The 72089-nt window shown below is 44.0% G+C and overlaps 3 protein-coding genes and 2 long non-coding RNA genes across 17 annotated transcripts in view; 3 read left to right on the top strand and 2 right to left on the bottom strand.

Annotated features, from left to right (window-relative positions):
- LOC127779479 (uncharacterized) overlaps nucleotides 1-1260 on the bottom strand; it is a 14664-nt gene extending 13404 nt beyond the window's left edge. For 4 of the 11 annotated variants that reach the window (XR_008018658.1, XR_008018665.1, XR_008018666.1 and 1 more), the window contains exons 1-3: nucleotides 722-1260; nucleotides 479-643; nucleotides 1-191 (exon numbers count right to left, since the gene is read on the bottom strand). The exon at nucleotides 1-191 is cut by the window's left edge and continues 39 nt beyond it. This is a non-coding gene — a long non-coding RNA (uncharacterized LOC127779479). The remainder of the gene's footprint in view (nucleotides 192-478; nucleotides 644-721) is intronic. The other 7 variants (XR_008018659.1, XR_008018663.1, XR_008018667.1 and 4 more) reach the window with 3 other exon arrangements.
- A 20625-nt stretch (nucleotides 1261-21885) lies between these two features.
- On the top strand, nucleotides 21886-24243 carry LOC127779264 (uncharacterized). Its single transcript, XM_052305993.1, has 4 exons — nucleotides 21886-22475; nucleotides 23113-23201; nucleotides 23306-23385; nucleotides 23464-24243. Exons 1-4 carry the CDS (start codon nucleotides 21886-21888, stop codon nucleotides 24142-24144), a joined length of 1440 nt encoding a protein of 479 aa, XP_052161953.1. The 3' UTR covers nucleotides 24145-24243.
- Nucleotides 24244-47830: 23587 nt separating this feature from the next.
- LOC127779263 (uncharacterized) lies at nucleotides 47831-48745 on the bottom strand. Its single transcript, XM_052305992.1, has one exon. The coding sequence runs from the start codon at nucleotides 48722-48724 to the stop codon at nucleotides 47831-47833; it is 894 nt and encodes a 297-aa protein (XP_052161952.1). The 5' UTR covers nucleotides 48725-48745.
- Nucleotides 48746-49079: 334 nt separating this feature from the next.
- LOC127780427 (uncharacterized) lies at nucleotides 49080-50130 on the top strand. Of its 3 annotated transcripts, none has more exons than XR_008018786.1 (3): nucleotides 49080-49191; nucleotides 49351-49434; nucleotides 49532-50130. It is a non-coding gene; the product is annotated as an uncharacterized LOC127780427 (long non-coding RNA). The 3 variants fall into 3 exon arrangements; XR_008018787.1 differs by having other exon boundaries at nucleotides 49339-49434; XR_008018785.1 differs by having other exon boundaries at nucleotides 49323-49434.
- Nucleotides 50131-64429: 14299 nt separating this feature from the next.
- On the top strand, nucleotides 64430-70795 carry LOC127778520 (uncharacterized). Its single transcript, XM_052305140.1, has 3 exons — nucleotides 64430-65074; nucleotides 65327-67004; nucleotides 67436-70795. Exon 3 carries the CDS (start codon nucleotides 67436-67438, stop codon nucleotides 69140-69142), a length of 1707 nt encoding a protein of 568 aa, XP_052161100.1. The 5' UTR covers nucleotides 64430-65074; nucleotides 65327-67004; the 3' UTR covers nucleotides 69143-70795.
- Nucleotides 70796-72089: the final 1294 nt, after the last annotated feature.

Raw genomic sequence — 72089 nt, 5'->3', positions numbered from 1 at the left:
CAACATGAACAGCACGTATGAGGTGAGGGAGTTTCACTCTCATGTTTTCAGGTAATACTTGCTCATAGGGAAGAAGAAGGCACCCATGTGATGTCCAGAATTCTGTTGTCATAATAGGGTGATCCATAGTGAGTCCATCAGCTGCCATGAACCCCAAAGCATCATCAACTCTGTGAGCCAACTCCATGTACCTGTTCAACATTGTACAAGAAATGCAGTGGTCAGCATATGCCTGTGGCTTAAATGAATTAAATGAATCAATTCATCTGCGAAATATTCAATGAAGAGTTGGAGACAGTTTAAGATCAAGATAACCACCTGTCACCCTGTTCACTATGCTATGTTCCAAATTAATCAGCATGGAAATACACTGGTGTTCTGCAATTCCCCCATTTCAAAAACAGAATTGCTCCAATGCAAGATGATCCCAAGATTTCACATGACCAACATGATATATTATCTTAAAAAAGAAAATTACCATAGGCGGCAGTGGCTGGAACTGACAGCGAATCAAGGACATCAGTCACTGGCAGGAACGGCGCAGGCGAGCTCTCGAACTCGGCGGGCCGCAGCCAGGCCTCGAGAGCCGACTGGACGACCAGAAGAAGCACCAACGGGACTTCGAGCCGGACATTCGTCCATCCTGAGAAATCCAACAAAACAAAGACCAATCAGACCAAATAGTGATCATGGAGGACATCACGAGACAAGAAAAACCCACCGGATCCGGCATCGACGACTCGCTCAGCCTCCCCGTCTTCGACCACTCCCTCCGCCTAAAGGCCAAAGCCGCCCCAATCCGCTCGGCACCGAACTGCACCGTTCTGGCAGCTCAATCCACCGTTGGGGAGCTCGATCTGCCATCGGCGTCGATTGATTCGCCACCCAACGCCGACGACGGCTGGGACCGAGCTCGGGGGAGGTGGATCTGTCGTCGGCAAGCTCAGAGAAGGCCGATCCATCGCCAGCGAGCTCGGGGGAGTTGGATCCGTCGCCGGTGGGCTCGGTGGAGGGACGAGGAGGGGGAGCGGCGCCGTCGGTGCGTAGTCGAGGAGGGAGAGCAGCGGATGAGAGGATAGAAAACCAAGAGGAAAGAGCAGAAAAAGGAAGACGACGGATTCATCGACAGCAGCTGAGCAGTTGGAGGAGAAATGGGGAAAGTGATGGGGAGTGGTTTTTTTACATGTCCCTGCCAGTGTCTGAGTGAGATGGGAGGATAAGAACAAAGTATCGTGTATACAGATAAATTGAGAATGGAAGAACCGAGAGGTCCGAGAATGCTCTGCTGCTGCTTTCTTATCCCCTCCCTGTCACTCTGCTTCCATTGTTTTTATTTCTGTTTTTTTCTCTACGTCTAATCTGCTTCTTTTTTTTTCGATAATGTGACAATGTGATTTATAAATGGATAACAATACTCCCATTGAAAAAATAATAAAACTGATTTTCATAATTTGGATATGCCATTAGCTTTCATAATTATGATATATAGTATAATTTTTACGTCAACACAAATTTAATTTAGTTTTTACCTGTTGCAACACGCGGCAACTACGTGGATCCACGGAAATTGTGTGTGGTGCATAATGCAGACAATATACGAAGAACAACCGATAATTCAAAAAAAAATAATTTTAAGTAAGTAATTATTTTCTTTCCGTCATCCGCAAAACACGATATATTAGGATCCGAGCACCATCTTAATTTCGTAAATGATATCATGCGCTTGCCACGTGAGAGTTAATAGAGCGCGTTATGACAATATGACTATATCAAAATGCGACAGTGTTTTATATCCGTTCTTGAAATATTTATAACATTTAAACCTTCTTTTTACCCGTAGCGAAGCACGGGCATTTTACTAGTCACTTGAAAAATGCCTCGTCAAGTAAGTCCATAACCATTCTAGTGTTTGCTATGGACTCTTCTCGGTATATAGTATTTACTTGTAAGATTTTTTATTGTCTTTTTGTTTCGAATTTTCATGATATTTGTAGGTTATTTGAAAGTCTATTGAAAATACAATATTTTCAACGCGGAAATAATTAAAGACAATCCAATATTTATAATTATATGGAATTTCTGTATTTTTAATTATATGACACCAATCTTGTCCATTTCTTTATAGATTATAATGGCTTTTCCAAAATAGAGTTGCATTTGATATACATTTCTTAATTCTGGTTCTAATATACACTAGTACACAAAACATTTTGCTGGACACTGATCCCGGTAGATTCATGGCGGGCCGTAAGTGGCGCCGCCCAGAAAAACCAGATGATCAGCGCCGAGCCGGTGCCGATGCATTATCTCGTGCGGGCGTCTTAACGCGACCGCACGTGATAATCCCATTATCTCGTGCGATCAGATTAAGACGTCCGCACGAGATAATGCATTTTCTCGTGCGGGCCTGTTAAACCGACCGCACGCGATGATGCGTCCATATATACCTCCCAGCCCGACCATGCCCCATTTATTCCAGCATTTTCTCTCTCCTAAACTTACGTAAATTAGGGGGGAAGGTTTTCGACTTCAAATCTTTGATTGGGATCCGTATAAAAAGTGTAATGCTTGTTCTCCTCCTTCATTTCCTTTCATTTTTGTCAGTTTTTACCAGTGCAATGCGAAGAAATTTGCACTTTCATAAATGGAGTAGTGTAGGCCCTTTTTGTGTTTTTTGTGATTTTTGAGCTAATATATATTGTTTGCATTACATGTTTTTAAAAGTATGTAGTAGTCCGATTCCTTGTTAAGTTTTCCTCCATTAATTTCATTTGTCATCGGATAAAAGCGAAGAATTTTTTCATTTTTGGAAATGGACAATTTTTTTATTAATGACTAAAAATATTGTATGCATGTTTAAATTGTCCATAGAACTTTAATTTACTCTTTGTTTAGTTCCCTCCGTTTATTTCAAATTTTTTTAGTGGAATGTGACGAATATACTAGTTTTGCAAATCTAGTAATTCTAGGTAATTTTTAATTTTTTAAATTAATGTTATTGATATCACTAGACCATGAAGAGTAATACAATGTCTGTTTAAGTTGTATCTTTTTTTCATATGATTAAATATAGTACAATTCGACCCATAAAAGATGTTTTCTAGAGATGGATCGGGCATGGATGTACGATACAAAAAGAACTCATCCGGTGTTCTTGAAGGAAGTATCCAAATTAAGGAAGTATCCAAATTTGTTGATCAGGCAAAGGCACATGCTTTAAGGGAGAATAGGAGGGACATTTTTTGTCCATGCTTTGATTGCAAGAACGAAAAGATGATGCAAGACCCGAATGATATTTTGGGGCACATTGTAGAGCGTGGATTTAAGGATGATTACAAGATATGGACTTTTCACGGGTAAGTCGCCGGTCGTAACGAAGAGGCTGATGATTTTTGCTTTGATGTGGCAGAAAATATTATAATAGAAGGCAAGTCACAGGGAACGATCCCAGAATGTGGTGGCTCTGGTATAGATTATGCAGATATTGATTTTGATTTGGATGATATGTTGCGGCACATTGAACCAGAGGTCCTAACTGGTGCAAGACAAGGGTTGGACAATTGGGAAGCGTTGGAGAAAACAGTGAAGAAAAAACAACGAATCGAAAGGATGTGACAGAGACTATACGGTGTTGCGCTCTATGCTTGAAATTCTCAGATTGAAGGCCAGACATGGATGGTCCGACACTAGCTTCAACGATTTGGTGGATCTTTTGAGAGTTATGCCTCCTAAGCCGAACCTATTGCCGACGAGCACATATCAAGCCAAGAAACCGATATGTCCATTATCTCTAGGTGTTCAAAAGATTCATGCATGTGTCAATCATTGTATATTGTACCGCAAGGAATACGCGGATTTAGAACGTTGCCCAACATGTGGGATGAGTCGGTACAAGACGGGCAACGAAGCCTCAGACGAAGAGGTGGTCGACAAAGATTCATCGATGGATGCAAAGAAGAAGATTCCAGCTATGGTGATGTGGTACATGCTAGTGAAAGATCGCCTGAAGCGGCTGTTTTCAAACCGTATCAATGCCGAGTTGATAAGATGGCATCAGGAGGGTCAGAAAACTGATGGTATGATTCGACACCCCGCCGATGCTCGACAGTGGAAAATTTTTGATGCACTATTATTAACAACGGAATTTAGCATCAGATTCGGAGAAGAACAAGGAAGATCAAAGCGGATTTGGTGTTGGATAGAGTTGTATTCAAAGTCGGACTGCGCATCGGCTGATGACTGTATCGGCTGGCGACAGAGATTGATGATTGATCAAGTTGATAAGGCTAATGGCCGATACAGCCGATATGATATGACTTGGGCTCGGTACGGGCCTAGATTGGACTAACCGTCATTACCAATTAGAGATAGAGCTCAATTATGTCAATTGTATCTATTAATTAGGTTAGTTATGTCGGTTTGTGTTAGATTTGGCATGAGACCGCGGTATATGGTTTTGTTTGTATTTTATCTTTTGAAAGGTTTGAGTCATCTCCATAATAGACTAAGTTTGTACTCGAGGTATAAATATAAACCCCGTAACATTGTAATTAGAGGAACAACTCCAATACAACTTTGACGCATCACCACCCTTTTACTTTTTTTTTTGTTCTCGGCGAGTTCTCTCCACAGAGGTAACCCATCTCGACGGCTTGTGCTATCGAGGCTATTATGTCATTTTAGATATATTAGTCCTTGTATCATGACCATTGCTATCATACGTCTCTGTTAATCTAGTCTTAACATATCGATTTAGCTCTATCGACTGCTTCTTGTTTTATGGCTTCTGCCGGTATCGGCTATATCTCTTGCTAGATTAGATTAGCTTAGACGTCTACCACCCTGAAAATCAGTCAACGGCTTGATTGTCAAGATATCACATTTCTTTTCATACGTAGTGCTGCATCAGTTAAGTTTTAACTACTAAGTCGTGCTTAGAACCGTGGTCCCTAGCCTGCTTTTTGACTGCCAATAGGGGTAGTATCGGGGTTTTAGCTGATCTTACCTAATATGTATGCTTCTTTACTGTTTCATGTATATTTGCCATCTATATAGACAAATCACCTAATATTGTTATATCAAGCTTAGGTCATATCGGCTGGGCTATCAATATTAACTATTGGTCTTTACTTGATATATACTATAGATTGATTTGCCTATATATATTTGTACTAGAGTATTAGCTAGTACATTATCTTTATCTGCTCTAAATACTATTATATCGGCTATTCTTATAATATTGTCTTGAGTTATTTTTATCAATCTTAATAGACAGTATTACAGCTGATAGGGCATGTTTAGGGTTTCATTGATCTAACCAGTCCATAGCTGATTCAGTCTAACTCTATCGGCTGAGACTATCAATGATACGCTATCGGCCAATCGGCTATCGGCTGACTGATACCATTTGTTGTTTTCTTGCTGGTTGTAGGATCAAACCAGCTGGCACGCCCTTTGCACTCGAGACAAGCCTTGGACCTGCACTGAAGTTAAGCAGATCTCCCAGGCCACCGTGTTTTAACAGTAACACGCTTTTGGCATGCCCAGTGGTACCGAATTTCATCGTTCAATCATGTCGCTTCCACCAGCAACAACTGAAATCTCTGAAGGAAACGTCATCCCTGCCAAGATTAAGAATTTGACTGATAAGCAGAAGACAGAGATGGAAGAAACGTTGCAGCAACTGAAGGAAGCATACCTCAAGACCTTTTCTGTGACCTGGCAAGGGAAAACAATTCAGAAGACAAAATTCCAAATGCCAGGGCAAGAAGGAGAAGGATCTGGTACAAAGGACATCAAGACTGAAGGGAATCAAGAAGATGATGATACCAAGGATGAGAAATTTAATCTAGTGATGTTCCAAGACCTTGTTGATTCGGCTGTACATCATGTACTAATAAACCAATCTGGAGTTTTGGTCAATACATTGTCAAATCTGATCAAGACAGTGGTTGATGTATCAATTGCTGAGGAAAAGGCGAGAGGACCAGTATATCTCCCAAGTGGTGTTTTTCCCAAGTATAGAGAGGTCAAGACTGATATTGGGAGTGGTCAACCACAAGGAAATTCTATGTCGGCATCAGGATCAGCACAGCCAAAACAACAGCTGACATCAGGGGCTCCAGGACCAAACACCATGACACTAGAGCAGCTGGCTCAAGTTTTCAAGACAATGCAGCCATCCGGATGTTCACAGCTATCAGCTACTTAGCTGACGGCAAGCCAGCCGCCAATAATTCTTCCTCAGCCAATTCAGCCATCTTTAGGACAATCGATTGGAACTCAGCCAATCGGATCACAGTACTGCATCGTGGACCTTAATGATTTTCAGTACCAACAAATTCTGGGGTTCAATTTTAGTCAGTTTCAGCCCCTATCGCCTATGCAGTATCGACAGGATTCATCACCCTTTGTTCAAGTTCCACCTCAGCCGATGTACAATCAGTTTGAGTAGCAATATCAAGGAGGTGTTTAGCAACAACCTTTAGCCGATATGATTGTAGATGTGGTAAGGGAGCAATTTGGCGTCAAGCCAAAAGACAGTGGGATCATGTATTGGTACCCATACCCTGAGTTTTTTTTGATAAAGTACAAGATTCCAGATTTCTCGAAGTTTTCAGGGCAAGACAATGTTACTACATATGAGCATATTAGCTGATTCCTAGCACAGTGTGGTGAAGCATCGGCTATTGAAGCTTTGAGAGTTAGATTCTTTCCTTTGTCTTTGTCTGGATCGGCATTTACTTGGTTTTCTTCATTGCCATATGATTCCATTAATTGTTGGGCTGATCTATAAAAGCAATTTCATAAGTACTTCTTCAGCGGCATTCAGGAGATGAAGTTATCAGACTTGACCGCAATTTGGCAGAAGTCTGATGAATCGGTTCTAGATTATATTCAAAGATTTAGAGATATGAGGAATAGATGCTATAGTCTGAATTTGACTGATTCATAGCTAGCCGATTTGGCTTTCCAGGGGTTGATTGGGCCGATAAGGGAGAAATTTTCATTACAAGACTTTGAGAGCTTAGCACACTTGGCTCAGAAAGTATCGGCTCATGAATAAAGATTTCAGGAGGCCAAGAAGTTCAAGAAAGTTAATTATGTCTATAGTTATGCTTTTGATTCTGATGATGACCAAGACCCAGAGATTAGTTTGGCCAAGTGGTCCAAGTTTAAGAAGACAACCATGTGCCAATGGATCAAGGATACCAAAAAGGAGGAGAAGTATGATTTTGACATCAATAAAGCCGACAAGATCTTTGACTTACTGTTGCAAGAAAAACAGATCCAGTTGTCAGTAGGTCATGTTCTGCCCTCGGCTGAAGAGCTGAAGATGAGGAAGTTTTGCAAGTGGCATAATATAGGATCTCATCATACCAACGAGTGCAGGGTGTTCAGGCAGCAGATTCAATCAGCCATTGAGCAAGGAAGGATCAAGTTTGATGATGGAAAAAGGCCGTTGAAGATTGATAGACATCCTTTTCCTATAAACATGGTACATACCACGATTGGTAGCAATAGATTGATCAACAAATACCGGAAGAAGTATGACAAGCAAGTTCAGAGAAATCTTCAAAGTTTTAGACATCACCAAGATGATAGATATTATCAAGATGATCAAGATGAAGAATACTGTCAATGTGATATGTTTGATCCTCATTGGAGTTGTGAGTTCTTTAGGTTTTGCTAGAATGAAGGGATGAGGTTGCCATCAATCAAAGATTGCCCTAGATGTGATAGATCAAGCTCTTATAATCAGTCTTCCCAGAGTAATAGTTTTAAGTCACATGGGAATCGGCCAGAACCTAGGAGATCAGTTCAAGAGAGATTGGGGCCGATTCATCAAGATTTCTTTGAAGATCAAATTGAAGATGACCAAGTTGATCAAGCTCAAAACCCTCAATGGTGTCCAACTGGAATTTTTACAAGGAGTCAGAAGAGGAGAGTTCAGAGATTGAGGAGCAGATGGGGGAAGTTGATGAAGAAATCAACCATCGGCTGATGCGCACAAGGAAAGAATGGCATGTTAAATCAAAGATTGTACCAGCCGATAAAGTTGCAGCCGATAAAAACAGAGATAAAGCTTCAACATCTGCTAAGGGAAAAGCAATAGCTTCAACTTCGATCAATATGGTGTTTATGTTGCCTGCAGAATACAACATTCATGCAGCCGATGAAGAAGAAATTGAGCCATCGGCTGAGTTAAAGTTAACTTCAGAACAAGCTGTGTTTGATAAGCCAGAGGATAGTCGGCATCGGCATTTAAAGCTACTTGATATCAAGGTTTTGTCAATGGCAAGCCGATGTCAAAGATGCTAGTTGATGGAGGGGCTATTGTCAATTTGATGCCTTACACCACTTTTAGAAAGCTTGGCCGGGTTGAAGGTGATTTGATCAAGACAAATATGGTATTGAAAGACTTTGGGGGCAATTCTTCTGAGACAATGGGAGTTTTAAATGTTTAGTTGACAGTGGGCAGCAAGACAGTTCCTACCACATTCTTTGTTATTGATGGAAAGGGTTCTTACAGCCTGTTGTTGGGGAGAGATGGGATACATGCTAACTGTTGCATCCCTTCAACAATGCATCAATGTTTGATTCAATGGCAAGGAGACCTGGTTGAAATCGTGCAAGCCGATAAATCAGTTCAATTGGCTAGTGTCGATTTGAATATTTGGGAGATGGAAGGAATTGATTGTTTATCTGAAAAAGGGGAAGCAGAGTTTCTGAAAATTATAGATTGTGATATATTGCCTATCAGAGACAATGAGCCCAAGCTTGTGTTTTAAGAGATGGAATATCATGTCGGGTAGGAAGTATGGATCGAAGTTGATAATATAAGGCCGACATGTTTACAAGTGTTTAAGGATTTCAAGTATGATCAGATCAACTCATAATCGGTTGTCTAGCCGATGTATGAAACAGCCGATGCTATGTGCATCGCCTTTAGATGACTAATATGAATTATCACCCTTAGAACAATTTTGTAACATGACTCCTCATATCACAAAATCGGGGGGCATATATAAGAGAAAGATGAAAAGTATGGATTTCAAAAACTTTTTGTAATAGCCGATATAAGGTTACATCGCCTTAAGATGGCCAATATAATTATATAGTCCTTAGACCAAGATTTATTGCGAATACACAAGTATGGAGCAAAGATATTATCAGCTTGATGGCCGATACATATATATATATATACATATATATATATACATATATATATGTAGAATGAATTTGAAGATGCGACTTTGCACGTAGATGTAATACTATTGAAAGTATATGTATGAATTTTCCTAGAATTTTTTGTGATAATTTTTAGTTGGTGTACACGGTGTGTACATGTGAGGGCCTGTGTGCATAGGATACGCTCCCATATATATATATATATATATATATATATATATATATATATATATATATATATATATATATATATATATATATACGTATACATATACTATATATGTGTATATATACGTATACATATACATATATATGTGTATATATACGTATACATATACATATATATGTGTATATATACGTATACATATACATATATATGTGTATATATACGTATACATATACATATATATGTGTATATACGTATACATATATATATATATATATATATATATATATATATATATATATATATATATATATATATATAGGTTATCATGTTCATGTTATAAGACTAAGTGTTTTCAAGCCAAGGTGTTAATATCTGCTACAATTAGCCCAAGAAGTTGTGGATAGCCTCGATTGCATGAAGACAGATATCATCAATTTCTTTTATTATCTTCCTATCTTCGGCATCGGAACCTGAGATGGCTTTTAAACCCTTGGTTAGTTCAACAAGATGCTTGGCCGATGATTTTAGTTTGGCTCTTTGATCTTCTATTGCCTTGGGAAAGTTGGCCAATTTCTGCTCCTCCTTAGATATTTCCTGCCTTGTTTGCTCTAGCTGTTCTAGGAGATTGGCTTCTCTTTGGTGTAACACCCTGAAAATTTTGATTCTGAAATACGGAATTAAAAATTTGGAATAGTCAAAAAATCTTTTTTTCAAACCTTTCTGCATGTTGGAATTTATTTAATTTGATCTGTCGTTTCTCTGTTATACATGGGTTAAAGGACGAATATCTGAGAATATGTCTGTATTTGATTTCAAATATTGTTTATTCAAAGAACCATGATTATGAAATATCCTAGTATTTGCAAATGCTAATTATTTTACTAGAAACCCTTTTCTATATATTAGAACCCCCTTCGGTATATTTTACTTTATAAATAAAGCTATATATAGATATATATCACTATTTTGGATAAAGCCCTCTATGGGTTAGTTTATTAAAACAAATACTATTTTCCTAAAAGAAACATAGCTATGGCTATTTTATATGAACCCTTGAAAGGGAATTTGCTTTCGGAAAATTATTTGAGAATAATATCTACTAGCAAAGTATTTACTAAAAACCCTATTTGCGAAATATAATTCCTAATAGGCTATTTTCAAAGATATGACTTCCTCAGACAGAGTCTAGTTCCCCAGGCATAGCCTAGTTTGCATGTTAGGATTTATTGTTTATTTGGGTGTGTTTAGATTGTGTGCCAAAGATCTCGATTAAATCTTGTCTCCTAAAGGGATGCCCTCTGTCCAACGTCCTTTCATTCCCTTATCATCGCGGTCTGATTTATTAAGTGCTTAGGTGCTAAACAAATCACAGACCTGAATATATAACCCGAAAATCTTTCCTTATATCGCAATGCGACATATCTTTTTCAAACTCTTACCCTACGGTTATTTTAAAACCGCTCTATCGTTTCGAACTCGATATTTCCCTCGAACATCTAAAAATGATCAACGTATCTATTTATCGTGCGTCGATTCGAACATCTCTGATTTTATTCCTACCATGACGAATGGATTTGTATGCCACGCATGACGAATGGATTTGTATGCCACGCGTCGCTCCTAAAACTCCTATTGCAGTGCCGCCGTCCGTTCATGCAAAAGCGCTCGCAAAAGAAACCCTACGACGACCGATGAATTCGTTTATCGGACATTAATCCGTGTACCCATCCAAGCAAAATGCAGGAAGGCTCAATGTCAAATTTCAATTTCAATTGTCCACATATACAGTCCAATTTACAAATTTCATATACATATGTTCCCCAATTCAAATCCCAGCAAATTACAAGAACTCCTATTACACTTGGGCCATTCTTCTCTCTGTCAGCCCAGCCCATTCCACCACACAAGTCCATTTTAGCCCCTCTGTAGGCTCAGTCCTCTCTTGCCATATCAGCTCAGCAGAAGTCTGTTTTGCCTCCCTCAGCCGATCAGCAGCTTGCACAGCAAGTGTTTGATGAAATGCCTGCAAGACACAACAGTATTTTGCACCCACTTTTGCCGAGCCACAACAGTCATTTGCACCAAAGTATGCGGTCATTCAATATCAGGGGTCCCTCCCACACAGCAAACCATGCACCCATGCTCCCGGTTCACAAAATCCATTCCCAAAATACAAGCAACACAGTGAGGAAGATCCACAACACCATGTTCACAGAACAAAAACCAAACTCACCTTGTCTTCTGTGCTCCAACAGCCAGCAACCTATATAAACCATGTTCACAGAACAAAAACCAAACTCCTCTGTCCAGCGCACTGGCTGCCATCTCTCCGCTTGCTCCGCTGCGGCCGGCTCCGGCTGGGCCTCAGTTGAGCAAGAGGATGGATAGGCCGCCGCGCCATTGATCGATCCGAGAACGACTAACTTTGAACGGCTAACCCCTAACATCTAACCCTTTATTTTTGGTTACACTAATCTCTGACCTACTGACTCACTAACCCACTGACCCCTTTTATTTTCTGTGTCGCTAACCTCTGACTCACTAACACGCTAAACCCTAACCCTTATCTTGCACTGACCTCTAACCCGCTAACCCTTACTCCTTAACACCGTGTGTTCCTTTGGTTGTCATCGAGCGAACACGTGGTGCGCGAGGACGAACATCGAGCTGAGGATGAACCGCGAGCGGTACCTCGACGCCTATCGACCATGCACGGTGTGCCGCTACCCGGCTGCCGCAAGGTGAGCATCTCCTTCGATGCTCTCCTTTCCATTGCCGTTCCGTAGTTTTGTCGATCGCCTCCTCTCTGTTTTTCCACTCGCTTGTCGCTGTCCTGGCGCGGTGCCACCATCGTGCGCACCGTCGCCACCTCCTTGCGTGGCCGACGCTTAGCCGGACCGCGCACCGTCCCTCCTCCGTCACTACCGCTGCGCCACGCCATCCCCCTCCCACGCGCCCGGCCGCGCCGCCGCGCAGCCTAGCCTGGCTGCCGCCGCGCTACGCCGCCGTGCCGTCGCCAGGCCGTCGTCTGCGCCGACACGCCCGGCCGCTGCCCCGCCGACGTCTTGGCCTCGCCCAGGACGCCGCCGAGTTGCCGCGCCGTCACACCCGCCATATGCGCGGCATCGCCGTCTCTCCTCCACCCTGAACCGCCATGGCCACCACCCTCGCACCAACGAGATGAACACCGTCATCGCGCCCTCCATCCCCAATCCAACCGGCACCCCGACCTCCCTCCTCCTCTCCCTCGCGCCGTCGCGCTAAGCCACACGCGGCCTAGCCACCGCGCCCAACCGTGCCGCCGCGCTCGGCTGATATTCCGCCCAGCCGCCGCCCTCGCGCGCGTCGGCCATCACCAGGGTGCCGCACGACGTCGGCACCTCGGCGACCTCGCCAAGCACACATCCCCACTGCCGCCCTCCTCTCTCCATTCTCCATCCCCGCGCCAACGTCGCTCGGCCCATACCCGAGCCGAGCCGAGCCGACGCCGCCGTGCCGGCCATATCGCGCCGCAGCGCCTGACCGCCCCGACGTCTCCACCCCACATCGGCCTCCTCTCTATTACTCCCGACCGCTGGTCCCTTCTCCCACTTGTCCACCACCAAGCTCCCCTGCCCCTCCTCCCCTTTTCTGGTCGGCGTCGCGCCGCCGCGCCAGGGCGCCGCCATAGCCGTCGCGCGCCACGCCCGGCTGCGCCGCCGCACTCCGCCCAGCTGCCTTCGCCCTCTCTGTGTGCACTCGAAGAGAAGAGGCAGAGAAGAGATGAGACCGAGAGAATGAAGCAGAGGAGAAAGAAACCGATAGAGAGGAAAGAGAGAGAGAAAATAGAGGAAAAGAAGAAGGAAGTGGACCCACTAGTGGGATCCACCCCTTTGGACTCATCCTCTTTGTATTCTCTCTCCCTCTAAAAGTCTATATCACGTCCTCCTTGTAACACCCAAAAAAAAAAGAAAAAGAAAGAGAGAGCAAGCTAGCAGCCCAGCAGCCGGCCTTTACCGGCCCATGCATGCAGCAGCGCAGCAGACAGCAGTAGCAGCTCGCGGGACTGTAGCAATGCGCGGCACTGTAGCGCCAAATAGTACCACCACGCTACTTCAGCCAGAGCAGCAGCAGGTTATAAGGATGAGTGTCCGATCGGTATGAGATGAACCCGATATTGTTTTCGGGCCCTGGGCTGTCACACCCTACTTCTCTGTCCAAGCCCATGAGGTCGATTATTTATACAAGTCTACGTTAGCTCCCTTTTCTTCCTCGCGAAGCCCGATAGATGGATTCCTCTATAGGAGTCTGTGTGAGGTCCTCCATGTTCACTATAGTCCATGTTACGTTCCTCTTCCACCCAGGCCCTTCTGAAAGTCTAAATCATATCCTCCCCCGAGAAGTCCCCACTTCGGAAATTCATATCTTGTGAACCATAACTCCGTTTGACTCCGTTCAACTTCCACAATCTCTCTAAAATTGAGATCTATTTAATGGCACCATTAGTTTGTATTGAATGTTGCTTTATTTTATTTCTATTAGGATTGTGTTTGATTTCTTTGGCCGTTTATCAAGCATGAATATCCTGGTTATTCTCCGATGGTGGGTATTCTAATTATCTAACTGATATGGACCTCTCGAAGACATTAGGATTTCTATAAGCAAGGCAAGTCACTACGCTCCTTCCTTGAACATATTGATCCTAGATTTATAAATGTGTTGTTTACAAATAAATTGCATGCTATTTATATATTGCATACCTATACTTGATTATGCCTACCCTTGATATTGTTACCCTTATACATATTGTATGCCTTTGTTACCTGAGTCGTTTATTTATATGCGGTCAATTATTGACAATGCTTAGCATTGCTATTGTAGACATAAGTACACTCCATGCTTATGTTATATAGTCGTGGATGTGAGATCACTCAGCGTGAGTGATTTATGATTTGCGGGTGGAAACATGAGCGCCACCCGCCACATACAAACCTTTTGCGAAAATCAAAACTTAATAAAACAAAACTATTTCGACTGGGGCAGCATGAGTAGAATATGGGTGGTTCTGGAAACGGTTAGTCGCCGACCCTAGTCAGTTAAGGACCGAGTCAGGAAGCTATACGGGAAACGAACAGAGTACAAACGCATTTATCATGTATGAGCATACCCGATGGACTAGGAAGCTCTCGTGGGGCGGCACCCCAGTCATGGTAGGCTCTGTATGAGTACGATGTTGAGGATTGCAGTGTCGGTGTTGAGTAAAAACCATGGTATAACCTTAAAATGCACCCTATAGTTATATATATAGTAAATATTCCCTATTCCCGGGAGCGCCAGGACTCCCCTCACCATCCGGCAATAGGTAGGTTGGAGTGCCGGGGTGCATGGGGCTCGTAGTCGTTGGAGCGGGTGTCGAAATGCAAGAGCGACTAAAAAGCCGGGCCGTGGTAAGTCTCATGTGTTGGGATTAGGCTCATGAGTTGGGCAAGCCGTGGAGTGTGGGATTAAAAGCGTACATTTACTGCAGTGTGAGTAAACCAATCTATTCGAATAGCCGTGCTCACGGTTAATGAGCGCCGGGACCTGTACCCTTGACTAGACTCATAGATTTTAATATTGCTTAGTGTAGGGATGAGAGACATGAGAATCTTGCCCAATGTGTGGGAAGGTTAGTATGATAGAGTTGGTATAAAATGAATGTGAGGGTAAACCGAACCAAGCGAGGCTTGGAGAGGTGGATGAACCCTGGATAATTATAACTTCAACACTAACGTTGTTTTCAGTTAAAACTGCTAGGTCATAGGTTTGTAAAATGAATTGTGAAAACTAGCTTTACGCAAATAAACCAAGTCATCCTTGAACCCCTGTGTGCATTAGATTTATTTTGTAGTGGTGGCTTGCTGAGTATGTATGTACTTACCCTTAATTAAATCTTTTAGAAATGAGCTGGAGTCGATTATATTTATGCCTTGCTGCTGTCAAGTACACGTCGAAGACGATGGATTAGAGACCATAGGTTCACCAATCGTTGCCTGTGGAGTTCGATGGACCGCCGCTGCTTCTCTTCCGCTACACTATCTATTTCTTTGGTATTTTGAAACGTATGTGACCATGCTTGGTCTATTCAGGATGTCAGCTTGTGATATTCAAATGTGCTATGTGTGTACCACCTATTGATTCAGGGAGTGGTATTGTAAGAAACATGGGATTTCCGGTGTATTAAACCGGGGTCCCCACATTTGGCCAAGGGTTTCAAGCCTCTATTGAGTTGATTCTGGGCCAGCAACCAGTGTATCAAGTTTGATCTTTTCTTCAATGATTTGTTGCCGGCTAGCTTCAACTGTTGCTTCAATGTCTTGTTTCTCCAGCCGATCAGCAAGTCTCTGCATGGCCCATTGATACTTAAACCTATATTGCTCCAAGTTGATTGCTGGGACGATCATATCGGCCAATTCATCAGGAATATCAGCTTGGATATCTTGGAACCTAGGCCTGATGGATCCACAGTCAGCAACTAGGACATTTAAAGAGGCATTCAGCCGATCAGCCATATCCAGAAGTTTTGCTTTTGTTTCATCAGACATCGGCAGCATAAGTTGATTTATAGCTTCATCTTCGTCATCTTCATCCATAAACTGCCTAATATCAAAAGGAAACATATCGGCTAATCTCTGCATTGTGAAATTAAGAGTTAGTATGATCAATCAAACCGATATGGAATTTATTCAGGAAAATAAGATCTCTCTTAACCTGGGGGCAGTTTTAGCTTCAATTTCAACCTCAACATTTGGATCAGCGGTTGGAGATGGTGGAGTGCTGATAGGCTAATAAAGATGGAAACGCAGAGTATTTCTATCGGCTAAAGAAATTATCCTGGAAGTTTAAGGCAAGCGACTTACTGATGCTGTTGAAGAAGATGATGGTGATGGAGATCTCAGTTTTGATGGCATCAGCTTGTCTGGTTTTTGTGCAGCCGATTTAGTGCGAGGCTGATAAGATGAAGTTTACAAGTACGAATCGGTTGATATAAAAAATGAGAGCTGATATGAAGACTTACAATGGTTCTTTGAGGAGGAGATGGAGCCGATGATGCTTTAATTTGCGCCATTTGCAAAGCCTGACAGAAGAACAAGATCAGCAAGGGGTTTAAGATTAAGGATCTAAGGAGATTCAAGGAGTTATCATCACCTTGCGGATTGCTTGGCGAGTTTTTCGAGGAGATGGCGGCTTTTTCTTAGTATCTTCTGGTTCATCGGTTATATTCTCGTCGGCTGCTTGTTCTTCATCGGCTTGATTATCTTCATCAGAATCAATACGAGTGGCATCAACTTCTTCAGGCATCACATCATCATCCAGAAAAGCATCAACCTCAGGGTCAATATCGGCTAGCTCATCTTCTGTTGAGGTTTTCTTCTTCTTGGCTAGAGGTTTTTAAGTTTGCTTGGTTTGCTTGCCGCTTACCAATATTCTTCTTCTTGGGATTCTCTATAATCGGTTTAGCAGAAGTACAACTATTGATCAAAGATGCCACTGTTGGGGCATTAAAGCCGATTGAAGATGGAAGCAACTTTGTTCCTGATGGCAATAGTGCAGCAGCATATAAGATCGGCTGGTTGCTTACACTGACAATGGGGCAGGTGATTCAGGAGTCTGCAAGAAAAGAGTACATGATTAAGTTGATGGAATAAAAGAATGTGTTTATTGAGAAACAAAGGATAGAAGTCAACTTACATTAACCCTCAATTCTTCATCTACAGTGGTAAGGTAGAAGTTTGATGATATAGAAAAAAGGTGTTTCTTCCACTCTACCCACCATTGATCAAACGTTTGATGCCTGAAGAGATGAAGTTTGATTTCATTGCAATCACCAAGCAGAGGTCCTTCAAGATTCAACAGTTTGTGCATAGCTAAAGCCGATGGTACTAAATCTCTTGCTTGGACTTTTCTGATGAAATACAGGCTGATGGGTAATTGTCCAAGTCCAAGTTGTCTGGCAGCCGATGTAGGGTGATAAAATTCAAACGAAGGCTTCATAGTCTTGCCCTGGGAGATGCTAACAGGAAGAATACAAGGAGTAATGGCAGTCATGAAATTTTCTCTTGATCTTGGATCAATTGGATCATTCAAGTCATTTAGCCTCAGATCAGTTGGCAGTTCAAAATATGAAGATGGGTCATATGCAAACCACATCCTGGTAGCCAAAGCAGAGACATCATAAAATATGAAGAACCAATCTTTGAAATTTTCAATTGATTGCTTTTCTCCTGGGAACACAATGGCTGCTTCTCCAAAGGACATACACCTTCTTGTGCTTATATCTTCACCATCGGCATAATTTGTTGAAAATTCTGATAAAGTCAGAGATGGTCAATCAAGTGCTAGTCTTGTGTACAGATTGAGCCATAGTTGCACAAACAACCAAGGACCCCCATAATAGATGACTTCATCTTTCAAGATGTTGCAAGCAGATGAATGGAGCATATAGTAAACTGAGCCGAGCAGATACTTGCCCAAGGGGATATGCTTCTTTTCGACCAGAAATTGGGCAAAATGCTGATAATTGGTGGTTGGGGTACAGGTTGAGCCACAGAAAACATCTCTTTCCAACCACATTGCCAGGAAGGCAACATGCTCTCTGTCAGAAACATGCCCTGTACCTTGGTGTTCTGCTATATAACCTTTCCAACCTCCATTGATCTTGGTCTTATGGATATGGTTGCATTTGATGTCCGATTGAAAAGGGTTGATGGAAGTTATGATGTCCAAGCCTGTCAGCAGTGTTGGAGTCATAGGGCCTTGCCGAAATAAGAAGCAATTCAGGGTATCTGACCAGAAGTAAGCGGCAGCCGATAGCATTGGTTCATTCCTCTCAATATCGGCTAAGGATAAAGACAGACAATGTACTATTCCCATTTCTTTCCAGTGACCATATTTGGCAGCCGATATCCTCTTGTACCAGGTTCTATATCCTTTCAAAGGAGATGGCCAAGACCTAACGGTTGATTTCCATTTGGCCAACTCGGAGTTAGTCTTCCTGAAGGGGATCCTATTTGTCTTAGCATTAATGAAGTCTACAAGATCAAGATTGCCCATCGGCCCAAGGAAGAAGTTTGTGGGATCTTGAGAGAAAGGGATTAAGATTTGGCTCTTGAGATGCTGATAAGTAAGATGATTGATAAACAAAATCGAGATGCTGAAAAGGTTGAGCAAGAGATTGAAACATGGGGAGTGAAGAAAGTTGATGGGAAAGTTGATAAGCATACCTCAGGGATCTCTGCCGTGTGCGCCATTGCTGCAAACTCGAGCGGAGTTGTTGAAACAGAAGAATTCACCATCGGGGTTTGATCGCCGGAGAGATTACCGGAGGATTAGGGATTTCTACAGTGGAGAGCTTATGGAGGACTCAGCCAAAAAAGGGATTTTGAAGCAGTGGGCCTCTATTTGTAAACTGAACGGTTGAAAACAGAAACCCTAGATTTTCGTGGGTTCGACCAGAGCAAATTCCGCCGCATTATATAATACAGCAGAATTGGGGGGCATGTGTTAACAATGGAATTTAGCATCAGATTCAGAGAAGAAGAAGGAAGATCGAAGTGGATTTGGTGTTGGATAGAGTTGGATTCAAAGTCGGACTGCGCATCTGCTGAAAATTGCTTGGCGACAGAGATTGATGATTGATCAAGTTGATAAGAATGATGGCCGATAAGGCAGATATGGTATGACTTGGACTCGGTATGGGCCTAGATTGGACTAACCGTCATTGCTAATTAGAGATAGAACTCAATTATGGTAATTGTATCTATTAATTAGGTTAGTGTTGACAGAAAACACGAGGCCTGGGAGATCTGCTTAACTCCAGTGCAGGTCCAAAACTCGCATTCGGGTGTGTAAGCGTGCCAGTTGATTTGATCCTGCAATCAACAAGAAACAAAAACAAAGAAACCGCGATTAATCCTATAAACGATAGCCGATCGGCTAAGTGCCGATGACATATCATTTATCTTTGAGCCGATGTCATATATGCATCGATCGGCAATCGTGAATAGATGAAAAAGAACTAAATCTACTCGATCGGCTGTAGACATTAACAATATATACTTCCTATATCAATATATACTTAAATCAAGTGATTGGGATAGATCGGACGCCATGCCGAGACAGTATAAATCACTTAGATCGAAATATATATTAATAAGGGAACTATATACGTTTATAGCATAGCCGATCAGATAGATCTAGCATGTATCGGCTAATACTCCGATACTACTCTAGATTAAGATATTAAAGCAAGTAAAATATATCAAACAGAAGCCTAATATACTTAAATGCAACAAGATCTTAACATAAAGGGTGGATTCAACGTGTCAATTAAGCATATAGAATAAAGGTAGTTAAATCAGGCAAGATCGGCTGAAACCCTGATACTACCCTAATCAGCAACCAGAAGGCAGGCTAGAGATTGATATTCTAAGCACGACTTAATAGATCAAACTCAACTGATACAGCATTAAGTATGAAAAGAAGAACAATATCTAGACAATCAAACCGCTGGGAGTTTCATAGAGTGGTAGATATCCTTTATAATCTAAATCAACATCAATATCTAACCTAATCGGCTGTCCTCTGTTGACAGATATTAGCTGATTGCGGGTTAGATAACGATATTGCTAGAGATTATATAGGATATATGATAACTCGACGAATTACATAAACAAGATTAGAGTGTCATAAAGATGGAAGCACTAATCCCGAGAACGCAAACCGCCATAACAAGTTTTACCTCTTGTTGAAGATCGAAACCGATGCAGCTCAACCCGAAAGCAAGAACTCGTCGAAATAAAACTAAAGCGAAAAGGGTGGCGATGCGCCGAAATTGTATTGAACGTGTGTTAGTTTTTTACATAGGGCTCAGGGTCTATTTATACCCGAGGATTACAAGATATGTGTCCATACCGGACACGACTATTATCCCTAACAAACTCTAAGATATCATAAGTCTTTACGGCAGACTTTTGCCCAAACATATCTCTAAGGAAATTACATAGAATATCCTAATTAATAGATACAATTGCCTTCTCAGGACTCTATCCCTGCGTGGCAATCACCATGAAGCACATTAACTCAACCCGATGACGTACACCGAGTCGTATTGCCGGAATCGGTTGTATCGGCTAGCCCTGTCCGACTCGAACTCTGCCGATCCTGACCATAGCCGATTTGGATTGCAGCCGATTCTTGCTCTGTTTCCGCAACAGCCCTTTATCTTCGATTCTGCTTCGATCCCATCTTCTTCCCTGATGCTGATACTACCAAATTTGGTCGTTAACACATGCCCCCCAAGTCCGGGATATTTGGTAATGTTCCGGATTTGCCGAATACACCGAGTACGAGTAAAAATCGCACTTGCCGTTTTCCGACCATTACACAGTGCTTTAAATACTAACCGTTGCCCCCGAGAATCTTCACACCGTGACTTCCGTTTCCACCGCTTAAGCGAATTCCGTCTTCTCTCTCTCCGGCGATCTCCCCGACGCATAAGGCGATTCCCAGGCGATTTCTTCCCCGGTCAGATCTCCACCCATGGCGATGTCGACTTCTGCCGGTCCGTCCGCTGCGCCATCAACCAACCCGTCTACTACACCATCAGCCGAGTACACCGAGGTATGTATCCATTGGCTAGATCCCCTTTTCCTATACAGCAGATTGATTTTCTTCATCTCATCTTGTTTTCTTCTTCTCTATTTCTTCTGTACGTGTAGCATCTTTCCAATCTTGTTGCGGTTCCCAGTTTATTGAATGACCAACAATACTTCCTTGGTCCAATCGGCAATCTCGACCCCACTAAATTCATCACAGCCGAAACCAATAGAACCCCTTTTAGGTCAGCCAATCTAAGCATGAGTCATTGGAAAAACACCTTTAAATCCTGGCCTTCTCTCGAGAAAAGCTGGCCTGCATGGTACAAACGGATGTCGGCTAGCAAACAAGCCCATTGGGATGAGATTGGAATCAGCCAAGCCCTAGCCCTCACAATAGCAAATTCAGCCAAAGATGAACCCCTGTTAGCTGCCGCCACTTATTTTTGGTCCAACACCCTCAATGCCTTCCTCTTCAACCAAGGGCCAATGACCCCAACTCTGCTAGATATCGTTATGCTCACTGGCTTAGATGTGACCTCATCGGCTAACCCCATGAACTTGAACACCAAGAACACCTTTGAGTTCAAGACCAAAAGTATTGGCGGTTGGTCAGGATACATCACAGCATACATGGGCAAAGGACCAGTTACTCCCAGAGAGCATGTGGCCTTCCTGTTGATGTGGCTAGAAAAATTCCTCTTCTGCGAGTCAAGCTGTGGTCCTACAACCAACTAGCAATTCTTAGCCGAAGCCCTAGAATCGAAGAAACAACTTCCCTTGGGCAAGATCCTTCTCGGCTATCTATACCAGATGTTGAACAATGCATCAGCCAAGATAATCATCGGCTCAGTAGTTGGGGCAGGTGGACCATGGTGGTTATTGCAATCCTGGCTGAACCTGGTAGTCATGAAAGTTGTCAATCGGCCATCTGTGACAGAATCCGAATTTCCAAGGTTAGAGCCGATTGTGGAAGATAATGGAGAGGAACGCACCTATCGCAGATGCATGTCATACGGGGAGTATGCATCTACACCAGCCGATGCAGGAGCAAAGCTATCGGCTGAACTTCTGAAGGATTGGTTCTTCAGTTTCTATGAGAGATTTCAGAAGGATGCCCGAGTTTGGTTCTTTTATGCCGATTCAATGGATCTTGAACTACCAGCCGATTTCAGATTTGAAGACATTAATCATGAAAAATTTCAGCAATCTAGAGAAGTCTTCACTACTGCCATCAGCCCATGTATTCTCCCCGTTGGCATCCATCAAGGGAGAAATATCCAAGTCTCCTATGAGTTCTATCATCCAATGTCATCGGCTAGACAACTTGGAATGGGACAACTGCCGATCGGCTTGTACTTTGCCGACAAGATCCAATGCAGAGGTGACATCTCTTCTACCTTAATGATGGATCGGCTGCTGGACATCCCTGGACCTCCATTAGGCAGCATTGAGAACATAAAGTTGGCAAGGTTCAGGAGCCGGGCATTTGACAGATGGTGGAGCGAATGGAAGCTACACTTGTTCCATCAATCGGCCTCCATGTATATGACAGATCTATTCCCTGATGCCATTCCTTAGGTAAATCTTCACTTAATCAATCTTGCTTGAATAACTGACAGCCGATTTGAACCTTGACTAACCTTTTCTTCTGATTTGCAGACAACAGAATTCTCTCCTCCTCGCCGGAGTAACAGCGGCAAAGACATTGAATATGCCCCGAGTCTAATTTCAAATGGAGGTGGGCCATCTCCCTCTGCTATCGGCTATAATGCCCCCAATACTTCAGCGCTTCTCCAAGGGCTTATCAGACAACCAGCCGATGCCGGCAAGAAGCGGAAAACCAGATCATCGGCTGCAGACACTTTAGCCCCAGCTTTAAAGAAGAAGAAGACACCAAGCCGAAGAAGACCACACCAGCCGACGATCTGCCTGCTTTAGATCCATCCATCGAACAGGCTCTGGATGATGAAATAATTGGAGATGATGTCGATCAAGCTGCAGCCGAAATCAGTGACACTGAAAGAACACCATCGGCTTCACCTAAGCAGGCCCCTCCAAGTCCTTCCGTTCCAGCTCACTTTTCAAGAGTAAGCAGCTTTCCTTGATTCTTTTTATAATCGTTTTACTTTATAGCCGATTCCTCACAATTTCATTAATTACAGAAAAAGAAAACTGCTGTGAGGAAAAGATCGGCTGCGCCAACTCCCAAACCAGTTCCACCAGTAATATACTCTCAATCCTCTTATTAACTGATCTGGGTCGATTATATCTAACATTTGCTCTTTTTTGCAACCTCCTCCTCCTCCTTCACCTCCTGTGCAACCAGAATCAGGCAACCGTACGCCATCGGCTGCGGATAGTCATCACGTTGAAGAAGAAGAACAATTAACTGCCCCTGCTATTCCAGTAAGTTTTATGGACATAAGTTTGAGATCGGCCGATCATGTCTTGATTCTTAACCATCCATGATATTATCCCTTGCAGGTCTTAGCCGATCTTTTCTCCTTCGACATCAAGGATTATCTTGATGAAACAGAAGAAGACACCACTAGCAAAGCAACAGCTCTTCTGCCTGATGATGTGAAGAGAATACTTGAAGACATCTCTCATCGGCTAGAAGCATCATTAGACAACCTGGTAACCAACTATGAACCAATCCGGGCAAGGTTCACAGACATTCAAGCTCTTCTCCCGGATGAATTAGCCGACGCACTTACTCCAGCCGTCTACCTTGAGCAACATCAATTCAAGCTGGAGAAGGCTAGGCAAAGATTAGCCGATCGCCGAGAGCGCAAAGACATCGAAGCTACAATCCAGCACAATCGGCAGCTTGTGCACATACAGAAGTTTAAGCTTGATCAGCTGTCTGAGGGCCCGATCAAATCCAAAATTGATCGGCTTGAAGCTCGCAAAATTGAACTCTTGGCACAACTTCAAGAATGCAACGCCGAGCTGGATATAGAGCACAAGAAACTAGCCGATCTCCCACAAGCCGTTGAAGAACAGAAGGCAAGGCTGAAATCGGCTATCAAGAATGTCGCTGATATGACTAAATCCTTGAAAGTCATCCGTGGAACCGATGCTCAAGACGCCCAAGCTATTGAAGAAATAGAACAAATTAGGCAAAGGGCTATATCGGCTATCCAGCGATATTTGTCCCAGTGACATTCTGTGTAACAAACTTTGGAAAACTTTTGTAATCGGCTAACTTTTGTAACTTTGCTATCTGTATAATCCTTGTGCCAATTAACATACTTCCCAAATATGCTCAAAATTTTGCGATTTTCCATGTATGTGCCCCCCTAATTTTATAATGTCAAAAACATTGATAAAATTATAAAAAACAACTAAGGGCGATATAACCATATCGGCCATTTGTACATCGGCAAACCACAACCGATTACAATAAAAAACAACTAAGGGCGATATAACCATATCGGCCATCATGCATCGGCAACATCAGCCGATCATGTGTTAACCCAAACGCTAGGGTAATATTTCTTCAAGTATTTGCCATTTAGTGCTCTACCATAAACTTCCCCATCGAGTCCTTGCGACATGTAAGCTCCCTTAGATACCACCTTGTGAATTTGGAACGGTCCTTCCCAATTCGGCGATCACTTGCCGAATTTGCTATCCCGAGTCCCAATCGGCAGGATCAACTTCCATACAAGTTCACCTTCCGAAAAATCCTTGGGTACTACTTTCTTATTATAATGCCGGGCAATTCGATCCTTATCCTTAGTAACCTTTGCAAGGGCTCGTAACCGCGATTGAACCAAATCCTCTCTTTCATCGGCCATAAGATTATAATACTCATCGGCTGATAAAGTATTTTGCAGCTCCGTTCTTCTTGAGCCGATTCTAACTTCCCATGGCAAAACAGCCTCATGACCATAAACAAGTTTATAAGGAGGAACCTGTATCGATCCATGACATGCCATCCGATAAGACCACAATGCCTCAGCTAACCGAGTATGCCATTGCCGAGGATAATCAGAAATCTTCCTCTTAATCAACTTGATCAAACTCTTATTAGATGCCTCGGCTTGCCCATTAGCTTGTGCATAATACGGCGAGGAATTCAACAATTTAATTCCCATGCTATCGGCAAACTGAACAAACTCATCGGATACGAAAATTGAACCTTGATCGGTCGTAATAGTTTGAGGAATACCAAACCGATAGATTATATGCTCTTGAACAAACTGTATAGCATCCCCATAATCAACTTTCTTTAAAGGAATCGTCTCTACCCACTTGGTAAAATAATCGGTTGCCACCAATATAAACTTGTGTCCTTTACTCGATGGTGGATTAATCATGCCGATCATATCAATTCCCCAACCTCTAAAATGCCATGGTTTAATAATAGGATTCATAGCCGATGCCGGCGCTCTTTGGATCGCTCCAAACTTCTAACAATCTCGACAACCTTTATAATATCGGAAACAATCCTCCAGCATCGTCGGCCAAAAATACCCGGCACGTCGAAGTAACCACTTCATTTTATGAGCCGACTGATGAGTGCCACAAATCCCTTCATGAACTTTGCCGATTGCAACTTTTGCCTGATCAGCACTCAAACACTTAAGCAACACCCCATCAATCGTCCGATAATAGAGCTCATTATCCAATAAGGTGTATTTCAAAGCCTTATAACGCAATTTCCGTGAAGCCGATTGAGAAGGATTCTGTAAGTATTGAAACACATCATATCTCCAATCATCGGCTGTAACCGTAGCAATCTCTATCTCAATATCTTTTGTCATCGGCTTGTATCCCGACGCTCCTTGAGCCAAGTCATTAGCCTCTATATTCTGTTCTCGAGATATATGCTTCAAAGTTACTAGCCGAAACTCATCCATCAACTTTTGGCATTTTTCGTGGTAAATCATCAATGCATCATTCTTGCATTCATATTCTCCTGCCAACTGACTGATCACCAACAATGAATCACCCATAATTTCAATAGCATCGGCTTCAACTTCCTGAAGCAACTGTAACCCTTTTAAAATTGCCTCATACTCAGCCTGATTATTAGTTACAAGATGTTTAATAGCATAGGCAAATTCAAAACTTGCCCCCCAAGGCGAAATTATAACCAAGCCGATACCACAACCATGAGTGCATACAGATCCATCAAAGAATAATGTCCAAGGCATAATGTCAACCAAGCCGATTGAATCATCACGATGATCCACAATAAAATCGGCTATAGCCTGTCCCTTAATCGCCTTTGGTGACTCATACCGAAGATCAAACTCTGTCAAGGAAAATATCCACTTGCCAACTCTCCCTTTTAAAATCGGAGCTGATAGCATGTACTTGATCACATCGGCTTTACATACCACAGTGCATTCGTTGGACAATAGATAATGCCTAAACTTAGTGCAAGAAAAATAAAGACACAAGCACAATTTTTCCACGGGAGAATATCTTGTTTCTACATCCAAGAGCCGACGACTCAAATAGAACACTGCCCTCTCTTTTCCTTCAAGCTCTTGAATCAACACCGAGCCAATCGACTTGTCACTAGCCGATAAGTATAACCTGAAAGGTATCCCCTTTTGTGGAGGAATTAAAACCGGTGGGGAACTAAGATATTCCTTGATATTATCCAAAGCTTTCTGTTGTTCTGCCCCCCAAGGTAAATTGCTGATCGGCCTTCAATCTTAATAATTTTGTAAAAGGCTCCAATTTTCCAGACAAATTAGAAATAAATCTCCTGACGAAATTTATTTTGCCGATCAACTCCTGTAACTTCTTCTTGTTCTCCGGAGGTTTAATCTTCTGAATAGCATTAATACTCCTCTGAGCAATTTCAATCCCCCTCTCATGAACAAGAAATCCCAAAAACTGGCCAGCCGACACACCAAAAGCACACTTTGTCGGATTCATCTTCAAGCCATATTTCCTGGTCCTCTCGAAGACTTTCCTCAAATCGGCTATGTGATCCCCTACTTCTTTAGATTTAAAAACTACATCGTCGATATAGACTTCAACCAACCAGCTGATTAAATCATGATATATATAATTCATAGCCCTTTGGTATGTGGCTCCAACACTCTTCAAGCCGAAAGTCATCACAACCCATTCAAACAATCCGATCGCACCGGGACACCTGAAAGCTGTCTTATGGATATCTTCTTTAGCCATGAAAATCTGATTATACCCTGCGTTCCCATCCATAAAACTTAATATCTTATGTCCTGAAGCAGCATCAACCAACTGATCGGCCACTGGCATCGGATATTTGTCCTTCGAGGTAGCTTTATTCAAATCTCTAAAATCAATACATACCCTCACCTTACCGTTTTTCTTGATAACAGGAACTATACTAGAAACCCATTCAGCATATCGGCAAGGACGAATAAAACCAGCATCATACAAACGTTTGATTTCAGCCTTGACAGGTTCAAGCATATCGGCTTTGCATCTCCTCAGGGGCTGCTGGTGCGGTCGAATCCCTGGTTTCAAAGGTAGCCGATGCTCAACGATTGATCGGCTGAGTCCTGGCATCTCATGATACTCCCAAGCGAAGCAGTCTCTAGATTCTTTCAAAAGCTCTATCAACTTGGTTCTAAATTTCGAAGACAAATTCTTACTAATAAATGTCGGGCTCGGTCGATCACCTGGACCTATATCTATTTCTTCTAAATCATCAGCCGACATGAAACCCTGACCTTGCTTGTCATCGAGATCATCTACTGTATCCTTGGTGTAGACGTTTGAACCCTCCACGACGCCCTCAAAGTAATAGCTTGGGTTCTCCATCTTCAATTGTCTGTATATCAGAATCGGACACTTTTAGAAAATCTCTATCCCAAACCTTTCCAGATAAACAATCAATGCCATCCATTTCCCAAAGAGCTAAATCGGCACTGGCAACATTAACTGACCTGTCGGCTGGCACAATCTCAATCTTGTCACCTTGCCATTGAATCAAGCACTGATGCATGGTCGAAGGAATACAACAATTGGCATGAATCCAATCCCTTCCAAGCAACAAGCTGTAAGAACCTTTCCCATCGATGACAAAAAATGTGGTAGGAAATGTTTTACTGCCAACTGTCAGTTCAACGTTTAGAACACCCTTTGTTTCTGATGAATTGCCACCAAAATCCTTAAGCACCATGTTCGTCTTGATGAGATCCTCGGCGTTTCTACCCAACTTCCTGAACGTAGTATAAGGCATCAAATTTACTGCAGCCCCACCATCGACCATCATCTTAGATATTGGCTTCCCGTTGATATAGCCATTTATATACAATGGCTTAAGGTGCCGATTCTCTGTCCCCTCAGGCTTTTCAAAGACTGCCTGTTCGGGCGATAGAACCAATTTAGTCGATTCCTCTTCCACTTCATCGACATCGGCTTGATCGATCCCAAATTCGGCTGGCAAGGTAAAAAGCATGTTAATTGGCGCTGTTACCACGCTTTTCCCTTTTGCCAACCTCTTTGCCTCATCGGCTGCTATATCATCGGCCCCAGAAGCTTGACCCTTGACACGCCACTCCTGCTTCGGTTTTGCCTTCCTCAGCCGATGATTGATTTCTTGCTCGACCTCCTGAAAGCGTTCCCTATTCCTCAACCTTTGAACCCTTCTCTTCTGATTCTTTGTAAAAATACCAGAAGTACACCACTGAGTTTTCCTATCTTCATCATCCTCCAAGTAACTATGTTGGTTTACAGGGCCCAATCTCTGATGAACAGGGACTCTTGTTTGCTTTAGCCGATTGTTTCTATTGTATGATCGGCTCGAACTTTCTGCAACATCACCACATCCAGGACAATCCTCAATAGTTGGTAACCTCATACCCTCATTCCAGCAGAACCTAAAGAACTCACAGCCCTAATGAGGATCGAAACTACCATCAACCTCTTCATAACATCTTTCTTGTTGCTTATCATATCTCCTCTGATACTTATTTATAACTCTGGCCGAATTCATCTGAAAACCTTTCGTACGTCTAGCATCTGCTGATCGGCCAGCTGTGTGCACCATATTGACTGGAAAAGGATTGCCATCAACCTTCATCGGCCGCTTGGAATCATCAAACTTAATCTTGCCTCCCTCAATGGCCACCTGAATCTGCTGTCTGAAAACTTTGCAATCGTTAGTAGAATGAGATCCAGAATTATGCCATTTGCAGTACCTCTTTTTGCCTAATTTCTCAGCCGATGGAATCGTATGACCAGGAGGGAGCTGGATTTGCTTTTCTCGAAGCGGCAGATCAAAAATTTTGCCAGCCTTGGTAATGTCAAAATCATATCTCTCTTCTTTCCCAGAATTCTTCACCCATTGGCACGGCATAACCTTTTTACTTCTTACCCATTCGGCTGCAGCTATTTCAGAGTCATCATCATCGTCATCCGACCAATATATGTAAGGACAAACATGATTAACCCTCTTAGAGTTCTTCCTAGCTTCCGCAAATCTCTGTTCGTGCAATGTTACCTTCTGTATAAGATGTGACAAGCTATCAAAATCTTCAGACGAGAATTTCTCCCTAATCGGACCAATCATGCCCTGAAAGGCCAAATCGGCTAATTGAGCATCAGTCAAACTTAAGCTGAAGCACTTATTCCTCATCTCCCTGAATCTCTGAATATACTCGTGCACAGGTTCATTATGCCCTTGCTTAATCGCTGTCAGATCGGATAATTTCATCTCATGAACTCCGCTATAGAAATAGCTGTGAAATTGTTTCTCCAAGTCAACCCAACTGTTGATTGACCCATACGGCAAAGAAGAAAACCACGTAAAAGCCGATCCAGACAAAGACAACCGGAACAACCTAACTCTCAGAGCGTCCACAGCCGCTGCTTCACCACATTGGGCTAAAAATCGGCTAATGTGTTCATAAGTTGACACATCATCTTGTCCCGAAAACTTGGAGAAATCTGGAACTTTAAATCGTTTAGGAAGAGGAACTCTTTCAAACCACTCAGGGTAAGGCTGCCAATACAAGTTCCCAGCATCCTTTGGTTTAAGCCCAAACTGTTCCCTCATCATGTCAGCAATCACATCGGCCCATGGTCGTTGCTGAGCTGCTCCTTGCGATTGTTGCTGCGCCGGCTCGAACTGATTATACTGAGGAGTGAACTGAGGTTGAGCTAGCCCCCCTTGCTGATATTGGACTTGTGGAGTAGGAGGTCAATATTGATAATTCAAATTGCCCCCTGGTAGTTCTGGTAATTCGGTTGAATATTTTGCACCAAGTGTTCAGGTACAACCTGAGGCATCACCGTATGATCTGACTGCATATGGTGAACGAAAGTCTTTGGAACAACCTGGTTCAAAGGTGTGTCCAGCCGATTGTCCAGCCGATTGATTCATCAAGCCCTGCTGGTGAACCGGCTGGACAGTTTGCTGTCCTGCCGGCGTTCATTGAGTCGGCTGAGCGACCTGGTGTCTTGGCGGCGTTTGATAAATCGGCTATTGCTGGACTGGATGGATAATAGATTGAGGGGGCAAAAACATAGCGGCAACCTGGTCTTGTGTTAGCTGATTTGTCGCCTGCCCACTATGCTGTGGCTGTTCCCTCCTCAACAGCTGAGGATTAATCGGCTGACCTGGTGCCGATACTGCCGGAGCAGGTAAAGGAGTCAACGGTGGTACCGTCGACTGAGCTGCAGGTGCAATGGGAGGAACTGGTTGTGCAGATGGTTGAGCGCCAGTGATCAAAGGCCGATAATTTGGAAAAACACCGCCTTGTAAATAAACCGGGCCTGCAGCCTGATGCTTAGCTATTGATCCATCGGCTATTGACTTCATCATATTTGACAAGGTATTGACTAACACCCCGAACTGATTGATCAAAGCATTGTGCACGGCATAATCCAGTCGATCTTGAAAATTGTTGAAGAAATCTTGTGCTGTTTCACCATCCTGATTAAGATTTCCTCCTTGTGGCCCGTGAGCACCATCACCTTGAACTCCATGTACCCCTTGAGAGTTATCACCCTGATTCCCTTGAGCCGAGCCATCTGTAGCACCTTTGTCACTTGGTTGAGCTGATTCGTCTGAAGCTCTTTTTCCTTCTTCCTGAGAAGTGCTGGTCTCAGGCTCATCAGGGACCACCTTTATCTTGTACTTCTGAACGAATGTTCCCTTGCAAGTCTGCATAAATGAGTTTAAGAATTGATCTCACGCTAGTTGCATCATTGCTTCGAAATCCTTCTTCTGATTAGGTGTGAACTTTTCCAGATCGACAGTCACAATATTCCTTTCATTGATGTCACTCAGGCCTAGCTTCTGGATTTTCTCCTTAAAGGAACCTAGGCTAGCTGAGGATGGTGAAGGTGGCAATTTCTCGGCCATGAGGAAGATTGTAATCTGACTTCTAATCGGTCCCACCAGGCGTGCCAAAAGCGTGTTGAGAGAAAACACGAGGCCTGGGAGATCTGCTTAACTCCAGTGCAGGTCCAAAACTCGCCTTCGGGTGTGTAAGTGTGCCAGTTGATTTGATCCTGCAATCAACAAGAAACAAAAACAAAGAAACCGCGATTAATCCTATAAACGATAGCCGATCGGCTAAGTGCCGATGACATATCATTTATCTTTGAGCCGATGTCATATATGCATCGATCGGCAATCGTGAATAGATGAAAAAGAACTAAATCTACTCGATCGGCTGTAGACATTAACAATATATACTTCCTATATCGATATATACTTAAATCAAGTGATTGGGATAGATCGGACGCCACGCCGAGATAGTATAAATCACTTAGATCGAAATATATATTAATAAGGGAACTATATACGTTTATAGCATAGCCGATTAGATAGATCTAGCATGTATCGGCTAATACTCCGATACTACTCTAGATTAAGATATTAAAGCAAGTAAAATATATCAAACTGAAGCCTAATATACTTAAATGCAACAAGATCTTAACATAAAGGGCGGATTCAACATGTCAATTAAGCATATAGAATAAAGGTAGTTAAATCAGGCAAGATCGGCTGAAACCCCGATACTACCCTAATCGGCAACCAGAAGGCAGGCTAGAGATTGATATTCTAAGCACGACTTAATAGATCAAACTCAACTGATGCAGCATTAAGTATGAAAAGAAGAACAATATCTAGACAATCAAACCGCTGGGAGTTTCATAGAGTGGTAGATATCCTTTATAATCTAAATCAACATCAATATCTAACCTAATCGGTTGTCCTCTGTTGACAGATATTAGCCGATTGCGGGTTAGATAACGATATTGCTAGAGATTATATAGGATATATGATAACTCGACGAATTACATAAACAAGATTAGAGTGTCATAAAGATGGAAGCACTAATCCCGAGAACGCAAACCGCCATAACAAGTTTTACCTCTTGTTGAAGATCGAAACCGATGCAGCTCAACCCGAAAGCAAGAACTCGTCGAAATAAAACTAAAGCGAAAAGGGTGGCGATGCGCCGAAATTGTATTGAACGTGTGTTAGTTTTTTACATAGGGCTTAGGGTCTATTTATACCCGAGGATTACAAGATATGTGTCCATACTGGACACGACTATTATCCCTAACAAACTCTAAGATATCATAAGTCTTTACGGCAGACTTTTGCCCAAACATATCTCTAAGGAAATTACATAGAATATCCTAATTAATAGATACAATTGCCTTCTCAGGACTCTATCCCTGCGTGGCAATCACCATGAAGCACATTAACTCAACCCGATGAAGTACACCGAGTCGTATTGCCGGAATCGGCTGTATCGGCTAGCCCTGTCCGACTCGAACTCTGCCGATCCTGACCGTAGCCGATTTGGATTGCAGCTGATTCTTGCTCTGTTCCCGCAACAGCCCTTTATCTTCGATTCCACTTCGAACCCATCTTCTTCCCTGATGTTGATACTACCAAATTTGGTCGTTAACAGTTAGTTATGTCGGTTTGTGTTAGATTTGCAAAGAGACCACCATATATGGTCTTGTTTGTATTTTATCTTTAGAAATGTTTGCGTCATGTCCATAATGGACTAAGTTTGTACTCAGGGTATAAATATAAACCTCATAGCATCGTAATTAGAGGAACAGCTCCAATACAACTTCAGCGCGTCGCCACTCTTTTACTTTTCTTTGTTTTCGGCGAGTTTTCTCCACAGAGGTAACCCGTCTCGATGGCTTGGGCTATCGGGGCTATTATGTCGTTTTAGATATATTAGTCCTTGTATCATGACCATTGCTATCATACGTCTCTGTTAATCTAGTCTTAGCATATCGATTTAGCTCTATCGGCTGCTTCTCGCTTTTGGATTTCTACCGGTTTCGGCTAAATCGTCTTGCTAGATTAGATCAGCTTAGACGTCTACTACCCTAAAAATCAGTCAATGGCTTGATTGTCAAGACAGCACATTTCTTTTCATACGTAGTGCTACATTAGTTAAGTTTTAACTACTAAGTCGTGCTTAGAACCGTGGTCCCTAGCTTGTTTTTTGACTGCCAATAGGGGTAGTATCGGGGTTTTAGCTGATCTTACCTAATATGTATGCTTCTTTACCGTTTCATGTATATTTGCCATCTATATAAACAAATCACCTAATATTGTTATATCAAGCTTAGGTCATATCGGCTGGGCTATCAATATTAACTATTGGTCTTTACTTGATATAATACTATAGATTGATTTTTCTATATAGATTTGTACTAGAGTATTAGCTAGTACATTATCTTTATCTGCTCTAAATACTATTATATCGGCTATTCTTATAATATTGTCTTGAGTTATTTTTATCAATCTTAATAGACAGTATTACAGCCGATAGGGCATGTTTAGGGTTTCATATTCATTGATCTAACCAGTCCATAGCCGATTCAGTCCAACTCTATCGGCTGAGACTATCAATGATAGAGGGGTACACAACTGAGGGAGGGGGTTGAATGCTGTATAGATTACATAATGGACGCCACACCCATTGATATACCCCCCGCTGTACACGAGGGTCGGTTAGCTGGGAAGGGGACCGTAGACAAGAAAAGGTTCTGTGATATTTGGGAGCTTGACTATGGCCTTAACATCCAAATCCCGGTGCTACGATGCTAATGGGTCAGAGACATAACAGGCGTATCCATTGAATACTAGGTGCTGTAGCAGAAGCACATAGTAGCGTGATGCAACAACTCACCATCCTCGAGCCGTACATTGAGGAACACATGAACGAGATAAGAGCCTGCAACCCTAGAAGACCGGCGACTTGGATCTGTAAGGAACAGAAGCATAAATTTCCTGAATGGTTGAAGAAAAAAGACCTGCTGTTGAGTGAATCGCTCACGAAAAAAACATTGCACAGGCTGGCAACTGGCCCAAGTAGCCTCGTGACCTCATGGCAAGGGTACGACATCGGCGGATATACGTTTTACACGATAGGCAAGGACAAGAAAAGTGCAGCTCAGAATAGCGGAGTTCGTGTGGAGACATTGGACGCAACAGGCGAGAAGAAGTCATACTACGGGATCATACAAGATATTTGGGAGCTTGACTATGGCCTTAACATCCAAATCCCGGTGCTACGATGCTAATGGGTCAGAGACATAACAGGCGTATCCATCGAATACTAGGTGCTGTAGCAGAAGCACATAGTAGCGTGATGCAACAACTCACCATCCTCGAGCCGTACATTGAGGAACACATGAACGAGATAAGAGCCTGCAACCCTAGAAGACCGGCGACTTGGATCTGTAAGGAACAGAAGCATAAATTTCCTGAATGGTCGAAGAAAAAAGACCTGCTGTTGAGTGAATCGCTCACGAAAAAAACATAGCACAGGCTGGCAACTGGCCCAAGTAGCCTCGTGACCTCATGGCAAGGGTACGACATCGGCGGATATACGTTTTACACGATAGGCAAGGACAAGAAAAGTGCAGCTCAGAATAGCGGAGTTCGTGTGGAGACATTGGACGCAACAGGCGAGAAGAAGTCATACTACGGGATCATACAAGATATTTGGGAGCTTGACTATGGCCTTAACATCCAAATCCCGGTGCTACGATGCTAATGGGTCAGAGACATAACAGGCGTATCCATCGAATACTAGGTGCTGTAGCAGAAGCACATAGTAGCGTGATGCAACAACTCACCATCCTCGAGCCGTACATTGAGGAACACATGAACGAGATAAGAGCCTGCAACCCTAGAAGACCGGCGACTTGGATCTGTAAGGAACAGAAGCATAAATTTCCTGAATGGTTGAAGAAAAAAGACCTGCTGTTGAGTGAATCGCTCACGAAAAAAACATAGCACAGGCTGGCAACTGGCCCAAGTAGCCTCGTGACCTCATGGCAAGGGTACGACATCGGCGGATATACGTTTTACACGATAGGCAAGGACAAGAAAAGTGTAGCTCAGAATAGCGGAGTTCGTGTGGAGACATTGGACGCAACAGGCGAGAAGAAGTCATACTACGGGATCATACAAGATATTTGGGAGCTTGACTATGGCCTTAACATCCAAATCCCGGTGCTACGATGCTAATGGGTCAGAGACATAACAGGCGTATCCATCGAATACTAGGTGCTGTAGCAGAAGCACATAGTAGCGTGATGCAACAACTCACCATCCTCGAGCCGTACATTGAGGAACACATGAACGAGATAAGAGCCTGCAACCCTAGAAGACCGGCGACTTGGATCTGTAAGGAACAGAAGCATAAATTTCCTGAATGGTTGAAGAAAAAAGACCTGCTGTTGAGTGAATCGCTCACGAAAAAAACATTGCACAGGCTGGCAACTGGCCCAAGTAGCCTCGTGACCTCATGGCAAGGGTACGACATCGGCGGATATACGTTTTACACGATAGGCAAGGACAAGAAAAGTGCAGCTCAGAATAGCGGAGTTCGTGTGGAGACATTGGACGCAACAGGCGAGAAGAAGTCATACTACGGGATCATACAAGATATTTGGGAGCTTGACTATGGCCTTAACATCCAAATCCCGGTGCTACGATGCTAATGGGTCAGAGACATAACAGGCGTATCCATCGAATACTAGGTGCTGTAGCAGAAGCACATAGTAGGGTGATGCAACAACTCGCCATCCTCGAGCCGTACATTGAGGAACACATGAACAAGATAAGAGCCTACAACCCTAGAAGACCGGCGACTTAGATCTGTAAGGAACAGAAGCGTAAATTTCCTGAATGGTTGAAGAAAAAAGACCTGACGTTCAGTGAATCGCTCAAGGAAAAAACATTGCACAGGCTGGCAACTGGCCCAAGTAGCCTCGTGACCTCACGGCAAGGGTACGACATCGGTGGATATACGTTTTACATGATAGGCAAGGACAAAGAAAGTGCAGCTCAGAATAGCGGAGTTCGTGTGGAGACATTGGACGCAACAGGCGAGAATAAGTCATACTACGGGATCATACAAGATATTTGGGAACTTGACTATGGCCTTAACATCCAAATCCCGGTGCTACGATGCTAATGGGTCAAAGACATAACAGGCGTATCCATCGAATACTAGGTGCTGTAGCAGAAGCACATAGTAGGGTGATGCAACAACTCGCCATCCTCGAGCCGTACATTGAGGAACACATGAACGAGATAAGAGCCTGCAACCCTAGAAGACCGGCGACTTGGATCTGTAAGGAACAGAAGCGTAAATTTCCTGAATGGTTGAAGAAAAAAGACCTGACGTTCAGTGAATCGCTCAAGGGAAAAACATTGCACAGGCTGGCAACTGGCCCAAGTAGCCTCGTGACCTCATGGCAAGGGTACGACATCGGTGGATATACGTTTTACACAATAGGCAAGGACAAGAAAAGTGCAGCTCAGAATAGCGGAGTTCGTGTGGAGACATTGGACGCAACAGGCGAGAAGAAGTCATACTACGGGATCATACAAGATATTTGGGAGCTTGACTATGGCCTTAACATCCAAATCCCGGTGCTACGATGCTAATGGGTCAGAGACATAACAGGCGTATCCATCGAATACTAGGTGCTGTAGCAGAAGCACATAGTAGCGTGATGCAACAACTCACCATCCTCGAGCCGTACATTGAGGAACACATGAACGAGATAAGAGCCTGCAACCCTAGAAGACCGGCGACTTGGATCTGTAAGGAACAGAAGCATAAATTTCCTGAATGGTTGAAGAAAAAAGACCTGCTGTTGAGTGAATCGCTCACGAAAAAAACATTGCACAGGCTGGCAACTGGCCCAAGTAGCCTCGTGACCTCATGGCAAGGGTACGACATCGGCGGATATACGTTTTACACGATAGGCAAGGACAAGAAAAGTGCAGCTCAGAATAGCGGAGTTCGTGTGGAGACATTGGACGCAACAGGCGAGAAGAAGTCATACTACGGGATCATACAAGATATTTGGGAGCTTGACTATGGCCTTAACATCCAAATCCCGGTGCTACGATGCTAATGGGTCAGAGACATAACAGGCGTATCCATCGAATACTAGGTGCTGTAGCAGAAGCACATAGTAGGGTGATGCAACAACTCGCCATCCTCGAGCCGTACATTGAGGAACACATGAACAAGATAAGAGCCTACAACCCTAGAAGACCGGCGACTTAGATCTGTAAGGAACAGAAGCGTAAATTTCCTGAATGGTTGAAGAAAAAAGACCTGACGTTCAGTGAATCGCTCAAGGAAAAAACATTGCACAGGCTGGCAACTGGCCCAAGTAGCCTCGTGACCTCATGGCAAGGGTACGACATCGGTGGATATACGTTTTACATGATAGGCAAGGACAAAGAAAGTGCAGCTCAGAATAGCGGAGTTCGTGTGGAGACATTGGACGCAACAGGCGAGAAGAAGTCATACTACGGGATCATACAAGATATTTGGGAACTTGACTATGGCCTTAACATCCAAATCCCGGTGCTACGATGCTAATGGGTCAAAGACATAACAGGCGTATCCATCGAATACTAGGTGCTGTAGCAGAAGCACATAGTAGGGTGATGCAACAACTCGCCATCCTCGAGCCGTACATTGAGGAACACATGAACGAGATAAGAGCCTACAACCCTAGAAGACCGGCGACTTGGATCTGTAAGGAACAGAAGCGTAAATTTCCTGAATGGTTGAAGAAAAAAGACCTGACGTTCAGTGAATCGCTCAAGGGAAAAACATTGCACAGGCTGGCAACTGGCCCAAGTAGCCTCGTGACCTCATGGCAAGGGTACGACATCGGTGGATATACGTTTTACACAATAGGCAAGGACAAGAAAAGTGCAGCTCAGAATAGCGGAGTTCGTGTGGAGACATTGGACGCAACAGGCGAGAAGAAGTCATACTATGGGATCATACAAGATATTTGGGAGCTTGACTATGGCCTTAACATCCAAATCCCGGTGCTACGATGCTAATGGGTCAGAGACATAACAGGCGTATCCATCGATAACTACGGCCTTACGGTTGTAGAACGCAGCAAGCTAGGCCACAAGGATGATCAGTCGGTTCTCGCTGAGCTTGTTGCACAGATTTTCTATGTGAAGGACCCATCCGACGAGCGGATGGACATTACTGTACCGGGAAAGCAACACATCGTTGGAGTTGACAACATTGAGGACGCATCCGATTACAACCAATATGAGGACATACCACTATTCCCCGACCTTCCTAACCGGATCAAACACGTAGAGCTAAGGATTGATGAAGACAACTTTTGCAAGAAGCGGACCGACGGTGTTGTCAAAAGTGTAAGACGATAGTTTATTTTGTAATCGTTTATCTATGTGAAAATATGTGAGATGTCGTTGTCACATGGAAAAGAAAATATTTTGTAATGGTTTATTTATCAGCAGAAAAATGTTATATGTGTCTTATGTCTTATGGTTTATTTATGTGGAAATATTTTTGTAACACAATTATATATGTGGTTTTTTTTTTGAATATTTTGGTACTTTGTGTGTTTAGTGTCTTATTTATTTCACCATTAAAAGAAAGAAAGATCAGGAAATAGAGAAATAATTGTGTGTACCATAAATATTTTTGGAAAATTATTTATGCGTGCGGTCCACTTACAAGAACTGCACGGGATAATAGTTATTGCATGTGGGTGTCTTAGTCGCCCGCACGCAACAACTATTATCCCGTGCGGGCGCTTATGTCGCCCGCACGGAATGACTATTATCCTGTGCGGGCGCTTAAGTAACCCGCACGGGATAAGCATTTTCGCGTCGGATGATGTGTCATCTATAAAAGCCGCCTGTGGGAACTGAAATTGTTCTAAGTCCGGAGGTTTCCAAATCACGCCGCCAGGCTGCCCAAATCGCTGCCCGTCCAGATCTACCACCCTCTGCCCTCCTCCACGCCGCCGACGCTGCCTTCCTCCCTTCACGCTGACAACCTCAACGCCGTCGACGCCGCCACCATCCACTCTCCTCCATGGCCGCCTCCCTCGCCGCTGGCCCCCTCCTCACCCTTTCCGGGCGGCGAGGATGCCAACGACGCCGCCGCCTTCCTCCCTCCACGCCGTCAACGCCGCCGCCATCCGCTCTCCTCCACAACAGCCTCACTCCCTCGTCGCCGGCGCCTTCCTCCCTCCACGCCGATGACCTCGAGGTATGTGTGATTTTTTTTTGGTTTTCGATATAATGCAAAATTATTTTGATGTATGTTTGGATAATTATAGGTGAATTTTGGATGATTATATGTGAATTTTGATTACTATATGTGCTTTAGAAAATGGTGTGATACTATATGGACTTTGTGATGGACTTTGTGATGAATTAATTTGTAAGTTTGATGAATTTGATGAATATATAGTAATTATATATTCTATATTAGTTATATGTGATGAATTTGATGGATATATTGTAATTATATATACTATAGTAGTATATATAATTATAGTATTTTCAATGTATTTAGTATGTACATAAGTAATATAATAACAAATATCACATCAATTAGCACAAAATTAAGAAAAAATACCACACTATTCGCATATAGTGTATATAATTTCTATATATGTATGTACTTAGTAATATATATTGAGATGCAAGTTTTTCCCGTTCAAAGAGCGCACATAGAAGAAAATGTCGACGAACAAAATTCCCTCCGAGACACCCGTACCAACATCGGGCACAAAACCGACAATCAATCAGCCCTCCCCGACACCCATTGCTGCATCGGGCGCAGAGCCCACAAACAATCCGCCCTCGAAGACACACGAAGCAGCTGCCGGAAATGAAGCGGCGTTGAGCGAGGAATCTTGGCGCACACCGAGCGACCCGTTTCAAATATAAATAGCGCAAATGGCCACTGCCCCTGAGGATGACCCTGATTATATTCTTATCGAGCAGGCAATAAGTCCAGAATCCTAACTGTTCTAGATTTGTTAACGTTCCCAATCATAGCCGTCTAATGGCTTATTCGTGCAGATGGCTACTCGGCATTGGTCGAAACGAAAGGCCGGTCAGATTACCGCCAGGGCTCAAGCAAAGACGGACACAGCCACATCGGGTCCAGATCCAACAGACACGTCAGCAAGTGGAGGAGGACGTGCAAAGAAACGACATGGTGAGAGGAGCAGGAACCAGCTGCCGAAGGAGACCTACTACATTGCTGCTCTGAACGAAGATGGGAAGCCCGTCGAGTCGAAACACGTGATGGCCAAGTTTAGCAGCGCATGCGGGACGGTGGCAATACTTCATGGGCCGCTGAATGTGGATGAGTGGAAGGACGTGAACCCACACATCAAGAATTTAATGTGGGAAGAACTTGTCGCGTCCCAAATCGACCCTAAAATACATCCTCTAAATTATGCCTAGAATAATTAAAATGTTTGTGAAAGCCTTCAAAAATTAAAATGTGCAAAGTTAAAAGTCAAATAAGGCTTGGAGGATTTTTGTATATTTCCTAAAAGCCTAAAATGTGTAAATAAATTTTAGTGGAATTTTCAGAGCACAAATAATAATTATTAAGAAATAAACAAAGTTAAAAAGGTTTTATAAAAAGAAAACCCTAAAAATCACCCTCTCCCCTCTAATGGGCCGAATTCGGCCCATCTCCCTCCCCCTCTCTCCTCTCCCCCGCGGCCCACTCGGCCCTCCCCGCGCGCGCGCCGCTGACGGGCGGGCCCGCCCGCCACCCTCGCTGACGGGTGGGGCCCACCCGTCATCCCCTTCCTCCCGCCGCCCCCACCGCCTCGCCCGCGCCTAGCACCGCCGCCGCCGCGAATCCCGCCGCCTCCCGCCATCCCCGCGCGCAATAAAGTGGGGGGAATTATTCCCCGGGATCCCCTCCCCCTTTCCCCCCATTTTTCCCTCCCTCTCTCCCTCGGATTTGTTTGGAAACCTCTCCCCTAACCTCGCCGGCGCCATTAATGGCGGCCGGGTCTCCCGCGCCCATTTCCCCATCCTCCGGCCGCCCTCTCTCACTCCCAACCCTATATAAACCCTCCCCGAGCTCCCCACCATCGTTTCCGCCACTCACCGCCCTCTCTCCTCGCCGGAATCGAGCTCGCGCCGTCGCTCTCTCTCTCCGCCGTCGCCGCCGAGCTCCGGTCCGCCGCCGTCGCCGCCCGGACCACCTCCCACCTCGGCGCCGCCTCCTTCGGCTTCGCCGCATCCTCGCCGATCTCGTCCACCCCTCCGTTTCGCTCGCCGACTGCCGGAGCGCCGTCGACCCCGTCCACCCGAGCCGCGCCGCCGCCTTCCTCCGCTCCGGTTGCCATTTCCGTCGTCGCTGTCGACCCGGGGTGAGCCATGGACCGCCGCTTCGTTTCCCCCTTTCCCTCCCCTCTCTCGGCCGCCGCTCCGCCATGCCTATGGCCGCCGCCGGCGACCATAAGGGCGCGGGCGCGCCGCCTCCCACTGGCCGCGCCGACGTGGCCGCCTCCGGGCGCGCCTAGCGGCTGCCGCGTGGGGCCCGGCCGTCAGCCGCCCGCGCCCTTGGGTGCGGCTGACGCGTGGGGCCCACGGCGCCGGCCGGTGTGAGCCGGGTGCACCCGGTCCACCGTGGACCGTGAGGCTGCCGCGTGGGTCCCACTCCCATGGACCCGGTCCGCGCGCCCTCTCTCCCGGCTGACGCAATAAATATATTTTTTAAATTAAAATTTAAATGAAGAAATTCGTAAATATTCATTTAAAGAGCATATAAACTTCAAATGGCCATAACTTGGCCATTTGAACTCGGAATTGGACCGTTCAAGTCTCTAATTTTTCCTTAAGAAGTCAAGAACCCATTTTTGTGCTTTGTTCCTGCTTGTTATATGGAGTTTATTAGAGTAAAAGCCCTTTTATTTTCCGTTGGTCGTGTAGACGCTGCAGCTTCGGAAGATCCGCTCTTCGTGGAGATTGAAGCCGACGTTTGGGAAAGCGAGCAAGGCAAGTCACATCATCCTTGAACATATTGAATCCCAGTTTATAAAGTTATTTTGATTTAAATTATTGCATTACCGCTTTATTTAAATTCCCGCGTTATCACTGTTTTATTTAGCCATGCCTATTTACCTTTGTTATGAACTTATTATTGTTATTGTTATTATTACCTTGTTCACCCTAGGATAAACAAAACCCCAACTAGTGGACATTTTATTCATGGTTCCACTAGTATGAATTTAGGTAGATGCTTCGCTGTTTAATAGGACAACATAGGGTGGTTTTATAACTCTAGACTTTGGGAATATTCATATCACTTGGACACCATGGAATGGTTGGATTATTGTGGAATTGGATTCACACCTCTCCCTCTATTCAAAACCCTCAAAATGGTTTTAGACTGGGCTCGGGGTGCATGGTTTTGATGGTAGCACCTCGGCCATATAAGGACCGGTCTTCGGGCCTCTGTTGCAAAGCACTACCGTACTTCCACATGTCTAATGGGTAAGGCTTAGTTTGTGGCTCAGTCTGGTTATAAACAAAAGTACACGGATGGAGATGGACGTAGTCGGGGGTCGATGGACATCTCTAGGACAAATGAAGGCTACACGGGCTGCGGCCCGGTAGTCGAGATGTCATAGCACAGGGCTGGTGTCCTGCTGCTAGGGGCTCAATTCTGCCTGCCTGTCCGGGGGTTCCGGCCGTAGGTGGGTTGGGTCGGTACTCTTGTCTATGGCTAGGATGGGTTGGAAACTATGTCATGTCTTCCGTCCATATGCCGTGGTGGTATGTGGCACGTGGTTGCACGTGAGGAAGACGTGTCTTGTGGGTAAAGATGTACACCTCTGATCAGAGTAAAACCTATTCGAATAGCCGCGCCCTCGGTTATGGGCAAGCCTAGCAATGTACCCAAGTTAGTGTTTTTAATTCTTAAAACCTGCTTAATAACTAAAATGTGGAATGGTTGGCCTGGGTTGGCTTGGGACGAGCTGGGACCCAGGGTCGGGTTGCCAGTTCGGTCTGAATCATCGTAGGCCTTGGGTTAAGGCAGGTTCGTGTGGGTTCACGGCCTTGTTTAATAATATTAAATAGTTCTAGGATCGTGTTTTAAATTTAGCTTTGAGCAACTAAGGGTCTTTTAAATGCTGTTTATTACAAAACCTAACCCCTATACTATAACTCCATTGTACTCCTTTGCATTTATGCTGCACTTGTGGGTGTGTCTTGTTGAGTACGGTGGCTGTACTCAGTCTTGCTCAATTTTTCCCAAACCCAGAAGAGGAGCCCCTGGATGATGAAGGCTTTGGTGTCTAGCTCGTGCCTGCCGTCAAGCGCCTGTGGTCGTCGCCTTAGTCTTCCGCTGTTTTTCGTTGTCTTTGAGTGTGCTGGGCCGTCGCTGCCCATGTAATAATTAACTATTTACGCTTCCGCTTATTAAACTCTGAATTGTATCAACTTCTGGTGTACCTTGCCTCCTGGGACAAGGAATAATACACGCACGTAAGGAACGCCCGTTGGGTTATTTCCGGTCGTGACAGAACTGTAGAAGTACCTTGTGTATCCGCCTGGATCAGAGGTCATTGGGAGCAAATTTGCGTTGAGTACAATGTCCCATCGGTGGCGACAGTGGAAGTCTGACATGAACACTTATTATGTTCAGAAGAACAAGTCTCCATTGGAAAAATACAGCAATATCCCGCCAGTCGAATGGGGCAAGTTTGTGGCCAAGATGACAACACTTGAAGCTCTGGCAAGGAGGAAGAAGATGTCGGACCTAGTGAAGAAAAACATATATCCACACCGATTGGGGTCAAGTGGATACGATGGTCACGTGGACCAATAGCGAGCTACGGAGGAAAAGTTTGCAGCTCAAGGCAAACCGTTGTTGGTCCAGCCCCTAAATCCGTGAACTCGAAACTAGGTATGGGCACGAAGTATGGAGCAAGTGACGGATAAGGGTGAGATGCTTTTCAAGTATCCTAACATCGAGCATGTGACCACGTCTCTCCAACAGATCGCCGAGAAGGAGAAGACAGGGGAGTTCGTCGCCAGAAGGGAGCATGATGAGCTCACCGCTACTTTGGGGACTGCCTAACACTCCGGGAGGATAAGAGGAAAAACTTCAAGGACGATTTGGAAGGTAGGGTTTCCAAAGGAATCCAAAAGTTACAAGAAGCGGGACGCCTACAAAGCGAAGTTGCGTGAAGAAGTCATCCAACAAGTAACCCAACAAGTCACCCAACTGTTTGGATTTGTGGCAGCTTTTTTAGATAGTCATTTTATCTTATGGGGGTCATCTGGCCAGGCATAGTCAAGCGTGTCTTTTTTGTTAAACTTAGGCACTCAGCAACTAAATAAGATTGAATTGAACATGCCACTTGAATGGTGAGTGTTAAGAGTGATGAAAGGGCAAAAACCACGTGGTGACGATGGGAAAATAAAAAGAATCGTGGGAAGGCAGTGTCCGTATCCATACAAAATATGAGCCGGCAGGTTTGGGGGGTTAGGGGGGGGGGGGGCTAGAAACAGTACACAACTCTGTTCAGCTAAGAGCAGCTTTGGTGAGAGTACTCATTTATTGTCACACATAGTTATAAACTATTTTCAATTCATATCATATTACTCCCGAGCGTTCGCTTGGGGCTTTCTATCTAACAATACATCTGAGAATTAATTTTAGGAAAATCAGATATCAAAGCAATTGGCCTTCTTGAGTAAAAGAGACTGATTGGAGGCTTTATAGTAGTCGGCATTTTGTTTTTACTAAATAAAGCTCAAACCAACCATTCTTATACTCAACTAACAAACATATACTGGTCCCAGGGCACACAGTAGTCAAAATTTATTTCTGTCTAGATGGATGCCGGATTAGTGAATTCAAGTTCAAGTTGAGTTCTTGATCCAGGAGAAGAGAATAATCTTGTTGTGTACTCAGCACCTACTCGGCTGCCCAAGAATGGTTGGATGAGTTCGACAAGGGCTATGTACGGTATATTTGATTAAGAAGGCTATAGCATGGTCGCATATCTTGTGTGGATCAGAGAACCTACATGAGGAGAAAGAAAGAGTGAACAAAGTAATGGTTTACCCGCCGAAATGATATTTTCTAACCTCAATCCAAATTCAAACAATGGTCACGCTCTCTATCATAGCCAGGAAAGATAGCTTGTCAGCAATTTCATGCATACGCAGTATTCCGAGAACGGCTAGGTGATGCTGACAATGATGGATCTTCAGGCTACACGGTCAATAATGCTAGTCCAATCATTTGCATTGAAATCGAGGGCTACTCTCAATGTCAAGGATAAGGCATATCTCCTATACAGGGGTTCGTGGTATACGAAAATACCATATATCTAATAGTATACGAGAAGGTATCCTTTGATTAAGAAAATACAATGGATAAATAAGGAAATTATCTTCTCGGAATAGAAGGTGTTAAAGTCCTAGTCGGGGAAAATAAGGTCTCCTTAGTCTGTATCCTGCTCTATTTCTCCGAGTTTTACTTGGAGAGAAAGATAATCTTCGCTATAAATACAAGACCCCAAGGAGTAGAGAAGGGAAGCCAACGGAAGACAAGCCAATACAGATATAGACAAACCTAATGTATGAGCCACAGAGGCTAACATGAGGGATCTAAAGCAACCTCCAATCTCGTCAAGTTCATAATTGAGGAAGAAGACTACACCAGCCATCGACTACGTGTGGGAACTCCATGCCGCCAAGCTATCAGAGACTAGATTAGGTCATCTCAAATATTATACTCGTGTGATACTGATATATAAAAGCAACACCGGCTTCGGCCAATAGGAATAGGGCTATTACTTGTCAATTAAGGGTCCTGAACCTGTATAAAAATCCATATCTTCCGTCTCTTTTACCTAAATCTCACGTATACCTTGGTTCCAACGATCCCCATACTCTACAAATATCATTTGCAGGTATAGCCCGTCTACACTTTTGTTCCAAACTTGGAATAAAAATGAAATAAATTCCAAAATTAGAAAAAGTAAAATAAGAGTTCAAGTAGGAATATAATTTAGAAATAACTAAAATTCAGAATAAAAAATAAGAAATATTGAAAGAATAGACCATCTAGAACATAACACGAGATTAATTAAAATTCACCATGAAAAATAAAATAAATTCTATTATATTATTAAGAGGACAAGAGGAGGGGCAGCAAAGGACTAGGGCAATGGCGGCTAGCGAGACTTCTAAAAACTATAAAATGAAAAACCCAACAATGATAAGGTTTGATTTTTAAAATCCCAATGATAATAAAGAGGAGTAGCAATAGCTTGGCTGTAAAGGAGTAGGGTGACAACGGTTGATGGGATATCTAAAATCTATAAAATAAGACCCCATTGACAATTAGGTTTGATTTTTAAATCACAATAACAATAAAAAGGAGGGGAAGCAGGTAGGCCGTAAAGAAGTAGGGTGATGATAGTTGATGGGACTTCTAAAAACTAATAAAAGAATCTTAAGGATGATCGGGTTCAATGTTTAAAATCCTAATGACAATAAAGAGAAGAGGCAGCAGACGGGTCGTAAAGGAGTAAGGTAGCGGTGTTTGACGGGACTTAGGGTTTCCTTTTATAGTTTTTAGGACTCCTAAAAACTATAAAAGGAAACCTGGCGAGACAATGGGTTATAAAAACTATAAGGTTTAATTTTTAAAAGTCCTAAAAAGGATTAATAGAAGCTGTGGCGCACAGGCAAGCAAGTAAAGGGAAGGTAGATGAGTAAGCGTGGTGGCCGGTGTGACTTTTAAAAACTATAAAATTGAAAGCCCGCTGATGATAAGGTTTGGTTTTTTAAAATCCCAAGACAACGAGATTACTATTTAATAAATTTTAAAGAAAATTATATGTAAAAAAATTAGACAATTTTACATGGGTACTAGCCGTGTAATTTTATATGTAAAGAAAAACAAGAGTGTGTGTAGCGTGCCCAAACGGCCCAGCCTAGAGCCCACCAACTTGAAGCAAGCAGCAGCATAAAAGCCAAGTTCACGGCTGCCACTGAGCACTGGTCAACGTTACCAACATAAATTTCCATCAGCACAGCTTCAGATCTTATGTCTACGCTAAATTTGAAATTTGTATATCAAATTATTATGGTTTAAAATTTTATATTTAATTTAAAATAGCAACAATATGATTCATCGATCCAAATATTATTAACACATAATCGTAGATTCAGATACATGAATTTATGAGGTAAGGAATCCCCAACTTAAAAATTTTTGGATCTATAACTGTGTCAAATATGATCATCACTGGATTCTCATGAAAAAGAAATTAATCCATTATTCCATTATCCATCAAGAAAAAAAAGAAAGCAGTCAGCTCAGTCAACTACTAGACATGAAAGTGTTGCTCGAGAAACAAAAATACAAATGTTCCATTTTGAATTAATACAGCTCAGAGTAAACCACACAGACGATACGATAGCTGTAATAAACAATCAGAAGTAGCAGACAAAGCAAAACAAATTAAATAGCCAAGCCAAACAAAACACGCATTAGCAGTTGAACAACACAACTTAAACAGCAGAAGCATTCTCGTGGTCGGCGGCAGTGGCGGTGGCGGTGCTTGGCCTGGTGACGACGCCGGCGTGTGTGAGCAGCGCCCAGAGCAGCGTGATGAGCTCACCGCCGCGGGCGATGGCCTTCGCGTGGCCCTCCAGGTTGTCCGACGGTGCCACGTACAGGATCATCTCCGACCAAAACCCGGCAAGAACCTCCCACGCCTTCTCCTCCCCTTCTCCATGGGCCAACGCCACCAGTTTCTTCGCGAGCTTCGCACCTCTCTCGACCACCTCGTGCCTGCCGCCTGCTCCCAGCAATCGGACCAGCTTCTTGTACTCCTCTTCCGGAGCACGGCCGGCTCCAGCGACGGCAAGGGCTCTCCGGGCATCCTCCGTGACGGCCTTGTACAGGCTCTTGCTCCAGCCATCGTCGTCGGGGAGTAGCTCAGGACAGTAGGCCACCAGATAGGCACAGTAGCCTGACAGGTGAGTGGCAACGACGACATTGTCAAAGCTTGATGAGATTGCAGCAGTAGTACGCCTCACCTCGAGGATGGTGGTGGCGATGTGCCACACCAGCAAGACGTCGGTTGTGCTGCCCTTGCCGCTGCATGCCTGGAGCAGCCTGTCCCTGACATGCGATGATGGTACGCTCTGCAGGGACGCCGTGCCATTGGTCAGGAGGAGGCACCCCTCGCTGCTCCTCACCTTGGCGATGATGGCAAACTTCACCGGCGCTGGTACCTCGACGCTCCTTTTCAGCTCCGGCAGAGGGAGACAGCAGCGAATCTGCATCGCCGCCTTTCTCGGATGGAGGACTGAGCAGAGGTTCATGTCGTTCTTCCATTGCTTGTTCACCAGCTTGCAGCAACTGCATCGTAGCAATAAACATCCAACCCATCTTCGCATCACAGGAGATGTCTTGTGTTGCTGGTGATTTGTAGTGGTCACCACGTAGCGGCAGATGAGAGCAACTTTGGTCCAGTTGGAGCAGAAAAAGGAAGCGATATCCCTCGCCTCAGCAAGCACAACTAGCACCGGAAACTCTTTTCAGCACCTAGGTGCCGCGGCACCTAGGGTGCAAGCCTCAGGATGGCTTTGAGATTCGGACGTACCCCCCAGTATGCGGCAGTATTTCCCGACGTGGTCGTTGTATTTTGGATTTTCTTTTGACTACAGCAATATACACCGGTGGGACCCACATAAAGCTGTAACGAGGCGATATACTAGACGCTCGGATATGGCACGCCTTCCCCTTATCTCGCATTCATTGCAGCTCATAGGCGGCGAATCGCTTAGCAGGTCGCGCGCCGCACAGGCCTCCGGGGGCGCTCGTCGTGCGTACTGGAAGTGACGGCGGCGGCAAGGGGAAGGAGGTAAGATTTTCCTTCTGAACGTGACTAGGCTCCCCCCCCCCCCCCCCCCCCCCAAAAAAAAATAAATCCCATCCCCACCCACCCCCTGGGACAGCAGATCTGTTTACTTGCTGATGTTCTTCGTTGTTCAGCTAAATGGATGAGCAGATTTATTTGCAGAATGATTTTTAGGGTGCAGCCCGCTGTCATACCAGATCAAGGTTGATTTTGGGGCCTTCCTAAGGAACAAGTACCCGGAGTTTGGTATGTTCTCTTTTCTGAACCATTGCTATTCATACGCAAACCTTAACTCCTGCAAAAATCCTTTCCCTAACACCGAAACTATCAACATCTCTCGCAGATGGATGAGGCACTAGTCGACGACCTTAGGTACCACCATGCGAGGTGCTTACAGCACTGCCACAACATGAGGTGCGCTATCATCAACGAGAACATGAGGCTAGCAGATGAATGGCTACCTTCGATCTATCTAGTTGGCGAGAAGGTACAAGGTACAACTGTTGGGGGTGAGCACACCGGCGGAGCGCTCAAGCTTGGATGCGCCGCAGACGACATCGGCTCCGCTTCCGCCGGCGGGCATGGCGACATCGTCGCGGGTGGAGACGACATCGTCTCTGATTGGGGGCATGGGTTGGCGGAGAAGACGATATGGTTGACGAATCGTGTGGTCGGGATGGAGATGGGCTGGATAGCCTCATGTATGGGCCCACCACATTCCTGTACGTAGTGTACATCGAACACTTCATCGAGCGTATACATACCGGGGGAGTAAAACGTATATGCTGGAAACAATTAAAATACAGCACGAATCTCAGGATGAATCGGACGGCAGACGATCTAGGTGCCGCGGCACCTAGGTCCAGATAAACTGTGCTGGCACTACATCAAACATGACATTTCCAAATACTAATCCATTCCAACTACCGAAAATCGTTACTATTGGCCCCGTAATGTTGCATGGCGTGTAACATCTTATCTGGGACAGGGGTGACAGCTGGTGAGTGATATTTCTTCAAAACAGCAGGAATTATTTGAAACTTGAACATAGGGGCTGTGTAAACGGCTAGAGATAGGCAGTAACCCAAGGTGAAGAGTGAGATAGTAGAGAAGATGAGGATAGGAAGCCAAGAGTAGTTTGAGTAAAAGGCAGGGAGGGATGAATAGTAATAATCATGAAGGAATGAGAGCTCATCTTCTATCACCTTAAATACCCTGCTGCTGTTGCTTGGACCATTATTATTATTATGGTCCTCCTCGAGCAATAATCCTTGCCAGAAGAAATTCTGGACCCTGGTAAACTTGATCTCATCAACAGTGTACCGTGCAAATCGACACCGTAACAACTTGAACAATGCAAATGACATACATACATCTTTGAGACCTTGTACTCCTCCTTGTACTGTCGTCATTGCAGACCTCGTCAGAAATGGAGGAGGCGTCTCATCCATGAGCTGCCAAACTTTGTCTATGGTCACCAAGCCTCCCAGCTGATTATTGTCGTTGTTATTATTAACAATGTAACCATTGTGCGCTTTCTCTACATTAACGGTGTCCTCTCCCATAACTAAAAGTGGCGGAGGATGAGGCACATCAGATTCAGATGCACGTAGGAGGCCGCCCATGTATCCAACCACAAGCCGAGGATTCCGTCCAAGAGCAAACGATCGTCGAGCCTTGAAAAACGCACAGAACTTGAACAGCATAAGAGCACATGGTAAAACCGTGGTGAAAACTCTAAAAGGCTCGTCTAACGACCAGAACATTATGTTTTCCCAACTAAAATCTTCGTGGAAAGAGAATCCCGTCCCCAGGGTGTACATGACCAGATACCAAGTCCAGATTGCTTGAACAAGCCAGAAAGCCGAGGGCAAGACGCTCCGGCCTGATTCTCTAGCATCGGCCGCGACCGCCGCCGTGGTGTCGATGGCGGCGATCATCACAAGCATCGTCCAGTGTAAGATGTAATTTACGTGGGTGCCCCCAGTGCAGGACCCTACTATGGTGCTCTCCGGATGCAAGATATAGCCAAGACCGCCGTGGGGAGAAGAGACGAAGAAGCTGATGTTGTTGGTCGCAGAGACGACGTAGGAGACGATGGGCATGAAGAGGGAGACGGCGCCCTGGAAGAAGAAGCGAGCCAAGGGGTGGTGGCGGTAGCGTGGGAAAACGTCAGAGGTAAACAGTTACCTGACTTTGTGATGATTTTAGCCGTCCGATTCGCAACGAACGACCGAGATCGATCGCTACAGTATGTTACAGTATTTTCAACAACAGTAACATTGAATAGTACTTTTTACTGTTTTGTACTGTTGCTATAGGATTTACGTTAGAGACACTATTCTGCACTGTAGCGCTAGACTCAAAATACTGTATGTCTCTGACGTTGCCGTCCAAAGTCATGGGAGCCGGTTCCGCCATCAACATGGCGTTCACCTGCCATATGTCCCTGCTCATGTACTTCTCGAATCTCCACACCGAATCCTCGGGACATTTTCTCGTCTCCTCCATCGATATGATCTATATCGTCGTCGATCTCGATCGATGCTAGCTGCTCGATGATATATTTCCTTTTAGAAAATGGGTAAAACCTAGCTCAACGTACGTTTATTGTACAGTAATCTATAGCTAACTATAGTATTCCTGGTAGCTACCTACTGTACAACACTACATGATCACACAACATATATGCATGGATCAATTAAAAACAGGGTACTACGTACTCCAGTATGTAATTAGTGTATATACATGTAGAAAGATGCAGCATGCATTGCATGCGAGTTTCTTAATTTTATATATATATATATATATATATATATATATTTATATTTATATTTATATTTGTTTCGGAACACAAGCTAGCTAGTGGTACAAAATTATGGCCGAAGCTAGAAATTAGTAGTATGAGATTACGTACCTTACCGAACGGTTGATGACCTGAACCGCTTAATTGGCAGCTAGAATAATGAAATATGATCAATTGATTATCAGATAGGACTACTGCTCGTATATATGGCGCTCGTGTTTGTGTTATGCAATCGTGACAGGACATAGATTGGCTACTAGTATTATATGCTTATAGCCTTTTCTCTCTCTCTCTCTCTTTTTTTCATCACGCTTCTAGCTCAAGAGTTATTTTCTTCTTGCTCGTAATTTTTTTAAACACAGAACAAACACAGACGTTCACAACACGCGTATACTTATCCCTATAAAGTCACACACGCATATTCTACCCCTGTGAGCACATCTGGAAGACTGGGTCGATATATCTTGAGATTAACGAAGTCACAACGGACGTCTCGCTGTCGACGGGTACGTCGCCTGCCACTGAAAAAAAATAGCCGTATAAACACGAGCACTTATGTTAAATCTAGGATTTGAATTCGGATAGACCGGATGATCCACCACAAGGAATCTAGCTAACCTTACGCTCGCTTCGCTTCTTTCGTGGAATCTATAGCTGGCATCATATGTAGTACTCCTATGTTTCAGTGCTTTATTTATTAAATTGCAAGGTTCTGCTTTGCGTTGCATTTTGCCACACTACCCTTTTCTTTTTCTTTCCTTTGAAAACGTCCCTCTTCTTGATGTTCTCTTTTCTTAAAGACAGATTTGGAATATATTGGACCGTCTGCTTTGCTTATACAGTCGATCTCTCTCCTTTTCATTTTGGAACCTGTTCTTTGCTTGTGCTCATGCTGCTCTATGACATTGTTGCTTTGCATCATCAGGACATGCTCCTCACCGGTTGCCAGCTAACAATAAGGCCTGGGCCGGGCGCCCGGGCCCATTATCTCAGGTTTTAAAGAAGGAAGGAAGGGCCTAAAGGGAACAGGTTAGTCAAAATCCGATCGATCGGATTTTGTTTGGATGATTCGGGATCAGCAGAAATCTTAGCCCAATCCACTTGTTAAAGAAACCCTTGGCTTGATGATCCCTCATCCTATTCTTTTCCTTCCACGATTTTTTTTAAGAAAAAACGGTAGGAAATGATCCTACAGTGAATATATTAATATATGAATACAATATTTACAGATGTTCATACATATTGTCTAGCCATTGTGAAATTCCACGAAAATTTTCAACGAACAATTTTTTAATCTAAACAAAAGGAATAAAAAAAATCCAAAAGATAGGATGGCGGAGTAGGGCCTAACCAATGAGCTCAACTTAATTGGGAAGCTGAGAGGGAAGGGGAAGGGGATTACCGGATTACAGATTTCGTTTCTATCGGTGTGCCAAATACGAAATTTCACGTATTCTGAAAAGGATTTCTTATTCAATTATGCGGAAGGCCTATCCGTGCACACATCACGTGGTTTCTACACACTAGATCAGATGTGTAACGCCCAACGAAATATCCGTGTTTACACATCACTTGTAATATTATCTCTACTACCAAAAAGACGGTAATGATGATCGTTGTTCTTACAACTTGTATTTTTGACCTTTAGATGCGAGAGATCTAATGGACGACATCGCTCTGACGATCCTCCCCCTCGCGCGATCCTCCCAAGCGCGCACTTAGCGAGAAAAAAAGAACTAATCCCCAAACCAACTCTCCTCTTCCTTCGCCTCGCCCCCACCACGCCTGAGAAATTTAACAATATGCCACTCCATAGGAGTAGCTTTTAACATAATGCCACCCTATAGAGTGACCTTATAAAAATGCCACTCCATAGAGGATGTCTCTTACTGAAATGCCACTTTAGAGTAATTAGAAAATTTTAATCATGCTTTAGGGTGATTAGAGGACTTTTTTTTGTTTGTTTATACACTTTCGGGTGATTTGCAGCAACCTTCGGCGAACTCCGAGCGCGGAGGTGGCGGCGGCGGCGAGCGTGTGCGACGGCGGGAGCGGGGGCGAGGGCTGTGGCTGAGGACGCGCACCGCGTGCGGGGGGCTTGCCTCCGCCAGGACGAGGTCTCCGCCGGGAGCGCTAGCGACAAGGCGGTAGTGGCGCCCGAGGAGCGGCAGGTCCTTGCAGAGGAAGCGGCCGATGGCGGTGTTGACGAAGAGGCGCGTCGATCTGGAAGAGGACCTCGTCGAGCATGGCCTAGTGGCGGGGGCGGAGGCGGGGGTCCCGGTCATCCGCCTTGGGGTTGTCGGTGGCGGAGCGGCAGCTAGTCCGCCCCATTCGCCGGAGAGGACGACGCCGATGCAGGAGCGGAAGCCGATGGCGAGCTCCACGTCCGCCACGTCCAAGGGCAGCCGGAGGACGAGCTTCGCGTTGGACTTCTCGGGCCTGCCGCACGCGACCTTGAGTAGCAGGACGCCGGTGGTGCACGACCGCTCTCGCCGGTGGACGCGGACGGCCAGGGTGGACCTCCACACGCCGGGCCAGCACGCACGTCCGCACTACCTCGTGTGCCGGGAGCGGGGAGAGGACGTATGTTGACGTGAAAAATCCGCACTCGGCTGATGGTACCGAGTCTGTGTTGGCGCTAATTGATTCAACGAACACACTGGCCTGGGAGATCTGCTTAGCTCCAGTGCAGGTCCATAGGTTGATGAGATGCGGGCGTGCCAGTCAGTTTGATCCTGCAACTGACAAGATATGTAAACAGCAGATCAATGAGCCGATCGGCTGACAAGCCGATGGAGTGATTCCGGCCGATGCCGATACCAGCCAATAGCAATAGGGTTTGTAGCTATCAGCTATATGTCCAATGTAGATAATGATATAAAGGCAATCGGCTGATGATAGTATAACAAAGCAATATAATCCAGTAGAAACCAATCGGCTAACAACATGATATAATAGAATAAGCTTTGATCCAATGGTTAAAGTATACATCGGCTGGGGATCCAATGTCATAAAATCCACAAGATTAGATAGATCAATGAAACCTTTGTTGTCATCGGCTAAATCCAACTTATACACATATGCAACCCTTATAAGCCGATGCAACATCCAAATAACTTATCAGCTAGCACTCCGATAAAACATTAGCATGAACCTATCGGCTTAACAAGACTTAGACTATCAACAACAATCTAGTAGGTCGAACCTAACCGATGCAGCACAAGATTATATATGATAATCTAATACTGGATGAACCGATAGATCTGTCTAACGTGATGGATATAGCAAATCTATTTAGAACGACATTGTGATTGTAGAGACATATCGGCTAAGACAGAAGATCAGACCTAACCGAGACAGTTCCAGCTAAACCGATGCGTCTCTACACACAATGTAACTAGAAATAGAATTGAGATATCAGGTAAGCAAATCAATCAACCAAAGCAGAGCGATCCAAGAGATCAAAGCGATGCAGCCTTGAACGACGATGACGTAGATGACAGATTCACCAGGGCCCGACGGAACGTAGGACTTACCCCTTCACCGGAGATCGAATTGAACCGATGCAGCCCTGCGTCAGGTGCCCAAATTCCACCGGAAGATAAGTAAAAACCTCGGGAAAGAGGGTGGCGATGCGCCGAGAGTAGTTGTATTGATCGAGATTGATAAATTACAATGACCCCGGGTGTACATATTTATACCCGTGAGGAGATACTAGTCCTTGTCGGACAAGAAAGAAACTAAAGATAAAACATAAAGTCCTTATCGGACACTAAACACACTTTCCTAAGGATAAAAGGAACTAACAAACTATTCCTAATTAATAGATAAACTTGCCATGCCGCATCCTCCTTGAACTCGGACTCTTCTAGATAAGCTTCCTTTAATTGATCCGACTCCATCAAGAACACAACTGCTGGCAACTTGATGACTCCCATCGGCTGCTGGCGACTTGACGACTCCCATCGGCTGCTTCCAGCCGATACTGACTCTAAGCCAATGATGACTTCGGGCTTATCAAATTTTGGCGTTAACACATGCCCCCCCCCAGTTTTGGAGTATGAGAACTCATGCTTCAAAATTATCTTGTCTGGTTTTGATAACTCCAAAATTGATCTTCCTTCGCTTCTTGTAATTGGCTTTCATGAGCCGATACTGTTTGCATTAGATGAGCTAGACTGTCAAACTCGTGGCAAAAGAATCTATCTTTGATAGGTGCTGACAATCCTTGGAATGCGAGATCAGCTAGCTGCTCATCGCTTAGGCTCAAATTATAACATCGGCTACGGACATTACGGAATCTCTGAATATATTCCATAGCCGATTCTCCTTCTTGCTGCTCAACTGATACTAAATCTGAAAGCTTCAACTCACTGACTCCAGCAAAGAAGTAATCATGAAATTGCTTCTCAAGATCGGCCCATCCCCTAATAGAATTTGATGGTAATGATGAAAACCATGTGAAAGCCGATCCAGTCAAAGATAGTGGAAAAAGTCTAACTTTCAGAGCTTCCTCAGTCGATGCTTCCCCACATTGCGCTAAGAATCGGCTGATATGTTCCATTGTAGATATATCATCTTGCCCTGAAAACATGGAGAAGTCTGGAACTTTATATCAGTGTGGCAATGGAACCCTATCAAACCACTCAGGATATGGCAGCCAATACACAGAAATTTGCTCCTTGGGCTTGATCCCAAATTGCTCCTTCATTACCTTTGCAATTCTATCAGCCCACTCTTCTCTTTGAATTCCTTCTGGCCGATATTGTTGATATGTCTCATCATGCTTGCTTATACTGATATGCTTGCCCCCCGAGCTGATACTGTTGTTGTTCCTCAATCTGCCCCCCCCCCCCCGAGCTGGCTTTTCTGAATAATTAACTCATCAATTATTGCTTTGATCAAATTTTCTAATGTACCCGCCAGAACTCCAGATTGATCAAACAATGCGCGATGAACTGCTTCATCAACTGTATCTTGAAGTATTTCAACTATTAGCTTGGGAAATTGAGTCTTCTGAACTGGCCCTTCTGGTGTTATGATGAAACATTGAAGACAACGCACTTGACAATTAGCTACAAACTGCTCCATCTGCTGCCTCTGTTCCTCCGTTAAATCCTCCACCATGACCATGATCTTGGTACTGACTTCCTCTTCAGACATGTAGATATAAAATTCGTGGTCCCACCAGGTGTGCCAATCTGTGTCGATGTGCAGCACGACGGCTTGGGAAACGAGTTTTATATGTCTATCCGATCCAAATGATTTGTTCCACTGCGATTCTGACTTCTAAATCAGACAATTGTGTCCCACCAGACGTGCCAATCTGTGTTGACGTGAAAAATCCGCACTCGGCTGATGGTACCGAGTCTGTGTTGGCGCTAATTGATTCAACGAACACACTGGCCTAGGAGATCTGCTTAGCTCCAGTGCTTCTAGAAAGTTTAGTGGACTTTTATATATAATCTGGTTTTTTCGGCTTTATCCATTTTAATTCCGATCATACGATGGTATGTTACGTTCATATAAACGTAACATGTAATTTTTTTTGTTTTTTTAGGGTTGTACATACGTACGTTCCTCTCCATCCATATGCATCGGATAGGAAGGATCTTTTTTGGTTTTTTGTCTGTTTACGAATAGTACATCGTACCTTCCTCTCCATCCATACGCATCAGATCCATATTAGAAGGAATGATTTTAATAGATTTAATCTAATGGCCTAAAATATCGGATCCACCAATTTAAGTGAAAATTAAGGGCTAGATGTTTTGCTTTTTTCTCAGAATTTGCAGGATTTTCTCTAATTTATTAGAGTGCCACGTGGTGGCTTGAGAGCATTTTTAGGAAGCCACATGTTTGCTTAAGAGCTTTTGTAGGAAGATTAATGGGCTTTTAGTATATAATAGAAGATAATAGATAGATGCTTGAGGAAAATACGGGTTAATTAGCAAGCGTGCCAACAAGCGCGCTAAATTTTCTAGTTTTTATATAATTAGCTGGGTGGCACGCGCAATTGCGCGGCTAGCACCAAAGCAAAATCATATATTTTTTCAGTATGCTTTTACTTAAAATTTATTAAATAACTATCTCATTGTCTTAAGAGTTTGAAATACCAAACCTTATCATCCCCGTGTTTCTAATTATATAGTTTTCTAAAAGTCACATCAGTTGGTACCCATTATGTCATCTCCTTCTTTATTTGCTTGCTCGATCTACCACTGTTTCTATTCATTCTCTTTGGAACCTTTAAAAATTGGATCTTATAGTTTTTAGACTTTATTGTCACGTTGGGTTTCGTTTTTATAATTTCTTGACATCCTGTCAAACGTTGTCATTTTACTTATCTATGGCCCGTCCACTGTCTCTTCTCTTTATTGGCATTGAGATTTTAAAAATCGAACATAATTATCGTTTGGGTTCATTTTTAGTTTCTAGAAGTCCCGCCAAACCGTCAGCGGCTTTTTGCCATTGTACTTCTCTACGGCTCGCCCGCTGCCTCACTTCTTTATTGTCATTGAGATTTTAAAATCGAACATGATTATCATTTTTTTTACTTTTTAGAAGTTCCGAACCTTTAAAAATTGAACCTTGTAGTTTTAGAGTTTATTGTCTTGTTGGGTTTCATATTTTATAATTTTTAGAAGTCTCGTCAAACGATACCACTATGCTCCTCTACGGCCCGTCCGCTGGATACTCTTTATTGTCATTGTGATTCTAAAAATCGAACATAACTATCGTTGAAATTCATTTTTTATTTTCTAGAAGTCCTGTCAACTGTCGGCGGCTCTGCAACTATGCTCATATACATCCCGCCCGCTGCTTCTAATCGTCAATATGATTATCAATGGGGTTTATTTTTTTACTTTCTAGAAGTCCCGGCAATCGCCTTGCTCGTTTGCTTCACGGCATGCCTGTCGTCCCTCCTTTTAATTGTCATTAGGATTCTATTTGGTGTTTTATTAACAGTTTTTATATGTCGTATTAAACGCCGGCACTCTACTTTTTTATAGGCCTGTTACGTAATTTTATCTTGTCATGTGTTTTAGATAGTCTTTTCTTTCAATAGTCTTTATTTTTATCACAAATTTTAGTTATTTATAAATTGTATTCCTAATTGAAATCTTTTTTTTCTTTTTCTAATTTCAGAATTTATTTTTTTTTCAAATTTTAGTTAATATCGTATTGTGTTCTTTTAATATTTTTATTTTTTATTTTCAATTTCAGTTGTTTCAAAATTGTATTCCTACTTGAACTCTCTTCTAATTTTTCTAATTTTGGATATTATTTTATTTTTTTATTCTGAATTTTAATTAATCTCGTATTGGGTTCTTGTACGGATTCTTCTTTCAATATTGCTTATTTTTAATTCCGAATTTTAGCTAATTTCAAATTGTATTCCTACTTGAACTCTTCATTTTTTTTAATTTCAGATTTTATTTTTATTTTTATTCCCAATTTTAATTAATCTTGTATTGGGTTCTTATATGGACTCTTCTTTAAATATTCCTGACTTTTAATTCCGAATTTCAGCTATTTTAAAATTGTATTCCTACTTGGACTATCCTTTTCTTTTCTAATTTTGGATTTTATTTTATTTTTATTTCAAATTTTTATTAATCTCATATTGGGTTCTTATATGGAAACTACTTTCAATATTGCTTATTTTTAATTTCGAATTTCAGCTATTTTTAAATTGTATTTCTACTTGGACTCTTCTTTTTTTTTCTAATTTTGGATTTTATTTTATTTTTATTTCGAATTTTGATTAATCTCGTATTGGGTTCTTGAAACTTATTTCAATATTGCTTATTTATATTATATTTATACTTGGACTCTTCTTTTCTTTTTATTCTTTTTCTCCGATTAATGTGTGAATTTCTAGCCCCAAAGCGAACGTGGTGCCTTCTTTCAATGCTATTTTTAATAATATAATAGATAGATAGATAGAAGATTTCTCCGGACCCGAAGTCCTTTTCTTTTTTCCTCTCACCTGTGCATGTGTGGGTCAGAATCAACTGTTGTTTTTCCCGTTTCCGTTTTTTCCGCTGATAGCCCACGGGCGAAACGGCAGCAGTCAGGCATGCGTGCACTACCTTCCTTTTTTCTCCACTGCGACAAACAGACTAAATTTTTCCCGTGTTCTTCCACCGCTCGCCTTGTCCCATGCCTGCACGCATCCTTCCCTCTGCCTCCTCTGCATCCTCACTGCCAAGAGTCAACCGGTGCTCCCCCGACACATTTACATGGCGTGTTGACGGAAAATTCATCGGTTACACAGTGGTCTGAAAGATTTGTAACTTCAAAGCTTCGGGTTCAAGACGTGCCAAATTGATTTCATCCTACAACCAATAAGATAAACAAAAGCAAATGTTAGATGATGATAGCCGATCGGCCGATAGATCGATGTTGTATCATGATGGTCCAGCCGATGCAAGTAAATCGAATCGGCTGTGGATTATAGAAGATACTTTTCATAAACTAGTATTAGATTACATATGATCACAAATAATATTTATTTAATAAAACCCATCCTATAGGTCGAACCTGATCGATGCAGCATAAAATTAATAATATCAAAGTTAATTATTATGCAATTATATGATCTAAATAACTAGCCGATGTGTAGATAAATAAAAAAGTCCTAAGATAACTCCGATCGGCTGTAGAGGTAAATGGCATATAATTGCTAATTCAAACTTTCTCTTTAGTACAAGCAACTACGATAGATCGGACCCAACCGAGACGGTATTAGTTGCTGGCAGCAAAGATCAGATAAATTAATAATAATGTGGACTTACAAAAGAGAAGCAGTAGAAACACCATGCCTAGTCTTGTCTTGCTCTACAGGCCTCTTGTGATCAATGGCGTGATGATGGTAATTGCCACCTTTCTTGAATTCAAATACAACGGATTCACCGGTGCCCGGAACCTCCTCCTCGACGCAAGTCATATATATACTTGTAGCTAGCAAGCAGAGTAGTTCACCATGTATTATCAATGGCCATCACGTACCCTCCCCTTCATGCCAGCTAGCTAGCTATCACCTTCCTCCTAGGAGTCCTGACAGCAGTGGCGGGCCCAGAATTTTTAACTTGGGTATTCGAAATTAGAAGAGGTAGAAAAAAATTTTCAATCCAAAGTCTAATAATTATATAATATATAACGATATAAATATGATTTCATAAAGTCATAGATGGATAGATAAAATTGATCATAAATTGAATGTGTTAAGCATATTAGAGTATAATACTAAACTATTAATTGACAAAACATATCAAATTTATAGAGCATACAAAATGGCAAAATGATAAGAAATCTTATAATTTAGAGAAGAACTTTCCGTTTCTTGATATTTTGAAAATAATTGAAGAAGAAGTATGTAAACAAGGTCATAACATCTTTAGGGAATAGCATGTATTTATCATAGTAAAGTGGAACCATTCCTTTATAAGGCAAGGGTGTTATTATTTCAAGCATTAAATGTGCGTCTACCTTGACAAGTCTCTCCTTGACATTACATAAGCTGTATTGATCACTTCAGATGAATATTTGCATAAACCTGATCAAGATAAAAGGTGAATTAGGGAAACAAACTTGTTGATGGGATAAAAGTTATGATGAAAGTGACTGACTGCAGATGAACTATATTACATGCAGCAAGACCTTATAACTAATGCACTTTAGAATGATCTGTTTTGTGTTGCTGACCAGAAGTTTGGCACTAACGTCTAACAGAAATTTCTATACCTGCTGGCAGTACCAGAAAAGATCCATCAGGCGACCATGCCAATCTCCAAAAGAAAGATGGTAACGTTTCGTCATGAAACAAATGAGCTTTAACTGGTGGCTGAAAGACAAAGGTAGCTAATTTAGAACAACGAATAACCAAAGAATGCCACAGAATGCATTAACCAAACCTTGGACTCATCATGATTTTGATGTTCTGCCTTCACCAGTGTATGCTGGCAAACAAAGTTCATCCTATCTGTGTTCTTTGACTTGCCTTGGGGCATACCTTATTATTGTCGCGCCGCCGTGGGGATGCGCCGATGGCGCCGTGCGCGGTGGCTAGTCACAAGTCGCGCGGCCGGCCTGCCGGCAGCCTCGTCGGCGCCGTAGTCGCCGGCTCGACGGCTCGCTGCCGCCGCACCTGCACGCCACACGCCTCCTCTTGCTTTGCTCGGCTCCGGTGGTGGTGGACTGGTGCCTGGTGGTCTAGGGTTTGGGCAGGTTAGATGGGGAGGGGAATTAGGGAAAATATAGAATGGGCTGAGATGTGGCCCAATTAGAGTGTGGGCTGAGAGGAAAGGGGGAGGGGAGTGGGAAATTTAGGCCCAATAGTGGAGAAATGGTGAAACAAGACCCAATATAAGCAGTTTAAGCTCTTTTTTTTAATTTTTTGAATACATATATGAACTATAGAGTATATATACCTATTTTTTTTTGCAAAAATCTTGGGTATACATCTGAATACCCTTGAATACATACTGGGCCCGCCCCTGCCTGACAGGAATGTTAACATGGCTCACCATCGACGATGACGGGTACGACATCACGTACGAGTCGAATCCTTCGTTGGATAATGGACATCATGGCTTGCATGCCAAAGCTTAGGTTTGCCGGCATCAGCTCTGGCAGTTTCATGTCTCCGTCGAGGTACAGAGACAGAGCGCGCATCGCCATAGCCATATCTATACCGATCGATCATCGAAATGCGTACGCCGCCCGGCGAGGTCTGCGATGACGAGGAGCAAGATCGATCAATGGAAGCGTGCGGTCGTACGTCTGATTCGCTTAATTCGCGGGCCTGGGTTAATTAATTTCCTTCTCCTTTTGAGTGAATATATATTTGATCTGTCGGTTTGGGTCACCGTCTCCGTTGCCGACGAACCCCGGACGCTGCCTTAATTACAGCCCATGGGCTCTACTGCTTGTTGGGCTACTTCACTCTTGCAGGTCATGATCGATGGCCTTCTTTATTTTGTTTGTTTGGGCTGTCAATGGTAGCCATCGCCTTCGATCTGCTGGAGTTCTTTGCAATCGCCCGGCTAATTTCTTTTTAAAAAAAACACGCACAACGACATTTCGTATAATAGAGGATTAAAAAAAAATACAAGACTATAATTCTGAGATGCTATAGCCACGGAAAAAAAAGACAACTATACCACGCATCTCTATCTCTATCTATTATATACTAAAAGCCCATTAAATTTTCTATAAACGTCTCTAGACCGTCACTTGGCATTCTAATAAATTAGAAAAATCAAAGAAATTCTGAGAAAAAACAAAACATCCTACCCTTGACTTTCACTTAATACGGTGATCCATTATTGTTCACCGTTAGATTTAAAAAAATCTCTCCCCTACCCCACCACCTCCCAGACACAAGTCCATTAAACTTCTTATAAACGCTCCTATGCCACCATTTGGCACTCTAATAAATTAGAAAAATCAAAGAAATTCTAATAAAAAAGCAAAACATTCTACCCTTGATTTTCACTTAATACGGTGGACCCATTATTTTTTACCGTTAGTTTTAAGAAAATCTCACCCCTACCCCGCCACCTCCCAGCCATCCTCTCCCCCTCACGTACGTAATGTATGTACGTACATTTGTCCGTCCGTCCCTCCCTCCATGTAGCACCCTCATTTTATGTGTCTTTATTTAAAATCTTGTCATTTAAAATTTTGGAGTTAATTTGGAATTTATTGATTTTTTGCCAAATTGGATCTCAAATCCTCTCCTAAAATCCTTTCAAATTCCTGTGAAACCTAGTACAAATTCAAGATCAAATTCCTCCCAAAAATATCCCCAAAATTCAAAATCCTTGAGAAAATGAGAAATGTCACTGTGCTTTTGGGCCTCCTCTTCCTTTTCTTTTCCTCGGCCCAGCTCCCCTCCACTCCACCCCTCCTCTCTTCTCCTCCCTGAGCAGGCCGGCCCAGCCCAGCCCAACTCCTATTCATCTCCTTCCTTGAGCCAGCTGCATACATGCACACAAGGTGTTCGACGATATGTCAACCCAAGGCGCCGAATCGTGTCCGTGCCACGCCGCACCGCACCACCCTCCCGTGCACCGCGCGTTGTGCCGAGACCACCTCGCGCCACTCCCGCACCAAGCCAACGCTCGCGCCACGCCAAATCAAAGCCGCGTCGCGCCAAGCCGCCCTCTCCCCGGTTACCCTCCGGGAAACATGGAGAAGTCCCGTCGCTGTCCATCCATCGCGTCGCCATCCTTTCGCCGTTGCGTCGACGTCAACGGATAACGGCCGCCACCTCACTCTTCGTCACCCCTAACCCTAGGCCGAGTCATCCCCTTATCCGATCGCCTTTGCTTATCCGTTCGCTTGCTTCGAGAGGAAGGAGCTTAGCCGCTAAGCCTCACCTCTCTCTCGCTTCTCCATCTTGTCACCCGCCTCCTTCCAGGAAACCGCCGAGCAGCATCCCTCCCTCTCTCTCGCGTCGCGTCGCCAACGTCGCATGCGTCATCCCTCTCTAGCCCTACCGCCCCAAATCCCGGCCGTAGCCGCCGTCGGCTGCACGTCACCCACGTCTCGCCGCCAATCCCGCTCCCCGCGCGTCACTTCGTGTCGCGTCGCCGTCGTTTCACCGTCGTTTCGCCATCAAGTCACCACCGGTGCGTGACGCCACTCCGTCACGTCGCCATCCTCTCCACCCCGGAATCCCGCCCTAGCCGCTAGCCAGCTACCCCCGGAGCCCCGTGTCTAGACCGCCAGCTCGCCACCGCGTCGCCCGCCTATAAAAGGAGGCAAACCCAAGCTCCAATTCCTTCACACCGACGCCATTCCCATCTCTCTCTCCTCTCTCTTTCTCTCGATTTCACTCTCTGTGCCGCCGACCACAGCCACTGCGCCGCGCCTCCTAGCGCCGCCATCGCCGGCGGAACCTCGCCGGAGATCGCCGCCGTCCTCAAAGCCGCCGGTAGCCTCTACCGCGCCTCGCCGCCATGGCACGTCGCCGTTCCAGGCCGAGCCGGGCAAGCAGCGAGAGGAGGAAGAAGAGAAGCCGAGCCGAGCCCGGGCCCGCGCCTCCTTTCCTCCATCGGCCACCAACAGGTGGGCCCCCACCCTTGCCGTCAACCCTAATGGAATATTCCAGCGGAATATTCCATTGCCGTCCAATAAATGAAATTCCAGAAAATTCATTTATTCTTTGAAAATCCGTAGAAAATCAACCATAACTCCGATTGACCCCGTTGAAGTTCCTAAATTTCTCTAAAATTGAGATCTACACAGTGGCACTATGGTTTCTCTGGTTTTAGCTTGTTTTATTGCCTTTTGTTAATTAGCTTCGCTTTTCGCGTTTAGAGCCCGAGTACGAGGAAGCTCCGGACGCCGCTTTCGAGGGAGAAGACCCCAACCCTGTGCAAGGCAAGCCTCTTTGATCACATTGCCCCTATATTTGCAAAGATATGTTGTTTGAAAAGTGCATTACGTAGTATACACGATTAACATGTTTAGGCCTCGGATTGTTTGTACAACCGACGGACCAACCTAGTAGTCGCACTTATATTACATAGGTTGATGTTTCCATACCTTTGATAGCTCCACAAATGTTTACGCCGGTATCGTTGTACAATTACCGAGGTAGTTTTGCTTAGCCATGCTTACGTTGTTTGCCGTGTGGGAAACTTGGGTTATTCCAAACACTTGATTAAAAATCCGGTACGTTATACCGAGAAGTTGTGAAATAAAATGTGTTGTGAAAGTGGTGATGATGCAGAGTCAAGCCTTTGTGGTTTGGTCACGTATTGTCGTTAAGTACCGATTCTTTTGGGAAATCCATCCGAACACGTTACAGTGCGACCACACGAGTATTTATGGGATGCCTCTGGCTAAGTAAATTGTTATCACATGGGAGTTGGTGTGCCAATGGTTGTGGAATGCTGAGGATGAGGAGACGAAGTGTTATACATTTTTGTCCATCATGGGTGTCTTTTTGCCTCTATTGTGACGTGGTACAAGTAGGAGTAGGAGACATCCTCGGTATTTCCTGAATGGATGACGGCTGTCTTTACCTGATACTCGGCTATGAATCTTAGCCTAACTAGGTGGCATGCTACTGAACCCGTCGGTGGCTCGCCGGAGATCCTTGTAATTGAAACGTCGAGGACCCAACCCATCCTCCCACTCACACTCTCGGTGATCCTCTTCTTCTTGTGCTCTGTTCTTGCACCATTCTTGTACCAGATGACTGAAGCAGCGATGAGAAGGAGAAGAAAGGACGATAACGTCGCCGGCAACCATCTAAGCAAGCTCCGGTGGTTGGCACGTGGTCTATGCGCATGCGCGTGTGCTATCATCGACTGGTAGTCTAGCGGTTTCGCCGGTCCATCCACCATGAAGATCCAGCCATGGACCTGATGAGTGGCAATTTTATTATCGCTGGTGGAAGCTGAGAAGCCAATGTACACGTACCCGCCATCACCTCCGATAATACCTGCGGTGCTTAAATCTTTGAGAGCACAAGACAGCAATGGCGTGGCAGGCCTTTCCATTGGAACAGGTGCCACCGTCCCTGGTGGAGAAACCATCTTTCGTCGGTCCGGGCGATTTCCACAATAATCCCGGTTGCAATAAAAATCGGGACTAAAGATGATCTTTAATCCCGGTTAAAAAGGGTAACGGGCATATTTGATCTTTAGACACCAACCGGGACTAAAGATCATCTTTAGTCCCGGTTCAAATGCTGTCAGGGCTTATCAGGCCCCACGAGATTTTTAGTCCCGGTTTGTGTTACCAACCGGGACTAAAGATCGTAACTTTAGTCCCGGTTTGTATTACCAACCGGGACTAAAGATCTCGGCGATCTTTAGCCCCAGTTGATAACACCAACCGGGACTAAAGTCCCACCCCTTTATATATGTCTTCTTCCTCCTCCAGCCCGAGCAAGCTTCAAAATTTCTTCAAAAAAGAGAGGAGGTCATGCCAAAATTTCTAGTGAATTTACTTTGGTGATTATATACAAATCGGAGGTGCCTAAAAGGTTAGCAACTTTATCCTCCAATGTTTTTTTTTGTTCACATTACATTTGGAGCTATGTTTTACACACTTTTTTGTCTCCAAAATTTTGTTGTAATTTGATGAGAGAGAATTTGTGTGGGAAAAGAAAGAATATATAGAAATTTTGTTTATTTGCTAAAGAAGGTTTTATAAAATAGTTGAGTAGGAAAATATAGTGAAAGTTAATCTTAAATAAAAGAAAACAAACTAAATTGAAAACTAAAAGAATTTAAAACTTCAAAAATAATAAATAAGAATTATTTTGGTGGAATATTTTATAATTTTTGTATGAATAATGATATGTCATTATTGTATGACTGTTGAAAGAGTTTGTGACTATTTTATCATTATTGTATGAATGTCATTATTGTACGAATGATTATTGGTGTACGATTTTTTTTTCATTTCATGTAGATGGATCGGCAATGGATGTACGCTGACCGGTGGTCCAAAGAGTTTATTGACGGCGTGCATTATTTTTTGAGAGTGGCCGAAGCTAACAAGCAGAAGGGTTTTATTTGTTGTCCATGCAATAAGTGTAAGAATCAGAAGGAGTATTCTGCATCCAGGACTATTCATTTCCACTTGTTTGAGTCGGGGTTCATGCCAAGCTATAATTGTTGGACATCCCACGGAGAGCAAGGGGTTGAAATGGAAGAAGATGAAGTGGAAGACGACAATATTCCAGAATTTGCTCAGTACGCTGGATTTGAAGGAAATCAAACGGGCGAGGAGGACAGAGATGCTGATTATAACGACGTTGCGGATGATCTTGGTCAGATGTTGCAGGATGCCAAGGAGGACTGCGAAAGTGAAAAGGGGCCCCATAAATTGAACAAGATGTTAGAGGACCACAGAACGTCGTTGTACCCAGGTTGCGAGCAGGGGCACAAAAAGTTGGATACCACTTTGGAGTTCTTGCAATGGAAGGCAAAAAATGGTGTTAGTGACAAGGCATTTGGCGATTTATTGAAACTCGTCAAGAACATTCTTCCGGAGGGAAACAAATTGACCGAGACAACGTACGAGGCTAAGAAGATAGTCTGCCCTCTAGGACTGGAAGTTCAGAGGATTCATGCATGTCCGAATGATTGTATCCTATATCGCGGTGAGGAGTACGAGAACCTAGAAGCATGCCCTATTTGTAAAGCACTACGATATAAGATTAGACGAGATGATCCAGGTGAGGTTGACGGGCAGCTAACGAAGAAAAGAATTCCTGCTAAGGTGATGCGGTATTTCCCTATAATACCACGGCTAAGGCGTTTGTTCAGGAACGAGGGGAATGCTAGAATGATGCGTTGGCACGCTGAAGAATGTCAACAGGACGGGATGCTGAGACACCCCGCCGATGGTTCGCAATGGCGAAACATCGACAGAAAATTTCAAGACTTTGGACAGGACGCACGAAACATACGGTTTGGTTTAAGTACGGATGGCATGAATCCTTTTGGAGAGATGAGCAGCGGCCATAGCACTTGGCCTGTTACGATGTGTATCTACAACCTCCCCCCTTGGCTATGCATGAAGAGGAAGTACATAATGATGCCGATTATTATTCAAGGCCCCAAGCAACCTGGTAACGACATCGATGTGTTCCTAAGACCACTGGTCAAAGATCTTAAACTGTTGTGGAAGAAGGAAGGTGTCCCCGTGTGGGACGAGGACAAACAGGAGGAGTTTAACCTACGAGCGCTGCTGTTCATAACCATCAACGATTGGCCTGTACTTAGCAACCTATCCGGGCAGTCCAACAAGGGGTACAAGGCTTGCACTCACTGTATGGATGAAACAGAAAGTACGTATCTTAACCACTATAGGAAGGTTGTGTACATGGGTCATCGTCGATTTCTTGCTGCAAACCACCCAGTACGGAAGAAAGGCAAGCACTTTGAACATAAGGCGGACCACCGTATGAAGCCTAAATATCGCAGCGGGAAAACAGTGTTTGCTATGGTGAAAGATCTTAAAGTAGTGTTTGGAAAGGGGCCTGGCAGCCAGCCTATAGAGAGCGAAGACGGTCACGCGGCGATGTGGGAAAAAAAACTCCATATTTTGGGAGTTACCCTATTGGGAATTCTTGGACATCCGCCACGCAATCGACGTGATGCACCTCACTAAGAACCTTTGCGTAAACCTTCTTGGTTTCCTAGGTGTATATGGAAAGTCGAAAGATACACTAGAAGCACGTAATGATCTGAAGCATACGGAACAACGTGGCGACCTTCACCCGGAACCAAAGGAGAAAGGCAGCCATTACTTGAGTCCAGCCAGCTACACTCTTAGCAAGGCAGAGAAGGAATGTATGTTTCAATGCTTGGAGAGCATCAAGGTACCATCTGGATACTCCACGAATATAAAGCGAATAATAAGCACGAAGGAGAAGAAGTTCACAAACCTAAAGTCTCATGACTGTCACGTGTTGATGACACAACTGCTACCAGTTATAATAAGGGGTATCCTCCCAGACAATGTCAGGGCAACAATAACAAAGCTATGTTCTTTCATGAATGTAATTTCGTAGAAGGTCATCGATCCGGATAGGTTAGAAGCCCTTCAGAATGATGTGGTGCAATGTCTTGTCAGCTTTGAGTTGATATTTCCACCTTCATTTTTCAATATAATGACGCATCTGCTTTGTCACCTTGTCAAAGAGATCGGTATTCTCGGGCTTGTGTTCCTACACAACATGTTTCCTTTCGAGAGGTATATGGGCGTTTTGAAGAAGTATGTTCGTAACCGTGCTCGTCCAGAGGCAAGCATCGCCAAGGGGTATGGAACAGAGGAGGTCATTGAATTCTGCGTAGAATTTATTGAAGACCTTCACCCAATCGGGGTACCTGAATCACGCCATGAAGGGAGACTACGGGGAAAGGGGACTATCGGAAGGAAAGCAATAATGACGGTAGACAACAATTTATTCCGTAAAGCCCATTTCACGGTTCTGTAACAATCTTCATTGGTGCCTCCTTACATCGAGGAGCACTTGGCTCTAGTTCGCGCCAGAAACATCGGTAAGTCCGATGCATGGATTACACGGCATCACATTGATACTTTCTCCGCGTGGCTGTGACAATATCTCATGGGTAACGAGATGATTAACCAGCAACTGGCCTTCCTGGTGAGGGGTCCATCTGGCTCGATCGCGACATTCCAGGGATATGAGATCAATGGGTACACATTCTACACGAGAGCCCAAGACATGAAGAGCACGAACCAGAATAGTGCTGTTCGTATCGATGCCATGGGACACGATGGTACAACAGGCACGTATTACGGTGCTATCGAGGAGATATGGGAACTTGACTATGGACCTCTCAAGGTCCCTCTGTTCCGGTGCCAATGGGTTAGGTTGACTGGTGGAGGCGTAACGATTGATGACGGTGGGATGACAATGGTTGACCTTAACAAGGTTGGATACTCGGACGAACCTTTTGTTCTTGCCAATGATGTAACGCAAGTTTTTTACGTGAAGGACATGTCTAGCAAAGGAAAGAAGGGCAAAGGGCCTGACGAGCCGAAGCGCCACGTGGTTCTCCCAGGCAAAAGAAAAATCGTCGGAGTAGAGGACAAGACTGACGAGGATTATGATCAGTTTGATGGGCAACTCCCTTTCACAGTGACGATTGACCCTAGCATCCTCCTATCAAATGAAGACACCCCTTACTCACGTAGCGATCACAAGGAAGGAACAATAGTGAGGAGAAAGTACGTGCGGACAACCGTCACCGCCGATGTATTGCCGTAATTGTTGTGTACACGATGTAAACTATTTTGGATGTATTGAATATGCTAGTTATATATGATTATTAACAAATTTAAATCATGCATATGCTAGGTATATAAGATTATTAGAATTTTTAAAAGTTTTAAATCATGCATGTGGTATTTACATATGTTAATTAGAATTTTTAACAATTTAATATCATGCATATGCTAATTATATATGATTATTAGAATTTTTAAAAGTTTTAAATCATGCATGTGGGATTTACATATGTTAATTAGAATTTTTAACAATTTAATATATATGCATATGCTAATTATTTATGATCATTAGAATTTTTATTAATTTTAAATCATGCATGTGGTATTTACATATGTTAATTAGAATTTTTAACAATTTAATATCATGCATATGCTAATTATATATGATTATTAGAATTTTTAACAATTTTAAATCATTCACGTGCTTATTATATATTATCCACTTAATTTACTACAGACAACAATAATTTTTCTAAGGTTTTGTCATTAATTTTTTGACTTTAAATAATTTTAATGCATTATTTACTATTTTAGAAACACATATGCAACGAAATTCAATATTCAGTGCTATTATCTTTAGTCCCGGTTCTTAACCCTAACTGGGTTTAAAAAGAATTTGGAAATAGCGGGAAAATATCTTTTGTCCCGGTTGGTGAGAACAACCGGGAGTAAAGATATCTTTAGTCCCGGTTCGTAAGAACAAGGTTGTTCTTACGAACCGGGAGTAAAGATATCTTTACTCCTGGTTGTTCTTACGAACCGGGACAAAAGATGTGGGGGTATATATATTCCCGATGCGCCCTCGTCTTCTCCACCAACACTTAGAAGTTTTTTCCCCGATCGATCTCTCTCGGCTTCTCCTTCGCCGCCACTGCCTAGGGCAACCCCGCGCCGACGCCGCCGTCGTCTCTCACCGTTGCTTGGCGGTCCTCGCCGCCTCCGCTGCAGACGCCGCCGCCGCATCTCTTGGGTGAGAGCCGCCGCTGCCTCTCTCTCTCTCTCTCGATCTCGACCTCTCTCTCTCTCTCCAAACCGCCGACGACCGACTTCGACGCGACCGCCACCGCCGACGACGCCGACCCCACTGCCATGCCGCCGCCCCCGCCTCGAGCTCGCCACGCCGCCGGGCCGCTACGCCACGCCGCCGCCGCGGCACGCCGCCGCCGCGCCCCCACATCGTTGGGCTGGCCCACGGTGCCGGACCGCGCCCCGACGTCGCCGCGAGACGCGCCGCCACGCCACCGCGCCGCCACGCCACCACCCCGCCGACGCCACTGCCGCGCGCCCCGATAGTGACCGA

This window comes from Oryza glaberrima, chromosome 7, assembly GCF_000147395.1.
Source record: "Oryza glaberrima chromosome 7, OglaRS2, whole genome shotgun sequence".
In the NCBI taxonomy this organism is placed as follows: domain Eukaryota; kingdom Viridiplantae; phylum Streptophyta; class Magnoliopsida; order Poales; family Poaceae; genus Oryza; species Oryza glaberrima.
The sequence above is the reverse complement of the archived record's forward strand: the minus strand, read 5'-3'. Positions and strand labels throughout refer to the sequence as shown.

Coding starts and splice junctions, on each gene's coding strand:
- LOC127779264 (XM_052305993.1), top strand. CDS start 21,886: ATGAAAGTTGTCAATCGGCCATCTGTGACAGAATCCGAATTTCCAAGG. Junction 22,476..23,112: donor AGCCGGGCATTTGACAGATG/GTGGAGCGAATG, acceptor TTTACTTTATAG/CCGATTCCTCACAATTTCAT. Junction 23,202..23,305: donor CTCCCAAACCAGTTCCACCA/GTAATATACTCT, acceptor CTGTGCAACCAG/AATCAGGCAACCGTACGCCA.
- LOC127779263 (XM_052305992.1), bottom strand. CDS start 48,724: ATGCGAAGATGGGTTGGATGTTTATTGCTACGATGCAGTTGCTGCAAG.
- LOC127778520 (XM_052305140.1), top strand. CDS start 67,436: ATGGATCGGCAATGGATGTACGCTGACCGGTGGTCCAAAGAGTTTATT.